We start from the raw sequence: 72,089 nt of genomic DNA, 5'->3' as shown, positions 1-72,089 counted from the left end.
GAACATTATCTCCCCTGTCTGTTTATCTAGGCCCGAGATTCCCAGACTTTTTCACTCACACTTATTTCCTGCAATGTGTATGTGTATTCATGTGACATTTGATGTGACATTTGAATGACTCAAACATTACAACAAAATCTATGGGCTAGTTGATCTGGACAAGTGATAAATATCTCTCTAATGTATACAATGACTGATATGACAAGAGGAAAACTGATGTTTGTTGAAAGCCCCTGCCGATCCCTCGCCCCCGGTTTGGGAACCACTGATCCAAGCTACCTCTTTAAATGCATAGTCCCAAAGTTGATAGAAGGAGAAAAGAAGGAGGGAACGGCGTGCTTTTCAGAAGTCTGGAGGAGTCGATCTCGAATGGAGAGAGTAGACAGAGTGGAAGAGAGGGCAGGCAGGGGATGATTCATCCGGACTGGAGCCGGGGCTAGGGAAGGAGGGAGAGAGAGATGCCGTGATGTATTCGTTCCGTGGCTCACTTCCGCTCTCCTCTGGCACCACCACCACACCCTCCTCCCTCCTCCCCCTGCCTGGCCCTGCAGCTCTCCTGGGAGGCTGAGTAACCAGGATGAAATGCTCGGGCTCTGCCAACGTCAGCCTGAGGACCAGATGTGTGGCCTGAAGGTGGTGAGGCCGCGACGCAACGGAAACCAAATATAAACCAGTGTACCGTAACACCTCTGAAGACTCTTTTCTAATAAAGAGGGAGGAGGGGAGGGCAGAGGCATCGCCGTTAGCCGGTTAACGGGACCCACTTTCAGGCAAGCCAGGACTGGACCTGCTTCTTCCCGGTAATGCTGGCAGCTGTTGTAGACGGGCACAATGCCCGGTGGCAAACATAGCTAGGCCTAACTTCATATTGCATCTAGCAGAATGCTGAGATTTAAGTGGAAACATGGAAGGGTGAGAGAATGACGGATGTCCTCTCCTAAAATTAGTGCCCTGGCTATCTCAACACTGGAGGCATTCATCTCAGCCTGCCTGACTGTTTGGGCAGCTGTTGGGAGAGCAATTTCTTTGAATCCGGATTGTAAACATGCATGGGAAAGGTTCTGAACTGGCCTAGGCAGGGACCGTTCTGCCAGCCAAGCCTGCACAAGCGTCACAACTGAGTCATGCCTCCAACCTCAGCTGGAGCACAGGCCGGGCACAGAGCATCACTCCATAGTTTCAGTATTATGGCTGTTACTCTTCACAACCCTTCTTGGCACCGCAGAGGAAAACGTTGACGTAGTAGATGGTGGTGGTGGTGAAGATGTTGGGTGGATGTATCTGGAGAAGAGGGGAGACTCGTCACTCCTCCACCAGGCCTGTGGGTAGCTGTGGTCACCCCTGGCAGCAGCAGGGACCATTTAGCTAACAAGCTTTTAGAGAGAAAATGTTCCAACACACACGCACAGGGAGGGCTGGGAGGTCTGACCTACTGCCTCAAAGTGCGGCTTGTCCAACGCTGAACGTAACTGAGGCCACTGTGTAAACAGTGGAACTTCCCTGTAGGGCTTTCCCAGGACCAGGACTCATCTACGACACCCACCTTCCGACCCCACCCCCAAAACCACCATTGACACCATGGAAAGCTAAATATTACAGTTCACAAATCCTTTGATTTTCCTTGGGATGGACGGTCTTCGGAGTCTGTGCTGTAATGGTGCATACCACCCTGCATACCACTGCTAGCTTGCTTCTGAAGCTAAGCAGGGTTGGTCCTGGTAGGTCCCTGGATGGGAGACCAGATGCTGCTGGAAGTGGTGTTGGAGGGCCAGTAGGAGGCACTCTTTCCTCTGGTCTAAAAAAAAAATATCCCAATGCCCCAGGGCAGTGATTGGGGACATTGCCCTGTGTAGGGTGCTGTCTTTCGGATGGGACGTTAAACAGGTGTCCTGACTCTCTGAGGTCATTAAAGATCCCATGGCACTTATCGTAAGAGTAGGGGTGTTAACCCCGGTGTCCTGGCTAAATTCCCAATCTGACCCTCAAACCATCACGCTCACCTAATAATCCCCAGTTTACAATTGGCTCATTCATCCCCCTCCTCTCCCCTGTAACTATTCCCCAGGTTGTTGCTGCAAATGAGAATGTGTTCTCAGTCAACTTACCTGGTAAAATAATGGATAAAAAATAAATAAAAATCTTAGTCTGGGTCAGCTGAGGTCTAATGGTTGGCTCAGCAGGTAGTATTGACTGGTCGTATCTATATCTATATCAGTGAGAAGGGTCAGGCCGGGAGGAAACAGGATTAGCAGTAGACAAGAAATCAATAATCAATATTTTCTCGGGGTTGTGTCCGGTTGTAGTTAAGGAGCTGATACAATCTCAAGTGGGAGGTGAAGCCTACTGTTTGTAGGAAAGGGTATGAACACACAATAACCTAAGTCACTGGAAGCAAACCAAAGCCAGTGGTTTGAACAATAGGCCAAACCCTCATCACCACTCATTCACATAGCCTATGCTCACTGTAGTCCACATGATACAACATGGACGGCCACACAATGAATGTGAAATCAGATCCTTTTTGAGAGGGATGTTCTTTTGAGGTTACTCTCTTTGTTCTCTTTTGAGAAAGGAAGTGTGCAGCACACTATTGGGTAAATCCATATGAACTCATTTCAAAAGCTTACAAACAGAGTTGTCAAACTATTTCATAATTTCCTGCACAAAAAATGTTCTGAATAAAAAAGTATATATATTATTTTAAATTTTTAACTTCAATTATCTAAAAACGTGTAAACTCCGATTTTGTTCATTCGTTGTAGCTTAGACTTCAGATCCTCTGAGGTGTTTGTGTTGTGCCGCCGTCGGTTGAGACACAACATGCTGTTGAATACAGGGTGGGTCAAATCAAATCAAAGTTTATTTGTCACGTGCGCCGAATACAACAGGTGTAGACCTTACAGTGAAATGCTTACTTACAGGCTCTAACCAATGGTGTGAGAAAAAAAAGGTATGTGTGTGTGTGTGTGTGTGTGTGTGTGTGTGTGTGTGTGTAGGTAAGTAAAAAAATAAAACAACAGTAAAAAGACATTTGAAAATAAGTGTATTAAGGCTTTATACAGACACCTGTTAGTCAGGCTTATTGAGGTAGTATGTACATGTAGGTATCGTTAAAGTGACTATGCATATATGATGAACAGAGAGTAGCAGAAGCGTAAAAAGAGGGGTTGGCGGGTGGTGGGACACAATGCAGATAGCCCGGTTAGCCAATGTGTGGGAGCACTGGTTGGTCGGGCCAAATAGGTAGTATGTACATGAATGCATAGTTAAAGTGACTACGCATATAAGATAAACAGAGAGTAGCAGAGGGGTTGGGACGGGGGGCACACAATGCAAATAGTCCGGGTAAACATTTGGTTACCTGTTCAGGAGTCTTATGGCTTGGGGGTAAAAACTGTTGAGAAACCTTTTTGTCCTAGACTTGACACTCCGGTATCGCTTACCATGCGGTAGTAGAGAGAACAGTCTATGACTGGGGTGGCTGGGGTCTTTGACAATTTTTAGAGCCTTCCTCTGACACCGCCTGGTGTAGAGGTCCTGGGTGGCAGGCAGCTTTGCCCCAGTGATGTACTGGGTCGTACGCACTACCCTCTGAAGTGCCTTGCGGTCGGAGGCCAAGCAATTGCCGTACCAGGCATTGATGCAACCGGTCAGGATGCTCTCGATGTTGCAGCTGTAAAACCTTTTGAGGATCTCAGGACCCATGCCAAATCTTTTTAGTTTCCTGGGGGGGAATAGGCTTTGTCGTGCCCTCTTCACGACTGTCTTGGTGTGTTTGAACCAATCTAGTTTGTTGTTGATGTGGACACCAAGGAATTTGAAGCTCTCAACCTGCTCCACTACAGCCCCGTCGATGAGAACGGGGGCGTGCTCGGCCCTCCTTTTCCTGTAGTCCACAAATCATCTCCTTAGTCTTGGTTACGTTGAGGGATAGGTTGTTATTATGGCACCACCCAGCCAGGTCTCTGACCTCCTCCCTATAGTCTGTCTCGTCGTTGTCATTTCAATCATAGAAAACAAATCTGAGAATGGACCTATCCCTTCAGACTAGCTGTAGCTGGTACACCATTAAAATGGCAATTCAATGGCAATTTTAAGTTTTAATTACTACCTCAAAGATGGCCGCCGGTCCACCCACCGTCGAATGTCAAGTGGTCATGTCTATAATATTATCTATCCTTTAATGACTTCAATAGATTTCCTATGGAGGACTGACAGTAGCCTAAAATGTAAAACAACATATCCCATTCAAGTCAACATTCTCTGATATGTGGACCTCCAACTATCTTTGTGGTATTATTTGAAAGTCTAAGTGTCTATTTGATTCTCATTTTAGTTCATTATCAGACAAAACATGACACCCACCTGTATTCAAGAGCATGTTTTGTCTCAACCGATGGCGGGCACGACACAAAAACCTTAGATTATGTCAAATAGGGTCTAAACTACAACATGTGCAAATATGTCATAAAAAATAATAATTATAAAACAGTTTGACAAACCTGTTTGTAAGCTTGTAAATGATATCAATCTTGAAGACATGTCTCATGGTATGGTGGGGTATGCAAAAATAGGTCCACTCTTGAAGGTTTTGGTATTCAGGTCCAAGGAAGGTTTAGTTCAAATCAAAAGGGGTGCTGTCAAAAAGTGAGTGAACTCAAATGGATTTAACCCACTGTAAGTCACAAAGGAGTAATGACAGAGAGAAGACATGATTGAGGGGCTAAGAGGGGTGGAGACAGTTTTTGGACCTGGATATGCATGGCTAGGTTTGATGGGGGGGGTTATGCTATATGGTGGGAGGTTGAGCACAGGAGGTTGGAGGCACCTTAATTGGGGAGGACAGGGTTGTGGTAATGACTGGAGCGGAATAAGTGGAATGGTATCAAACACATCAAACATGGGTTCCACGTGATTAATGCCATTCCATTAGCTCCTTTCCAGACGTTATTGTGGGCCGTCCTCTCCTCAGCAGCCTTCATTGGGGTGGAGTGGGTCTTACTTTAAACCCATCAAGCGTCCTTAACCGAGACATACTACAATAACCCTGCATTGATTGAGGAAATGGACCATGGATGGAGTTTTTTTTTAGCTATCACTGCCAGACAGATGGTGCATAATGATCAAGACATGGGATGTTTGCCAAGAACAACTCTCCAGTGCGGACACCTCTCTGGATCCCCCTGAGCACCAGATGTTCCTCTTATCTCCGGACCAGACCCGTCTGTTAGTGCCATTGGACTGATGGGAAGAGACCTGCCTATCCATCGCAACTCAAGACCATTTCCATTAAAGAAAAGTATCTCCCTCCAGTTTCTAAAGCATACGTGTGTAACAGCTGGCAGACAGGAGAGATGATAGGAATGGATATAGATATGGATATCTTCAGAGGTGAACAGGAGGGGAGAGTGGACTATTCGGCTGGATGTGTGCTTCATGTTCTTGTTGTGGAAGAAGACCTGCTGCCCAAGTCAAGCTAAGCACTGCAAGCAATACAGAAAATATGACTGAAAGCTTAACATGAAGAAATATTGAATTAGGCCTACAACTAGAGGGCTTGTTATGCTGCGGTCAGTAATACTGACTTTGACAATGAATTCTAGGTAAAGCTCCTTTTTAATGGACATGTGAGGAGGGTATAGTACGTTGTGTACTAGATTGAGGTGAAGAGGTTACCTCAATACAGGGTAACAATGACCCCTCACAAGTGGGCGGACAATGCTGAACTCTCTGTGCCCGATTAGAAGACTGACATTACGGAGAAGACAAGGCCACAGTCTTGTTTGCCATACAGTGGACGGAGGCCACAGGATCGATGCCATTCAACAGTAGGCTTTTTGGTTGCATCACACTGTGTGAGATTACTCAATGTTGCCCAGGCTTCAAAGAACAGGCCAAACACACATTCTGTCTGTCTGCGTGCCCTGTATCCATGACAGTGGAACTGTATTTTATTGTGATGGAGGGAGCAGGTCACATGAATGACCTGACACACTCCCTGTATCCTGGAAAATGAATCAGTCCGGTCAGCATGATGGTAGTAGTACCACTTCAAAACTGTAAATATGGGCTCTGTAACAAAGCTGATCTAACACAACCTCTAGTCTAGGCCTATCTTTGTGCACATAGGCCTGCTCATTCCTGCTTATGTCTGCATGTCACCATTTTAATCCATCTTGGATAGGATTCTAAAGTGGAACATGGTTCTTTTTTTTGCATGGATAGACCTTGCCCCGGCCCAACTCCACATCATTTTCCTGCTGCTGAATCCATAGCCAGCCGTGAGTGTATTCATGAGCTGGTGTTTAGGGCAAAAATAAGGAAGGTGGGTAACTAGGATGACAAGGAGTTGTGTAGCCAGCTATACCTCTCTGTGGTGAGGAATGAAATTGGTTCATCGACTTATAGCTGCCACTTGTGTGTTGCCCTTCAAAGCAAGCTGCACCATTATTTATGCTGGCTATGTAGGTTATGCTTAGTTATAACTATGTTATAACTCAGCTCAATGGTCACCATAACAACACCCACCCGTAGCACGCGCTCCAGCAGGTATATCTCACTGGTCATCCCCAAATCCAACACCACCTTTGGCCGCCTTTCCTTCCAGTTCTCTGCTGCCAATGACTGGAACAAATTGCAAAAATCGCTGAAGTTGGAGACATTTCCCTCACTAACTTTAAGCATCAGCTGTCAGAGCAGCTCACAGATCGCTGCAGCTCTACACAGCCCATCTGTAAATAGCCCAACCAACTACCTATCTCATCCCCATATTGTTTTTATGAACTTTTTTTTGCTCTTTTGCACACCAGTATTTCTACTTGTACATCATCATCTGTACATCTATCACTCCAGTGTTCATTTGCTAAATTGTAATTACTTCGCTACTATGGCCTATTTATGGCCTTACCTCCTCACTCCATTTGCACACACTGTATATAGATTTTTCTATTGTTATTGACTGTACTTTGTTAATCCCATGTGTAACTCTGTGTTGTTGTTTTTTGTAGCACTGCTTTGCTTTATCTTGGCCAGGTCACAGTTGTAAATGAGAACTTGTTCTCAACTGGCCTACCTGGTTAAATAAATGTGAAATAAAAATAATTTAAAAAGAGAACTATGTTATAACATGTGCATGTGTCATAGTAAGCAATCAGATTCAAATACAATTTCTACTTTGTGTACTCTCAAACGTGTTCCATACAGGTTCAATACTTTTTTATAAACATGTAGCGTCAGCCATTGTGGTGTGTTATTATAAATTGGTATGTCTCCCTATGTAGCAAAATCCCATCTGACTGACATATTGGCTGTTCTTTAGTAGACATGAAGATGTGAATAATACATAGGCTGTGCATAGATAAGTATGACAGGTCTTAACAACGACGTATAGCTGCATCATAGGGGAGGAGGGGGCAGACTAATCATATTAACATGGTAATACTAATAATGCATGCAGATAAGGTTACTTACACGTCCGTTGCAAGTCAGATCCTCCTTGTTGCGCAACTCAAAAGATTCTTCCTCCTCTTTCTCCCCATAGTCCCGTCCGAGCAAATTGAAACCCTGCCTGCAGCACAGAAACCAACAAAATCCTTGCACAGGCATTCAAATCGGGTCAAGTCAGGTGTGTTTGACTATTCTTGTAGTAAAATCAACATTCAACGTCTGGCCTCTGGGGTTACGCGTGTACGTCTCACAGTACGTAACTAAATCCAGAGTCGCGTGAGGATAACATCCAAGTTGAACAGCTTCTCTCCATAGACTTCCAGAGGGAATATGACAAACAGACACATACGCCAAAAGAACTGTCCAACACTAGCCTATAGAAGGAACATAGAAGCTATCGAAGAGTTCAACCTGGTGAAAATTAGTCTGAAAGTTATGTCAAATCTGTCCTTCCAAAAGACTAGTTGTTGCCTTGTCCCGAGACTTTGCTCGTATCTGAAGTCGTTGCGCAAGTTATCACACGCCAACTAAAATACCAATGTATCTACTTTGAAGCCTAAATACCACTACTGGCTGACAAAACCATGAATATTGTAAATAAAAGACATATAAAGAAATCAATATGAGGAGCGAAATTCGTGTTACCTGCTACTATTCACATACTACAGTGTTGTAGCTAAACTAAAGGGTACGCAGGCGATTATGACTTACTTGACTTGAGTTTGAACAAAAGCGTGCCAGAGATCAGCCAGCCTTGAATGGGCGGGTCGAGCCGTCCCCTCAAGTCGAATGCGAAATATAACTGGCTGGACTATAACACGACCAGAAAAGGCACGCCTATCTTACACGCCCCCTCTTCCAACAGACTATTGCGTCACATGCCTCTTTGATGACCTACGACTTTAGCATCCTTGCCCATCATTCTTGAGAAAATATGTTTTCTTACTACATGTCTACTTCATGTTTGTGTGAAGGCTACTGTAAATACTGTGTTGGTAGGCCTAAGCCAGGACTTGTGTAAATGTGTATTTACATGCTGTTTTTTCTGGTTGATTTAGCATGTGTGCATGTGTGTTGTGCATGTGTGAGTGTGTGTGCATGCCCAATGGTGATGTTAATACAGGCATTTGCCCTCAGAAACACAAGAAATGCCTCAATAGGAAGCAGATGGACTCTCTCCCTTTATTCTCTATTCCAGTAAACTCCCTTCAATGACTTCACGGGCAGTTATGGTGATCACTGATCACTAATAGACAGAGCTCTTCTTCCCAAATGTTAACAGAGAAAAGCCTGTCTGTGACTTTGTTTGGGTTTGCACTACAAGAAAGCATTTTTCTCTACTTGTGATATCAGATTGAACTCATGAGTGTATTACTTTGTGGTTGGAACTTCTTAATCATGACCACCAGATTTGATCAGAGTATATCTAGATGTGTTTTTAGCCAATATAAATTTAGCAAATTATATTTGTTGTTCTGTTCCAGAGTGAATATTGATAAGTAATTACCATACAATATAGCTTTGACACTAGACTAGACTAGTGTATGAAATTTGCTTTGAGAGCAATTCAGGAGAACTAGAAAATAACCAACACCTCAAAACTTCTATCCACATTCCCCTGACTTACATAGGCCTACAACCTCTTAAAATGGTCCACATGCACACAATGTCGCAAAGAAGGCACAACATTACCTCTTCCCCCTCAGGAGGTTGAAAATATTTGACACGGGACCTCAAATCGTCAAAAAGAGCATCTTGACTGGCTGCATCATTGCTTGGTATGGCAACTGCATCGCCCTCGATCGCATGGTGCTAGAGAGGCTGGTGTGGAGAGCCGAGTATATCACTCCCTGCCATTCAGGACCTCTATTTCAGGCGGTGTGAAAGGAAGGAGAATTGTTAAAGACCCCAGCCACCCAAGCCATAGACTGTTCTCTCTGCTTCCGCACGGCAAGCAGTTCCAGAGAAACACGTCTGACACCAACAGGCTCCTGAACAGCTTCTATCCCCAAGGTGTAAGACTGCAAAATAGCTATAAGACTGCAAAATAGCTATAAGACTGCAAAATAGCTATAAGACTGCAAAATAGCTATAAGACTGCAAAATAGCTAACAAAATGGCTACACAGACTTTCTGCATTGACCCTTTAATTTTTATTTTTGCACAGACTCTATGCACACTCACAGGACTCTACACACTCACAGGACTCTACACACTCACAGGACTCTACACACTCACAGGACTCTACACACTCACAGGACTCTACACACTCACTCACACCCACACACACTGAGACACACACACACACACAAACACACACATAACACACACACACATTCATATTAACTCTACACACATGCACACACACTCACATACAATCATTAAATACGCTGTTGCTACTCTGTTTATCATATATCCTGATGCCTAGTCACCTTACCCCTATACATATCTACCTCTACCACTCCAGTATCCCTGCACACTGTAAATATGGTATTGGCACTGACCCTGGAACTGACCCTGTATATAGCTACTGACCCTGGAACTGACCATGTATATAACTACTGACCCTGGAACTGACCCTGTATATAACTACTGACCCTGGAACTGACCCTGTATATAGCTACTGACCCTGGAACTGACCCTGTATATAAATACTGACCCTGGAACTGACCCTGTATATAGCTACTGACCCTGGAACTGCCCCTGTATATAGCTACTGACCCTGGATATATAGCTACCGACCTTGGAACTGACCCTATCTATAGCTACTGACCCTGGAACTGACCCTGTATATAATTACTGACCCTGGGACTGACCCTGTATACAGCTTACTGACCCTGTATACAGCCTACTGACCCTGGAACTGACCCTGTATACAGCCTACTGACCCTGGAACTGACGCTGTATATAGCTACTGACCCCGGAACTGACCCTGTATATAGCTACTGACCCCGTAACTGACCCTGTATATAGCTACTGACCCTGGAACTGACCCTGTATATAACTACTAACCCTGGTACTGACCCTGTATATAGCTACTGACCCTGGAACTGACCCTGTATATAACTACTGACCCTGGAACTGACCCTGTATATAACTACTGACCCTGGAACTGACCCTGTATATAGCTACTGACCCTGGAACTGACCCTGTATATAAATACTGACCCTGGAACTGACCCTGTATATAGCTACTGACCCTGGAACTGCCCCTGTATATAGCTACTGACCCTGGATATATAGCTACCGACCTTGGAACTGACCCTATCTATAGCTACTGACCCTGGAACTGACCCTGTATATAGCTACTGACCCTGGAACTGACCCAGTATATAATTACTGACCCTGGGACTGACCCTGTATACAGCTTACTGACCCTGGAACTGACCCTGTATACAGCCTACTGACCCTGGAACTGACCCTGTATACAGCCTACTGACCCTGGAACTGACGCTGTATATAGCTACTGACCCCGGAACTGACCCTGTATATAGCTACTGACCCCGTAACTGACCCTGTATATAGCTACTGACCCAGGAACTGACCCTGTATATAGCTACTGACCCCGTAACTGACCCTGTATATAGCTACTAACCCCGGAACTGACCCTGTCTATAGCTACTGACCCAGGAACTGACCCTGTATATAGCTACTGACCCTGTCTATAGCTACTGACCCTGGAACTGACCCTGTATATAGCTACTGACCCTGTCTATAGCTACTGACCCTGTATATAGCTACTGACCCTGTATATAGCTACTGACCCTTGAACTGACCCTGTATATAGCTACTGACCCTGTATATAGCTACTGACCCTGGAACTGACCCTGTATATAGCTACTGGCCCAGGAACTGACCCTGTCTATAGCTACTGACCCTGGTACTGACCCTGTATATAGCTACTGACCCTGGAACTGACCCTGTATATAACTACTGACCCTGGAACTGACCCTGTATATAACTACTGACCCTGGAACTGACCCTGTATATAACTACTGACCCTGGAACTGACCCTGTATATAACTACTGACCCTGGAACTGACCCTGTCTATAGCTACTGACCCTGGAACTGACCCTGTCTATAACTACTGACCCAGGAACTGACCCTGTATATAAATACTGACCCTGGAACTGACCCTGTATATAACTACTGACCCTGGAACTGACCCTGTATATAACTACTGACCCTGGAACTGACCCTGTCTATAGCTACTGACCCAGGAACTGACCCTGTATATAGCTACTGACCCTGGAACTGACCCTGTATATAACTACTAACCCTGGTACTGACCCTGTATATAGCTACTGACCCTGGAACTGACCCTGTATATAACTACTGACCCTGGAACTGACCCTGTATATAACTACTGACCCTGGAACTGACCCTGTATATAGCTACTGACCCTGGAACTGACCCTGTATATAAATACTGACCCTGGAACTGACCCTGTATATAGCTACTGACCCTGGAACTGCCCCTGTATATAGCTACTGACCCTGGATATATAGCTACCGACCTTGGAACTGACCCTATCTATAGCTACTGACCCTGGAACTGACCCTGTATATAGCTACTGACCCTGGAACTGACCCAGTATATAATTACTGACCCTGGGACTGACCCTGTATACAGCTTACTGACCCTGGAACTGACCCTGTATACAGCCTACTGACCCTGGAACTGACCCTGTATACAGCCTACTGACCCTGGAACTGACGCTGTATATAGCTACTGACCCTGGAACTGACCCTGTATATAGCTACTGACCCCGTAACTGACCCTGTATATAGCTACTGACCCAGGAACTGACCCTGTATATAGCTACTGACCCCGTAACTGACCCTGTATATAGCTACTAACCCCGGAACTGACCCTGTCTATAGCTACTGACCCTGGAACTGACCCTGTATATAGCTACTGACCCTGTCTATAGCTACTGACCCTGTATATAGCTACTGACCCTGTATATAGCTACTGACCCTTGAACTGACCCTGTATATAGCTACTGACCCTGTATATAGCTACTGACCCTGGAACTGACCCTGTCTATAGCTACTGGCCCAGGAACTGACCCTGTCTATAGCTACTGACCCTGGTACTGACCCTGTATATAGCTACTGACCCTGGAACTGACCCTGTATATAACTACTGACCCTGGAACTGACCCTGTATATAACTACTGACCCTGAAACTGACCCTGTCTATAGCTACTGACCCAGGAACTGACCCTGTATATAAATACTGACCCTGGAACTGACCCTGTATATAACTACTGACCCTGGAACTGACCCTGTATATAACTACTGACCCTGGAACTGACCCTGTCTATAGCTACTGACCCAGGAACTGACCCTGTATATAGCTTACTTACTTTTTCCTGTTATTCTTATTTATATTTCTCATGTGTTTATGTCCTACTTTACTTCAATTGGAGGTATTAGGGACATTAGGGATCATTGATTACTGCGTTGCTGGGAAAGAGGTTGTAAGAAAGAGGCATTTCACTGTATTTGTGTCAATAAAACCCTTTCTACACTACAACACTCCACTGCTGTCCAACCCAAACTCTAACTCTTATACTGTCCTTTTGACTCCCTCAAACACACACACACACACACACACACACACACACACACACACACACGCACACGCACACGCACACACACACTCCCCAATCCCCCCCACCTTCCCCTCTTCCACTTTGCTGAGCACTATGTAAAGATGCCGTGGTAGAAGGCAGAGTGACGGGTACTAAATCCAGACACGTGATATCTCTCTAGACCCCTCGGCGCTCACTCTCATTTCTCCCTTAATATCCCTTCATTTCCCCTGCGCTGCTTGGAGTAAACTCCCCCGTGCATTCATGCTCAGCCGGCCTTAACTCATTCTTGACTGTAGGGACATTCAGTAGGGATCACTGTGTTCTGCAGACTACTAGTTTGTCTGAGGATCATTCCCTACTGGTTGTGTACGTGCCGCTCTTGGCTCAATCCCTTTAGCATTTCCAAAGCACATGCGTGCACATGTCTGCATGTATACACACACAAGCACACGCACGCACACACACATACATGCGTGCGAACAGACACACACACACACACACACACGCATACTACTGTCTCCCCCCATGCTCTGTGAACCCCCCACCTCTTCTGTGCCCCATAGTGCTGTGAGGGAGGAACTCTCATTATTGTGTGCAGCACAGCAGCTCAATAAAAGCCTATGGATGTCCCTGTTCTGCCCGAGTGCCAGCTCCACGATGCAGAGTGTCATGTACCATAAGCTCTCTGCCTGCCTCCCTCCCTCAGCCCCGCAGGCTACCCCAGCCCCAGCACTGTAAGGGGGAGAGGAGAGGAGCTGCTCACTGTTTTACAACAACTGTACCATGACACAGGCAGAGCGAGAGGGTGTGTGTGTGTGTGTGTGGGGGGCCTGAGGTGCGGGCGGGGGGCCTGAGGTGCGGGCGTGAAGTTTTTGTTCTGTTTATAGTGAGTATGTATGTGAGTGTATGGATGTGTTTTTATCTGAGTATGGAGAGTTTCCCAGCAGCTCTCCTCAGTAATTCTCCCCTTGTCTTGAGTGAACGGCCCTCCCCCACCTCCCCTCTATCTGTATCCATTCTCAGTTCTCTCTCACTCTCTCTCTCTCTCTGGGCCAGATCCTCCCCCATCTCCCCTCTATCTGTATCCATTCTCAGTTCTCTCTCACTCTCTCTCTCTGGGCCAGATCCTCCCCCATCTCCCAAAACAATACCCAGAGGCCCAGCTCCCACAGACCTGCAGAAACATATGTTTTATTTTTAGAGCTCGCTCAGCCCACGCCAACGCAATAAAACGGAAAAAAAGAAAGGCCTCTCCCTCCATACGGTTTCTAAGAGTTGAAGTTTCACAGAAAGTGAATGGCTGTTATTATGATTACCGTCATAGATCAAGATAATTCATAGTCAGCGTGTCAGATTAGTTTTATATTGTTTGCTGAAGGAAGGAGCACCCAAAATATTCAATATTCCTCTTTCTCTGTTTGCATCACTGTGCGCCAACACTCTCACCCAGCCCCCCTCTTTCTTTCTCTCGCTTCCCCCATCTCTCCCCTTCCCCCTTCTGTCTTCCTCTCCCCCTGCTCTCCTCCTTCAGGCCCCGCTCTCTCCTGCCTCTCAGTTTCCCTCAGTTGAGATATGATGCTCCATTAACGCATGCACACACCCACTCACCCAGGCAGGCTAACCTGATACGGGGGGCTCTGTTATGATGGGGTGGTGGTCCTGCTTGGTTGGTATGTATGGGATTGGGATAGACACTGTTATCCCTGGAAAAAGACCATAGGTGTGTAGGAGAGATTGCTCTAGTATTTGTAGTCATTGTTGGGGAGGAGGTCCACACAGGGAGACGGACTAAAGCCATAAACATATCTCTTACTCTTGTTTCCACTCCTTCTCCCACCCACTCACTAACTCTCTCTCTCCTGGTGGGGTATTAATCAAATATTTCCCCCAAGCCTTTCTGTTGGCTGATTGCACCCATTTCCTGTCTTCCTACCGCTCCTCTCTTCTCCTCTCCACGGCCGCCCCAGCCCGTTTGTTGACATTGGTGGTTTGGTGTTTCCAAGGGAGACGTTTTGTAGGATAGACCCAAGTCACACATGTCAGACTGATGGGAGACAGAGCAGAGCAGGCCCTGTTGTTCACAGTCTCTCTGTGCACCATCCAGTTACATGTAGGATTACTGCACACGTCTTATGGGGGTGTACTTGACTGATTATTAACATCGACGTTTCCGTGAAGCTTTGAAAGTCAGTGTAAATTAGTGGACCCTACGGTCTTGTCAGGGATTGGAGAAGTTGATAGGTTGGGATTGGAGAGGGGTAGACCTACTTATTTATTGATGCAAAATTTTGGTATTTACTTAAAGGTGCAGAAGTTGAATAAAGTTGGATCCATCTAGATTTTCAACAGCAAACAATACATGGCCAATAACTGAAGCTACGACTGGTCGACGCTGTGAAAGGAGGGAAGGGGGTTCCTTTGGAAGGAGATCTGTCTTTGAAGAGCTGGCTACAACCACCATCTTACAGATGCAGTCCCAGTGTTTAAAGGTCAGGGGTCATCTCATTCCTCTGAAATAGGGATTTAGACTATCTACTTTACCCTATTGACCTCTCAACCCAGTCTCCTACAGGATTTCCTGAGTCCCCACTGGGTCAAGCGTTGAACTTAACCCCCCAATTCTTCTCTCCACCCCTCACCCTACTTCTGTTAGGTATGGTGGAGGTTTACGCTGAGGCTACAGTTAGTTGGTGAATAGAGGGATGTTGCGCTATTGGCCCATATGTACTGGATAGTGGAGCCCTTTAACTACAGTACTTGACCGGAAGTTCATCTGAGGAATATCCTGCTGTATATATATATATATATATATATATATATATATATATATATATATATATATATATATATATATTTAACCTTTATTTAACTAGGCAATTCAATTAAGAACCAATTCTTATTTAGAATGACGGCCTCCACCGACCAAACCCGGAAGACGCTGGGCCAATTGCGTGCTGCCCTATGGGACTCCCAATCATGGCCGGGTTGTGATACAGCCTGGATTTGAACCAATGTGTCTGTAGTGATGCCTCAAGCACTGAGATGCAGTGCCTTAGACCGCTGCACCACCCAATACTATGTGACAGAAAGGCCATGTAATGGAAAAAAATAGAATTAAAGGAATGACGATGTGGACTGTGAATGTAATCAGTGTATGTTGTGTGTGTTTGTGTAACGCATGCTTGTGCGTGTGTGTGTTTACAGCAGGTCTCACTGGTCAGCCTGAGGGGTCATGTTAACTAGCAGTGGAGGATCATGGGGTTTTGAACCATCGCCGCGGGCACATCTGTTCCCAGAGAGAAAGGGAGCCAGTGGCGGAGCAGAGGGACTGGTGTCAGGGCCAGGGCGAGAAGGGGAAACCTTCCCAGTTTAAACTTCTGACCCCCTCGCCCAAGTTAACCCACAACCCCTCTCTGGCTCCAGTACAGTATTAATACCCCTAGCACTACCATCCTGTTACACTGATCACACCTGCCTGTCACACCAGTACACCCCTCAATCTGGACTGGAAGAGACTTTGTGTTGTACTGTGTTACTGGTACACTGCTAGCGTTGTGTTGAGAGATGGGAGTTTACTGCGTGAGGAATGTTTTGCTTTAAAGAGCCTCTTCTGTTTAAGCAGGCCACTGTGGTGTATGTCCACAGGAGGACAGGAGTTGAATTGACTGGCTGTGTGCGTATTGACTGAGCATACACAAACTAACCGAACGTTTTGCTACCTCACCCTCTGGACAATAAAACAAGGGACAGTTTAGAACATACAACAGAAAACTCTGGCCCCAGAGTAGGGAACATGTAATACTTTTCCCTGGGTTCTGTTGAACTCTTTTAGGAGTCTGGAGACATTGATTTATCTCCTTTTAAACGATATTCTCCTAAAAAAAATAAAAAAGCTAATCTGAGTTTACAAAACATGTTATCTTTCTCTGAGCTGAGTTACAGTAGGCGTATACAGTGCTGTAAGTATTTTGGATTAAGTATAAGGTTATACCAAGGACACCGAAGACGTGCGTGCCCTCAGTAGAATTACATAAGAGGACTTTACACCAGTACTCCCCGTTACTCATAGATAGATGAATATTCCATAGGCACTAATTCCTCAACTGACCACAAAATGTAAAACAAGACAAGAAACAAAAGCTTAAGCTCCCTTATCATCGACTTTAATCTTTAAACCAAACAACAGGCAGGAAAGAACTTCACAGCCTTGAGACAAAACGAGGGAGAAAAAACAGGGAGATAGTCGATAGGAGATAGGGAAGGAGGGATAACGGGATAGAACAGATGCTGGGCTTGCGATGAAGAGGTAGAAGACAAAACAAGGAAAAAGCCAAACAAACAGTGAGGAGAGACAGACGCCCTCATATTGCCTGGTATTTTCACATTAAAGGGAACAGGCAGGGGAGATAAGGCTTGATGGAATGCACACTGCGCAGTTCAATACAGTTACACTCCGTCTATTCTGTCCTCGGGCAAGGCTCACTGCTCAAAAGCCCAAACAGCATTTTGAATCGTTTTCTGGAGTTAGTGTGCGTGCATTGCCACTCTTCCGTGCGTGGTGGACATTGGAGAGGTAGAAGGAGGCAGTAAAACTGAGGTTCGTTGAGAATCAAGGGAGGGTAAAAGGCTCAGTGTTTGGGAGAGAGGAGAGAGGGTAACTTATTGAGAGTTAAGGGACTGGGCAGATGGCCAGGGTCCTTGAACTATTTTTGGCTCTTCGACTGTGTGCTCAGTACTCAGAAAACAGAATGTGTGGTACTTTGCCAAAATAAAACTCTGGACCGACCTGTGTGTGTGTGTTTGTGTGTGTGCGTGTGCATGTGTGTGTGTGAGCATACATAGTGACATAGTGTGTGTGTGTGTGTGTGTGTGTGTGTGTGTGTGTGTGTGTGTGTGTGTGTGTGTACTGTAAGTGTGTGCACGACTGTGTGTGTGTGTGTTTGTGTCTGCATGTATACATGCTGGGGGAATGTGTTGACTGGCAGTCACAACAGGGCTGAATGATGGACATGTCAGAAACATTGGCAGATTCAGTGGAAACCCTTTGCCCTGCGCGACTAATAAGATGCCTGTGTATCTGTAGTTAGTTTTGCCCTAGTTTCCCGTGTGTAGATATCAGCCTTGAGAAGGGCTCTTAGCAATACAAGCAGTATAATTATTGAATATGGGAAAACAAGTGGCCACTGTTGTACCTCAAACTTAGCAATGAACCTTCACAGGGGACCTTTGGAAACTTCTGCTCCTTTGATTTGGCTCTGCCTGTGGGAGTGTTTAGCTCAATGTAAGGTAGTAAGGTTGAAAAGCACATCAGCATGTCTTCCATGTGTATACTGTAAGTGTGTGTGTGTGTGTGTGTGTGTGTGTGTGTGTGTGTGTGTGTGTGTGTGTGTGTGTGTTGTGTGTTGTCTCAGGTTCTGCTGAGGCTCAGCTCAAGACTGTTGCTAGGCGCCGTGACCTCCAAAAGCAACAGTTTCCTGGGCGGAGGGTGAACCCTGCTATGTGCGGGGCAGTATTTAATTACTGCACCCTCCTCCAAACACACCACATACCACACACCACTGCCGTCTCCTTCAGGAACCGCTCATGGGTTAATTCTGTAAATGCCTAACATCCATCTCTTAGCGTCCCCACCAATCAATGCTGATGGCCTTATTTTTCTTTGGCTGACCAGAAGATTCAGAAAGGCCACCGTTCACTGTGAGGTCTCTCTCTCTCTCTCATCATGCAGGAACACAGACTGCTGTGTCAGACATTTAACACAGACTCAATATGGGTTTGACCTCCAAACAACTGGTGCAACACAAGCCTGCTTGGATTAAAGAAACATCACATGATTACTTTCCATTTAAAATCATATTCTGCCACTAGTCTGCCTGCTCTGCTAGGCCTGAGAGAGTAAAAGCAGCCAATCCAGAGAAGCACCCCCCCACACACACACACACACACACACCCGTGTGCTCTGGGCTGAGTGGGGGCCATCTGCTGAGAGGACAGGCCGTACTGCCAGAGGTACTTTACTGGAGCTCAGTTCTCTGCTTCAAGGAAAAGGAATCAGCACTGGCCCAGGGTGAAGGAGAAAAGGCCTGTAGGACTGTCTGGCCAACTCTGTGTGTGTCTCAGGGAGTGTGTCTCAGGGAGTGTGTGTGTGTCTGGCCAAAGTACAATCTGCTCAAAAATTCCCTGTGAGAAAGCAGACATAGTGTGTGTGTGTGTGTGTGTGTGTGTGTGTGTGTGTGTGTGTGTGTGTGTGTGTGTGTGTGTGTGTGTGTGTGTGTGTGTGTGTGTGTGTGTGTGTGTGTGTCTAGGGTGGTTTGAGGGGGTTGGTGTGGGAGATTCCAAGTAAATATGTTTGGTGAACCCCTGGACCTCAAGCCTTTCTGCTTTGAGTCTCATTACAGTTTTTTAACAATGACTTTGGCACTAATTTCAGAACCTTGATGTCATTTTATAAACTCTAGACACAAAACTCACAACCGATGATCAAAATGCACATTTTTCAAAAATCTAACACTTTTTCCAATATCTTGGATACAATACACATAAAGCTAATATCATTTGTTCAATGAACTAAAATCTCCTGTTCAAAATGACACAATTTAACATCAAAGTATTAGCATTTCAAATTGCAATTCACGGTGTTGCATTACTCTTAAAGCATGGCTTTATGGAAACTATATTTCATGTTTAGATCATGAAAGTTTCAGGATAACGAGATCCATTGACACCAATTACTGTGGAACATGAACCAATTGGACGACATTATCTATGGATGTATTATTTCATCATCATTCTTTGTCAGACACTGTTTCTATGGTCCCATGTACCACTTTCCAGACCATGTTTTCAGATTTGACATTACTGTACACTCACCGGCCACTTTATTAGTACACCTATCTGGTACTGGGTAGGACCCCCTTTTGCCTCCACAACAGCCTGAATTATTCACGGTGTTGTACATTAAGAGATGCCCTTCTGCACACCACTGTTTTAAACAGCTGTTATTTGAGCATTTGTGGCCTTTCTGTTAGCTTGAATGAGTCTGGACATTCTCCTCTGACCTCTCTCATTAACAAGGTGTTTTTGCCCACAGAACTGCCTCTCACTGAATGTGTTTTGTTTATCGCACCATTCTCTGTAAACTCTAGAGACTGTAGTGTGTTAAAATCCCAGGAGGGCAGCTGTTTCTGAGATGCTGGAATCACCATGTGTGGCATCAACAATCATACCACGGTCAAAGTTGCTTAGATTGTGCATCTTGCCCCTTCTAATGTTTGGTTGAACAACAACTAAAGCTCTCTACTCTATATACTCTATATATTGAGTTGCAGGCAGCCACATGATTCGCTGTTCGAAGGAGCAGGCTATTTGCGTTTACACGCAGGTGCACCTAATAAAGTGGCCGGTGAGTGTATGCATGCAGCCCCTTGTAATTGCTTTTCCAATACTGCCAACTCGTTAGTGATGATTGATTTCACATTGTGGTACGAGTATATCGTGAAATGAATCGTATCTACGAACAACAATATAGCGATAACATGGAGCCGGCAGGTGATCCAGGTCACAATAGAGGTCAAGCAGTGGGAGGAGGAAGACAAGGAATGGCAGGGGACAAGCATCCCTTCTGAGAGGTGGTCGTGGGCCTCATTTGAGAGGTGTGGGGGAACGTGGTAGAGGACAAGGCCACGGACCAAGACAGCGGTAGCAACCGCAAAGAGTGTCCAATGAAATCCGAGCAATAGTTGTAGACCAGGTCGTAAATCATGGCATGACAATGACTGAGGCAGCTACAATGATTCAACCGAACCTCAGAAGATCAACCGTGGCCTCAATCATCAGAACTTTCCGCAATGAGAACCGGTAAGTCTTCAGCATGCACTAAACATTAGGCCACTCTCAATTGTCAAATGACTGTATATTGCATGCCAATGTGTACCACAGAGTAGGTGATGTGACTAAATGTGTTCTCACTGTCATTTTCCCTGCAGAATCGAGACTAGGCCAAGTAGGGAAGGCAGAGGAAAAATTCTGACTGACCAACAAGAGTGGGCTGGTCAAATTGGTTCGGGCCAGAAATGATATTCGCCATTCAGAAATTCAGCTGCACATCTTGGACAGTGACGACATGTTCAACAATGTGGAAGCCATACGTTTGCTGACTGTTGCACGCATGCTGAAAAGGCACCAGGTGTCTCTAAAACAGCTAAACCGTGGGCCTTTTGAAAGAAATGCAGGCCGAGTGAAGCAACTGAGGACTGAGTATGTTCAGGCGTGTTCAGTTTCAAGATGCCTGTTGTGAAACATTCCCCCAAAATTCTGCATCATTGTAATCAGTAATTCTCTTTCCAAAATGTATTTTTAGAGGGTGATGGAGCTGGATGCTGACGAAAACCATCACAAATTCCTATTTTTGGATGAGGCAGGCTTCAAGCTGGTCAAGTCAAGGAGGAGAGGTAGGAATTTCATTGGCCAGCGGGCAACCATCCAAGTACCTGGACAACGTGGGGCCAACATCACCATGTGTGCGGCTATTTCGGAAGATGGTGTGGTGGGATGCAGACCTCGTATTGGATCATATAATGCAGGTCTCCTTGTAACCTTCCTTGATGAGCTAAATCAGGTCTTTAGAGCTGATGGCGTGACTTATGTAATTGTGTGGGATAATGTCAGGTTCCACCATGCTCAAACGGTGCAAGCATGGTTTCAGGCCCCTCTAACAATTTACCACCCTGTACTTACCCCCATACTCTCCTTTCCTTAACCCGATTGAGGAATTTTTCTCCACATGGAGGTGGAAGGTATATGATAGGCGCCCCCACGCCCAAGCCACCCTTCTCCAGACCATGAATGGTGCATGCAATGACATCACGGCAGACCAGTGTCAGGCCTGGATTTGGCTAATGAAAACATGTGATGTGGATCAGAACCTCTGGCCAAATCCACAAGACAGGGTTGATGGAAATATAGAAGTACAGTAATCAATTCTTTGTTTTGCTTTTTACAGTAAGCCAGGTGAGGAACACTGCAGTTCACATTTTACTGTAATGTTTTTCTTTCTTGTAGCTAATTATTTTTGACTCAAAGAAACCTATGTTGTGATTTTATTGTATTTCATCAATACATTTCAGATTTTCTTCAACGATTCCAGTGTGTCTGTAGTATTCTCTCTACTAGTCCTTTTACAGTGATGTATTTACATGTAGTACCACAATGAAACATGTATCACATATTTTGTACTACAATATTTAATGATTGTACGAACAGCTACACAGTGAAACTATCAATATCTTGTGTGTGGGTGATCTAAATGAATGTTCCTATGGTATTTCATGATAAATGAGTTATTTGAACCAATGATTCTGCAAGTGCAAGGTTTCTTTAAAGATATGAATGCACAATGCAATGTTAACAACATTGGACAGCCTGTGTTACAAGTGATGACCATTTTGAGTTAGTTTTGAAAAACGACTACAAGGTTCTGAAATTAGTGCCAAAGTGATTGTAAAAAACTGAAGTTACATTGAGGATACACAGTGTGAGTGAGACCAAACCAAGTGAATCACTGGGTTTCCCCACCTCATTATGTCTGTTATCTAAGATCTTGTTCCACAGGCACAAGGTGTCCTTTGTGGACAAACTCCAGTGGAAACAGCCTTGTACTGTATACTCAGACTCATTGTTTGTGTTGTGCTAAGTTGAATTCCCATCACTCAAACCAGTCCTTTCTCACATTCGGTCACCTGATCCCATCTGTTTTCCTTTACCCTCTCGTCCCAGCTGCAATTGTCAAGTGCTACAGTCAGCAATCAACATCAAACAAAAAGAGAAGACAGTGGGCAAACAAACTGGCAGACAGACTAAACATGCATGGCTTGTCTGGCGTGTGGGGAAATATAGGACCAGGCAGGGGGAAGTGTGCATGAGTCTGTGTGTGCATGTGTGTGTGTGTGTGTGTGTGTGTGTGTGTGTGTGTGTGCATGTGTGCGTGTGTGCGTGTGTGTGTGTGCGTGTGTGTGTGTGTGTGTGTGTGTGCGTGCGTGCGTGCGTGCGCGCAAGCGTGCATGTGTGTGGGATTGGCAGCAAACAGTGGGAACAAAAGAGCCTCAGCTCTTGCTCCAGTAGGCCACAGCTGTTGGTATTTAAACTCAGTGCAGGTGTTGCCGTCTTTGTGAAGCTACCAGTGCGTGTCTCCATCGTCTCCTTGTGTTTGAGTGTTTGTTGGAGATGTGTGTGTGAACGGTTATTATTGAGCTAAAGAAATAAATGTAATATGCAGAGGACTTTCAGCTTTGCGAACACATTTGGAAATGAACAGAGCGAGTGTGTGTGTGTGTGTGTGTGTGTGTGTGTGTGTGTGTGTGTGTGTGTGTGTGTGTGTGTGTGTGTGTGCGCGTGCGCGTGCAAGTGTGTAAGAGAAAGATGATGAAGTGGTCCTTCATTAGCAGCGTATTGGTGGAGGCCCAGTGACACCCAGACAGTGTTCACACTCCCCAGTCACGTGACCTGAGTGAACCTCACCATGCTGCTGTCATGGCACTTCAACATAATAAAGTGGAATGTGATGATAGAGCATTGAATACTGGCCAAGACTTATTATAAACCTACCTCTACTGCTCTGGCTGAAAAGACAAAAAAGGATTAGTTCCTCTCAGTGCCATTGGGGAAACTTTACTTAGGGGGAAGTTATTTCACCTAAGAGGAACTTCACAAAGCATTTTCAGGAAGTTGCTGGACATGCACTTGTGAGATATCTGTTGCATTGTACACACTTCATGAATTGCAAAGATATCTATTACAAAAACATTTTTAGGATGGCTGGGAAATCACTCTCTTAAGCCTGTTTTCTTGCTTATTTTGTTTGTCTATGTCCTCTCTAAGTCCTGAGTGTTTTAGCGGGCTCTGCTCGTTTTAGCAGCTGTCCAGGAGGCACCTGTTGAGCTAACAGTGTGGCTGGACCAGGAGGGGGGCTGACACCAGGTGGGATCCCAGTCTGGATGCCCCCTGCTGGGCATGCTCTCAGCTGGGACTGAGTCATCCTGGTGGAGGTCACACAGGTGGATGGACAACAGGCCACCAGTGTGTGGGGTCTTCGTGACTCCCATGCGTGGGGGCCGGAGAAATGCCTGTCTACAAAAAGCACCCAGCTATCATGTGTAGTACACTTCAACATCATAAAGAGACATTCAGTTTTCTCTGATGGAAACACACTTGCTCAACACTCACAAACACACACACACACACACACACACACACACACACACACACACACACACACACACACACACACACACACAGAGGTCCTCTTCAATGTACTGTAACTTCATTGTTTGTTTGTCACACAGTTTACACATATAAATGAAGAACGTGCTCATCATACCATGTTTTTCCTTCCATCCATCTTCATGACATCTAGCACTCATCCATGATCAGTGAAACTATCTCTAGGGAACATTTGGATGTGCGTCAGGACTTGTCTGCAGCCCCGGTTGTGTATTGTGTATGTTTTTGTGTGTGTATTTGGTATTTTTGGTATTTTATTAGGATCCCCATTAGCTGTTACGATAGCAGCAGCTATTATACCTGGGGTCCACCCGAGGCCTACATTTATGATTTACATAATACAGAACATTAATATTCAAGACCTACATTTATGATTTACATAATACAGAACATGAATAGTCAAACATTTAGGATTTACATTTGGATATATGACATTTGCATTCAGTACCATCTACCGTAGGCTATCAGTGACACATACATATCAGTACAATACATATCAGTACAATACATATCAGTACAGTACATATCAGTACAGTACATATCAGTACAATACATATCAGTACAGTTCTGGTCAGCGGGGTGGTGGCACCGGGATCCTCATCTCTCCCAAGTGGTCATTCTCTCTTTCTCCCCTTACCCATCTGTCTATCGCCTCCTTTGAATTCCATGCTGTCACAGTTACCAGCCCTTTCAAGCTTAACATCCTTATCATTTATCGCCCTCCAGGTTCCCTCGGAGAGTTCATCAATGAGCTTGATGCCTTGATAAGCTCCTTTCCTGAGGACGGCTCACCTCTCACAGTTCTGGGCGACTTTAACCTCCCCACGCCTACCTTTGACTCATTCCTCTCTGCCTCCTTCTTTCCACTCCTCTCCTCTTTTGACCTCACCCTCTCACCTTCCCCCCCTACTCACAAGGCAGGAAATACGCTCGACCTCATCTTTACTAGATGCTGTTCTTCCACTAACCTCGTTGCAACTCCCTCCAAGTCTCCGACCACTACCTTGTATCCTTTTCCCTCTCGCTCTCATCCAACACTTCCCACACTGCCCCTACTCGGATGGTATCGCGCCGTCCCAACCTTCGCTCTCTCTCCCCCGCTACTCTCTCCTCTTCCATCCTATCATCTCTTCCCTCTGCTCAAACCTTCTCCAACCTATCTCCTGATTCTGCCTCCTCAACCCTCCTCTCCTCCCTTTCTGCATCCTTTGACTCTCTATGTCCCCTATCCTCCAGGCCGGCTCGGTCCTCCCCTCCCGCTCCGTGGCTCGACGACTCATTGCGAGCTCACAGAACAGGGCTCCGGGCAGCCGAGCGGAAATGGAGGAAAACTCGCCTCCCTGCGGACCTGACATCCTTTCACTCCCTCCTCTCTACATTTTCCTCTTCTCTCTCTGCTGCTAAAGCCACTTTCTACCACTCTAAATTCCAAGCATCTGCCTCTAACCCTAGGAAGCTCTTTGCAACCTTCTCCTCCCTCCTGAATCCTCCTCCCCCTCCCCCTCCTCCCTCTCTGCAGATGACTTCGTCAACCATTTTGAAAAGAAGGTCGACGACATCCGATCCTCGTTTGCTAAGTCAAACGACACCGCTGGTTCTGCTCACACTGCCCTACCCTGTGCTCTGACCTCTTTCTCCCCCTCTCTCCAGATGAAATCTCGCGTCTTGTGACGGCCGGCCGCCCTACAACCTGCCCGCTTGACCCTATCCCCTCCTCTCTTCTCCAGACCATTTCCGGAGACCTCCTCCCTTACCTCACCTCGCTCATCAACTCATCCCTGACCGCTGGCTACGTCCCTTCCGTCTTCAAGAGAGCGAGAGTTGCACCCCTTCTGAAAAACCTACACTCGATCCCTCCGATGTCAACAACTACAGACCAGTATCCCTTCTTTCTTTTCTCTCCAAAACTCTTGAACGTGCCGTCCTTGGCCAGCTCTCCCGCTATCTCTCTCAGAATGACCTTCTTGATCCAAATCAGTCAGGTTTCAAGACTAGTCATTCAACTGAGACTGCTCTTCTCTGTATCACGGAGGCGCTCCGCACTGCTAAAGCTAACTCTCTCTCCTCTGCTCTCATCCTTCTAGACCTATCGGCTGCCTTCGATACTGTGAACCATCAGATCCTCCTCTCCACCCTCTCCGAGTTGGGCATCTCCGGCGCGGCCCACGCTTGGATTGCGTCCTACCGTCTCCACACCACGTGCTCTCACCACTGGTGTCCCCCAGGGCTCTGTTCTAGGCCCTCTCCTATTCTCGCTATACACCAAGTCACTTGGCTCTGTCATAACCTCACATGGTCTCTCCTATCATTGCTATGCAGACGACACACAATTAATCTTCTCCTTTCCCCCTTCTGATGACCAGGTGGCGAATCGCATCTCTGCATGTCTGGCAGACATATCCGTGTGGATGACGGATCACCACCTCAAGCTGAACCTCGGCAAGACGGAACTGCTCTTCCTCCCGGGAAGGACTGCCCGTTCCATGATCTCGCCATCACGGTTGACAACTCCATTGTGTCCTCCTCCCAGAGCGCTAAGAACCTTGGCGTGATCCTGGACAACACCCTGTCGTTCTCAACTAACATCAAGGCGGTGGCCCGTTCCTGTAGGTTCATGCTCTACAACATCCGCAGAGTACGACCCTGCCTCACACAGGAAGCGGCGCAGGTCCTAATCCAGGCACTTGTCATCTCCCGTCTGGATTACTGCAACTCGCTGTTGGCTGGGCTCCCTGCCTGTGCCATTAAACCCCTACAACTCATCCAGAACGCCGCAGCCCGTCTGGTGTTCAACCTTCCCAAGTTCTCTCACGTCACCCCGCTCCTCCGCTCCCTCCACTGGCTTCCAGTTGAAGCTCGCATCCGCTACAAGACCATGGTGCTTGCCTACGGAGCTGTGAGGGAACGGCACCTCAGTACCTCCAGGCTCTGATCAGGCCCTACACCCAAACAAGGGCACTGCGTTCATCCACCTCTGGCCTGCTCGCCTCCCTACCACTGAGGAAGTACAGTTCCCGCTCAGCCCAGTCAAAACTGTTCGCTGCTCTGGCCCCCAATGGTGGAACAAACTCCCTCACGACGCCAGGACAGCGGAGTCAATCACCACCTTCCGGAGACACCTGAAACCCCACCTCTTTAAGGAATACCTAGGATAGGATAAAGTAATCCCTCTCACCCCCCCCCCTGAAAAGATTTAGATGCACTACTGTTCCACTGGAGGTCATAAGGTGAATGCACCAATTTGTAAGTCGCTCTGGATAAGAGCGTCTGCTAAATGACTTAAATGTAAATGTAAGTACAATACATATCAGTACAGTACATATCAGTACAATACATATCAGTACAGTACATATCCTGTGTCCTGTGTGAATCTAAGTGTGCGTTCTCTAATTCTCTTCTTCTCTCTTTCTTTCTCTCTCTCGGAGGACCTGAGCCCTAGGACCATGCCCCAGGACTACCTGACATGATGACTCCTTGCTGTCCCTAGTCCACCTGGCCGTGCTGCTGCTCCAGTTTCAACTGTTCTGCCTTATTATTATTCGACCATGCTGGTCATTTATGAACATTTGAACATCTTGGCCATGTTCTGTTATAATCTCCACCCGGCACAGCCAGAAGAGGACTGGCCACCCCACATAGCCTGGTTCCTCTCTAGGTTTCTTCCTAGGTTTTGGCCTTTCTAGGGAGTTTTTCCTAGCCACCGTGCTTCTACACCTGCATTGCTTGCTGTTTGGGGTTTAAGGCTGGGATTCTGTACAGCACTTTGACATATCAGCTAATGTACGAACGGCTATATAAATAAATTTGATTTGATTTGATATCCGTACAGTACATATCAGTACAATACATATCAGTACAATACATATCAGTACAATACACATCAGTACAGTACATATCAGTACAATTCATATCAGTACAAATCATATCAGTACAATACATATCAGTACAAATCATATCAGTACAAATCATATCAGTACAGTACATATCAGTACAGTACATATCAGTACAGTACATATCAGTACAATACATATCAGTACAGTACATATCAGTACAATACATATCAGTACAATACATATCAGTACATACATGTCAGTACAATACATATCAGTATGATATATATCAGTACAATACACATCAGTACAGTACATATCAGTACAGTACATATCATACAATACATATCAGTACAATACATATCAGTACAGTACATATCAGTACAATACATATCAGTACAATACATATCAGTACAATACATATCAGTACAGTACATATCAGTACAATACATATCAGTACAGTACATATCAGTACAATACATATCAGTACAGTACATATCAGTACAATACATATCAGTATGATATATATCAGTACAATACACATCAGTACAGTACATATCAGTACAGTACATATCAGTACAGTACATATCAGTACAATACATATCAGTACAATACATACCAGTACAAATATATCAGTACAATACATATCAGTACATACCACAGGAGGTTGGTGGCACCTTAATTGGGGAGGACGGGCACAGAGTAATGGCTAGAGTGGAATCAGTGAAAGGTATCAACAACATCAAACACATGGTTTGATTCCATTCCATTCGCTCCGTTCCAGCCATTATTATGAGCCGTCCTCCCCTCAACAGCCTCCACTGGTACATAAATATCAGTACATACACACAAAATATTTAGGTAAAACAAGCGAGAGGCGCTGTGCTGTGAGGTGTTTCTCTATCTGTTTTTTAAAGAAAGGGTTTTCGGTTCACTTGATTTGGGGGCTGTGAAAAGAAATGTAAGGTGGGGTAAGTGTGTGTGTCAACACATTAATGTTTCCTATAAAAACAAGAAGCGATACTTACAAGAAAGACTGGCATGCATAGTATTGGGCCAGCTACAGTTTTTCTAGGTCCTTCTTTGCAGCACCGGACCATGTGTGTGTGTGTGTGTGTGTGTGTGTGTGTGTGTGTGCGTGCGTGTGTGCGTGCGTGCGTGTGCGTGTGCGTGTGTGTGTGTGTGTGTGTGTGTACAGCTTGTGTCCCTTGCCTTGTACAATGGCACCCTTATGGAAAATACACACTCTCCAATGGGGGCTGGCCAAAGTACAATCTGCTCAAAAATTCCCTGTGAGAAAGCAGACATAGTGTGTGTGTGTGTGTGTGTGTGTGTGTGTGTGTGTGTGTGTGTGTGTGTGTGTGTGTGTGTGTGTGTGTGTGTGTGTGTGTGCGTGTGTGTGTGCGTGTGTGCGTGTGTGTGTGTGTGTGTGTGTGTGTGTGTCTAGGGTGGTTTGAGGGGGTTGGTGTGGGAGATTCCAAGTAAATATGTTTGGTGAACCCCGGGATCACATCAAGCCTTTCTGCTTTGAGTCTCATTACAGTTTTTTAACAACGACTTTGGCACTAATTTCAGAACCTTGATGTCATTTTATAAACTCTAGACACAAAACTCACAACCAATGATCAAATGATGATTGGACGACATTATCTATGGATGTAATATTTCATCATCATTCTTTATCAGACACTGTTTCTATGGTCCCATGTACCACTTTCCAGACCATGTTTTCAGATTTGACATTACTATATACACTTTATTAGGTACACCTATCTAGTACTGGGTAGGACCCCCTTTTGCCTCCACAACAGCCTGAATTATTCACGGTGTTGTACGTTAAGAGATGCCCTTCTGCACACCACTGTTTTAAACAACTGTTATTTTGAGCATTTGTGGCCTTTCTGTCAGCTTGAATGAGTGGACATTGTCCTCTGACCTCTCTCATTAACAAGGTGTTTTTGCCTGCAGAACTGCTGCTCACTGAATGTGTTTTGTTTATCGCACCATTCTCTGTAAACTCTAGAGACTGTAGTGTGTTAAAATCCCAGGAGGGCAGCTGTTTCTGAGATGCTGGAACCACCACGTGTGGCTTCAACAATCATACCATGGTCAAAGTTGCTTAGATTGCGCATCTTGCCCGTTCGAATGTTTGGTCGAACAACAACTAAAGCTCTCTAGTCTATATACTCTATATATTGAGTTGCAGGCAGCCACATGATTCGCTGTTCGAAGAAGCAGGCTATTTGCGTTTACACGCAGGTGCACCTAATAACGTGGCCGGTGAGTGTATGTATGCAGCCCCTTGTAATTGCTTTTCCAATACTGCCAACTCGTTAGTGATGATTGATTTCACATTGTGGTACCAGTATATAGTGAAATGAATCGTATCCACGTACAACAATATAGCGATAACATGGAGCCGGCAGGTGATCCAGGTCACAATAGAGGTCAAGCAGTGGGAGGAGGAAGACAAGGAATGGCAGGGGACAAGCATCCCTTCTGAGAGGTGGTCGTGGGCCTCATTTGAGAGGTGTGGGGGAATGTGGTAGAGGACAAGGCCCACGGACCAAGACAGTGGCAGCAACAGCAAAGAGTGTCCAATATGTAATACTTATGAGAAAGGTCATTTGGGATTTTGAAGTAGCATATTGACCCAGTAGCTATTTGCACGTTATTCATCCAGTGTGTTCAGTTTTCATACATTTCCTAGTGTCAGTAAAAAGGCACATTTTCGAGAGGGAGAATAAAGTCTAGTGATGAATAGACAGGGTGAGATGTAGACAGCACCAGTCACAGCCTGCGTCCTTCAGGGACTGAGCTTTAACATTGAGCCTCAGGTGACATCTGGTGGTCAGTTCATGTATAACACAAGAATGCAACGAATCCTAGACAGACATTATTTTTAACACATAATATATTCAACTCATTAATGCTATACACACAAATTAATACATTGATCAAGTAAATTGTAGTCAATTTCAGTGGGCAGAATCATTGCCTTCAAAACGCATTTTGGAATGTTGATTGTTTCATACGATGTCCTTGGAGCAACATTTAGTTATGATGTCTGTGGGACATTTAGTTATGATGTCTGTGGGACATTTAGGTATGATGTCTGTGGGACATTTAGTTATGATGTCTGTGGGACATTTAGGTATGATGTCTGTGGGACATTTAGGTATGATGTCTGTGGGACATTTAGGTATGATGTCTGTGGGACATTTAGTTATGATGTCTGTGGGACATTTCGGTATGATGTCTGTGGGACATTTAGGTATGATGTCTGTGGGACATTTCGGTATGATGTCTGTGGGACATTTAGTTATGATGTCTGTGGGACATTTCGGTATGATGTCTGTGGGACATTTAGTTATGATGTCCTTGGAGCAACATTTAGTTATGATGTCTGTGGGACATTTAGGTATGATGTCTGTGGGACATTTAGTTATGATGTCTGTGGGACATTTAGGTATGATGTCTGTGGGACATTTAGTTATGATGTCTGTGGGACATTTAGGTATGATGTCTGTGGGACATTTCGGTATGATGTCAAGTGGGACATTTAGGTATGATGTCTGTGGGACATTTAGTTATAATGTCTGTGGGACATTTCGGTATGATGTCTGTGGGACATTTAGTTATGATGTCTGTGGGACATTTAGGTATGATGTATGTGGGACATTTCGGTGTGGTGAGGCTCTATGAAACGGTTTGTTAAGCTGTTGATCCATTACTTTCAATAACTATTAAGGCCTGTCATGTAACATAGACTAGAGTGTAAAGTCCCTATGGTTTAATTAATATCCACTGGGCCAGTCATAGACCAGTATACTACACTGAACAAAAATATAAACGCAACATATAAAGTGTTGGTCCTACATTGTTTACATCCCATTTCGTGAGCATTTCTCCTTTGCTAAAATAATCCATCCATCTGACAGGTGTGGCATATCAAGAAGCTGATTAATGATCATTACACAGGTGCACCTTGTGCCGGGGACCACTCTAAAATTTGCAACACAAAATTTTATCACACAACACAATGCCACAGATGTCTCAAGTTGTGATGGAGCGTGCAATTGGCATGGTGAACACAGGAATGTCCACCAGAGCTGTTGCCAAATAATTTAATGTTCATTTCTCTATCATAAGCCGCCTCCAACGCCATTTTAGAGAATTTGGCAGTACATCCAACCGGCCTCACAACCACAGATAATGTGTATGGCTTCGTTTGGGCGAGCGGTTTGCTGATATCAACGTTGTGAACAGAGTGTCCCATGGTGGTATGGGCAGGCATAAGCTACGGACAATGAACACAATTGCATTTTATCGATGGCAATTTGAATGCACAGAGATACCATGCATTCAAATTGCTTACGACATGAGGCCCATTGTCATACCATTCATCCACCACCATCACCTCATGTTTCAGCATGATAATGCACGGCCCCATGTCGTAAGGATCTGTACACAATTCCTGGAAGTTGAAAATGTCCCAGTTCTTCCATGACCTGCATATTCACCCGAAATGTCACCCATTGAGCATGTTTGGGATGCTCTGGATCGACGTGTATGACAGCATGTTCCAGTTCCCGCCAATGTCCAGCAATAGAAGAGGAGTGGGACAACATTCCACAGGCCACAATCAACAGCTTGATCAACACTATGCGTAGGAGATGTGTCGCGCTGCATGAGGCAAATGGTGGTCACACCAGATACTGACTGGTTGTCTGATCCACGCCCCTATCTTTTTTTAAGGTACACTACATGACCAAAAGTATGTGGACACCTGCATGTTGAACATCTCATTCCAAAATCATGGGCATTAATATGGAGTTTGGTCCCCCTTTGCTGCTATAACAGCCTCCACTATTTTGGGAAGGCTTTCCACTAGATGTTGGAACATTGCTGCAATGACTTGCTTCCATTCAGCCACAAGAACATTTGTGAGGTCGGGCACAGATGTTGGGCGATTTGGCCTGGCTCGCAGTTGGCGTTCCAATTAATCCAAAAGGTGTTCGATTGGGGTTGAGGTCAGGGCTCAGTGCAGGCCAGTAAAGTTATTCTACACCAATCTTGACAATCCATTTCCGTATGGACCTCGCTTTGTGCACGGGGACATTGTCATGCTGAAACAGGAAAGGGCCTTCCCCAAACTTTTGACACAAAGTTGGAAGCACAAAATCATCTAGAATGTCATTGTATGCTATAGCGTTAGAATTTCCCTTCACTAGAAGTAAGGGGCCTAGCCCGAACCATGATAAACTGCCCCAGACCATTATTCCTCCTCCACCAAACTTTACAGTTGGCACTATGCATTCGGGCAGGTAGCGTTTTCCTGGTATCAGCCAAACCCATATTCGTCCATTGGACTGCCAGATGGTGAAGAGAATGCATTTCCACAATGGTGGTGAGCTTTACACCACTCCAGCCAATGTTTGGCATGATCTTAAGCTTGTATACGGCTGCACGGCCAAGGAAACCCATTTCATGAAGCTCCAGACTATTGTGCTGACGTTTGGAGGACAGACGATTTTTACGCGATACGCGCTTCAGCACTTGTCAATGAGATTGTGTGGCCTACCACTTCGCGGCCTAGACGTTGTTGCTACAATTCACAATAACAGCACTTACAGTTGACAGTTGAGCTCTAGCAGGGCAGACATTTTACGAACTGACTTGTTGGAAAGGTGGCATCCTATGATGGTGTCACGTTAAAGATCACTGAGCTCTTCAGTAAGGCCATTCTCCTGCCAATGTTTGTCTATGGAGATTGCATGGCTGTGTGCTTGATTTTATACACCTACAAATTTGAAGAGGTGTCCACATACTTTTGTATATACAGTGGATATTGTGAAAGATGTCTTCAATGATCGTACCTTTGATCACACATGGGATAAAAATTATGCAAATGTTATGTTCAGTCACTTTTAATGGGTAGTACAAGTGTATTGCCTAAAAACAGTGTAATGTACTGTAATTTACAGTACCGTAGCATCTACATTGAAATAGTCATTTTTTTAAAAAATGTATCATTTTTGCTATTGCTAACGGGTTGTTAAAATAACTACATTGAGAAAATATCATTATGTTGTGTTTTGGTGATTAAACTAATGTACTCATTATATTTCATAGTAAACTTATATGTTGTATCAATGGTTGTGTGGTGAAAGACGTCTGCAAACCAAATGAATGCACAATGAAAGGTTTTGAATGTAAGACTGGCTGTGTTAAAAGTTTGTTTGTTCTGTACAAAGAGTTTTAAAAATTCACCACAAACTGTAAGAGACGGGTCAAGGTCACCCTGGAAACTGATGGTAATCAAGATGGATGTTGCATTGAGTTTGACCCCTGACCCCCACCTGAATGTATACACCTGTGTGTGAATGAGTGAGATTTACATTTTTAGTGTGTGTGTGTGTGTGTGTGTGTGTGTGTGTGTGTGTGTGTGTGTGTGTGTGTCAGTGTGTGTTTGTGTGTGTGCTATTTTTTTCATTGATGACTTTTAGTTTTTTTCTAATCTACCTTGGCCGTATGGCCCATAACTCTATTTTTCTCACTGTTGTTGACCAATCAGTGCTTTGCTGAGAGAACCAATCCAATCAATGTGACATGCATTTTAAAACTACAATGATTATTCTTTAATACAAGCAATTAGTGGGAAGAAAAACAACTCTAGACTATTACTCCTCCCCCTCCTCCTCATCTTTTTAGAGTACATGCTTCATATATTCCATTTCCAAAGGTATATAGTATGTTTTGATATTGCTGGGGGAGGTGGAGGCAGAGAGATTACAAAATGCCAATCTGATTTGATTGAAAACGCAAATCCCACACTGGCCTCGACGTCCAATCTCACCCCATCTCGGCACTGACACTGCCGCTGCCCGCTGACCCATAAACCCACTTCTTAATCCCAAAGCCTTTTTAGTGTATGGCCAGTGTGCCACGCATTTCATAGATAAATCCCTCAGTCAATCTTACCAACCCGCCCCCACCCTATCCTCTCTGCCTCTGCCTGTCTCAGCATCAGCCACAAACTGGCAGTCAGTAACCTGGGCCACACATTATCAGTCTCTTGTAATTTTGTTGGTACCTATTCAGGGCCCTATTGTAGGTGAAGGTCAGTCCTCCACATAACTGGTTGTGGTGTAGCCGACTGTAGGCTACTCTCTCTTGTACAGCACAGTATTATTCTCGAACACATAACTAGGGAGCAACGGCAGACATTATAAACGTCAGAATCGTTGTCAGACTTTTGGCCTCAGGGGAGTAAGAGGCTTTTGACCAAATTGATGATGCTCTCTGATAGGCTCAGTGCGCCTATGACCAGCGCGAGGCCGTGAGAAGTACCGCATGCCAAGCCCACTGATATAATATGGGAGATGCCAAACCAAAGCAGTATACGAGTGTAACGATGCGGGAAAGGAACAACCTTATTCTACAACGGTAAAACGAATCGCATAAAGCCTGGGTTACTAAACTACTGACTATGTATATTTGCGGAACTATTGACAACAACGTCAAACGTATAGCGTTAAAATTATCTACTGGGAAACAGAAGTAGCTTGCTGGACCAAAAAGTTTTTTTCTCTCCCACCCCTTCCTTCCTTCCTTCCTTCTTCTGGACCAAAACTACGCGGAGTTCTGGTGGATCCACTGAAGTCACAGTGTCAAAGCACACGCGTTGCTAGTATTTCACATCCACAAAGTGATCACAATGATCACTTGGAAATGTGTCCCCTATATGTGACCTTAATTATAAACTATTTACATAAAATATAGCCTAGCAGTGCGCGCTCTCGGTGAAGCGCAGCATCAGCACCAGTAACTGATGCGCGTCCCCGCCCCGGCAGAGGCTACCCGAGATCCCGGGAAGAGGAGTTGAAACTGCGCTAGTTAAAGTTGGGAAAAGGGGGGTGAAAGGATGCTACCGTGCCCCGTGGATAGGAGAACACAATCTACGATCTAATTAACATAGCATGTGCGGAAACGCGTGTCCTCTGTAAAGGATGATTTGCAAAATATTGAGCATAATCCTTTTATTTTGGGGTGTTCAAGAATGCTCATCACGTAAGTCTTGTGAAACAGTAACGTGTCTTGTCCTTTGTTAGCCTATTGCTATCATATTAATGAAATAGCCTAAGCCTGTATATGCAGCATATTGATAACAATATTGACAAAAAAAAGGGATTAATTGTAAAAATGTGAATCAAGAAAGAAGCGGCAAAAACCTCTGGGTAATAGGTGCATCTAGTCCTTGAAGGGCAAAACATCTGATTTAAAATGACCAATAATCATCAAAACATTGTATAAGGGTTAACGATGGCTGTTATGTTTTACGCAGTTGCATAATCTCTATATTTTTTGCTTTGAATTCTGAGGAAAGTCAAGTGGCATGTTTCCTGCGGGCTGAGGGCGCGCGGCGGTTACAGTCTCGTACTGGGCTTTCTGCATTGCAGTGCTGTCTCGCGCCAGCGTGCAAGTTTCTGCGTCGCATGGTTCATTTCCCGCCCACCTCTCCAGCACTCTGTAACGGTCATGCCAGAGAATATCCCAAACTGTATGATAATGATGGCACTGAAAATGTGGTTTATTATCTGTAAAAGCTACAGGATGCTGTGGGATGATGGAATAATTTGAGCCGTGTCCTAACCTGCCTGCTGCGTGCGGGACCACCCCACTGCAGTACTTTCGCAGAGTGTGTGCTCATCACCTGTACGTGAGCAAAAACGTCTCCTTCATCTAGGAAAACGCATCAAGCGGAAAAAATTCCAAACAGGAATTCCGTGGTCAATGATGTATATCGTTTTTAATAGTCGCTTCTGATGTGGTTGTACAGCAGGGTATTATAACATGCAAGGCTGTAGGGAGATGGATTTGAGATGCATGTGGAGAAAAACTTGGTGGCGTGTTTTTCCATAAATCACTGTCGAAACAATTACCTCAGAAGATGTGAATTAAAGGCTGCAGCAGTGTGATTCACCAAGCAGTTTTTTAATAGATAGGGTGGGGTGGGGTGGAGGGAGAGATGGTGGGGTGGAGGGGGAGGGGGAGGTAGGGGGTGGAGGGAGAGAGGGTGGGGTGGAGGGGGAGGGGAGGGAGGTAGGGTGGAGGGAGAGAGGGTGGGGTGGGGGGTGGGGGGAGGTAGGGTGGAGGAGGGAGGTATGGTGGAGGGAGAGAGGGTGGGGTGGGGGGAGGTAGGGTGGAGGGAGAGAGGGGGTGGAGGGGGAGGGGGAGGGAGGTAGGGTGGAGGGAGAGAGGGTGGGGTGGAGGGGGAGGGGGAGGGAGGTAGGGTGGAGGGAGAGAGGGTGGGGTGGGGGGAGGTAGGGTGGAGGGAGAGAGGGGGGGGGGGGAGGGGGAGGGAGGTAGGGTGGAGGGAGAGAGGGTGGGGTGGAGGGGAGGGGGAGGGAGGTAGGGTGGAGGGGGAGGGGGAGAGAGGTAGGGTGGAGGGAGAGAGGGTGGGGTGGGGTGGGGGGGAAGGGAGGTAGGGTGGAGGGGAGGGAGAGAGAGGGGAAAGGGAGGTAGGGTGGAGGGAGAGAGAGGGGGGGGGGAGGGAGGTAGGGTGGAGGGAGAGAGGGGGTGGAGGGGAGAGAGAGGTAGGGTGGAGGGAGGGAGGGTGGGGTGGGGGGGAGGTAGGTAGGGTGGAGGGAGAGAGGGTGGGGTGGGGGGGAGGGAGGTAGGTAGGGTGGAGGGAGAGAGGGTGGGGTGGGGGGGGGGGTAGGTAGGGTGGAGGGAGAGAGGGTGGGGTGGGTAGGGTGGAGGGAGAGAGGATGGGGTGGAGGGGGAGGGAAAGGGAGGTAGGGTGGAGGGAGAGAGGATGGGGTGGGGGGGAAGGGAGGTAGGTAGGGTGGAGGGAGAGAGGGTGGGGTGGGGTGGAGGGGGAGGGAAAGGGAGGTAGGGTGGAGGGAGAGAGGGTGGGGTGGAGGGGGAGGGAAAGGGAGGTAGGGTGGAGGGAGAGAGGGTGGGGTGGAGGGGGAGGGAAAGGGAGGTAGGGTGGAGGGAGAGGGGGGGGGGGGCTAGGACCACCTGACACCATGATATTTGGATGTACCCGTGTAAAGGTCTAAACTTCTGAAAAACATTGTTACTTCACTTCATATCACTGCATATAGTACAGTAAACAGGGCAGGTCGTTTGTTTTGCTCTCTCTGGGCTCTATTAGGGATTACTAGTGAATACTTAGTGCCCCATTGCCCTCTTGGTGCTGTGGCGGTGTTAGACTACTGTAAGAGGATACACAGGCAGGCTATCCTGCGCTGCTGGACTATCAGATAGAGTGATTATTAAGGTGGGAGTTAAATATCTGGGGCATTTGGGTGTGATATTGTGGTGAGTTGGACTGTATGTCCATGTATGGTACATTTGGTTGTGTAAATACGTTGTGAACACTTGTTATGGTCATGTGGTGCGACGTCTATTTTTTGTTGTGGTCTCACATGGTTCCCATTTGGGTAACTAGTTGGTGTTACGGAATCCATGTGTGTGTTGGGGGTAACCACACTGGTCAGTTTTTCTAGATGTGGCATTTTGTTCAGTGGTCTATTGTGTTACTACTGTATGCCTTCAGTATTGAGGGAAGTTGGTTGTAAGTACTGGCTATTAGGGGTGTAGTATCACACTACGGTGTTTGGAAGCTGACTGGTTTACCAGGATGGTGTTGTGGTGATTTACCCCCTGTAGTTTGGCCTGCCGGCCTGTGTATCTGGGTGCTGGCAGGCATATGAGGCAGTGCCCACGACTCAGGCTGTGAGTCAGGCAGGCAGGCAACCAGGAATATACTCTACAGATTAGAACGGAGACTCCATTCCTGGGACATGCTCCTCTGGGGTGGGGCTAACACACAGCATTGCAGGAGCACTCCTACTATGCTACTGTCTGTGCAGCTGCCCTGCTGTGTGTGTGTGTGTGTGTGTGTGTGTGTGTGTGTGTGTGTGTGTGTGTGTGTGTGTGTGTGTGTGTGTGTGTCACAGGAGGTTGGTGGCACCTTAATTGGGGAGGACAGTATCGTGGTAATGACTGGAGCGGAATCAGTGGAATGGTATCAAATACCACATGATTTCCATGTGTTTGATTCCATTCCATTTGTGCCGTTCCAGCCATTATTATGAGCCGTCCTCCCCTCAGCAGCCTCCTGTGGTGTTTGTGCATGTATGTGTTTATTACTGTGAAAATGTATATATCTGTTTGGGTGTGTGTGCACTGATGTGTGTTGTTCCGTCTTGGTGTGCCGCCCATGCATCTCCAGTCCTCACAGAGACTAGTTGTGTGTTGTGGTGTGTGTGGCTGTGTGTGTGTGTGAGTGTGAGTGAGGGGAATTGATATGGAGGATAGAGGTTCACCAGTGTGGAAACTGTTCTATTCTTAGACAGATGCAGGATGCTGTGGGATGATGGTCCTGTATATGAGATGTTTTGGGGCTTTGATGTCTTTCATATTTAGCTCTTTTTAAAATATATATTTTTTAAACTTTCCCTCAGTCCTCCGTGTCGCCAGGCAGACACTCCCCACTGTGAGGTCTGACTTTGGCTATGAATAATTCAGTCTGCCCTCTAACACACACCAGCCTGCCTTCCACTCTGTGTGCCAAACAACCCAAATACCAAAACATTATGGCATTTAACATTAGGATTCTTGGCTCCTAACCATACATGAAAAAGCAGAGATATTCATCACACTGTACATCATTTATCATGGGCCACTGCATGATGTGTCCGGATGAGGCTGTTTCAATATGCACAGCAATTGTGATGCGTCAGCCCAGACAGCCCCAGCCCCTTGCAGCCTCTCCACCCTACAGTAACACGAGACTGATGCGTCAGCATCTCTGATAAGCCGGCAGCAGCTCTTCACACTTATAGCCGATTGAGCCAAGCCATTCCCTTAATGATAGATGGATTGAGAGAACCCCTGGTGGTAGTGTAGAGAGAGAGAGAGAGAGAGAGAGTGGGAGCGGGAGCGGGAGCGGGAGAGAGAGAGATGTACAGACTCAGTGAGCATAGCCTTGCTATTGAGAAAGGCAGCTATAGACAGACTTGGATTTCAAGAAAAGACAGGCTTTGTGCACACTGCCCACAAAATTAGGTGGAAACTGAGATACACTTCCTAACCTGCCAAACGTATGACCATATATGACCATAGACCCTCAAAGAATTCGAAAAAACAAAGCCAATTTTGATAAACTCCTACATCTATTGGGTGAAATACCACAGTGTGCCATCACAGCAGAAAGATTTGTGACCAGTTGCCACAAGAAAAGGGCAACCAATGAAGAACAAATACAACCCATTTTTACGTTTATTTATTTTCCCTTTTGTACTTGAACTATTTGCACATAGTATGACATTTGAAATGCCTTTATTCTTTTGGAACTTTTGTGAGTGTAATGTTTACTGTTAATTTGTATTGTTTACTTCAGTTTTGTTTATTATCTACTTCACTTGCTTTGGCAATTTTAACGTATGTTTCCCATGCCAATAAAGCCCTTAAATACAATTTATGAGAGCGAGAGAGGGAGGAGAGAGAGAGAGAGAGCGAGAAGGCGAGATAGATAGAGGGAGTTAGAGGGAGGGGGGTAGGAGAGAGGGAGAGAGAGGGTGAGACAGAGAAGTAGCATGATCGAGAGGGGGTGAGAGTGAAAGAGATGGAGAGGGAGAGATAGAGAGGAGAAAGAGAGAGAGAGAGAAAGAAAGTGAGGGAGAGAGAAGAAGAGGAAGAGAGAGCGAGGGGTGGAATGTTCTGGATAAGCTCTGGGTACATCTTTTAGTAACTGCGACACAGCGACACCCACTCGAGAGGTATTTGAGATCAAATGAGAGGAAGAGAGAGGGAAGGTGTTAGGTAAGGCACTCCTTCATGATTATGGCTCAGGAGAGAGAGAGAGAGAGAGAGAGAGAGAGAGGGAGAGAGAGAGAGAGAGAGAGGGAGAGAGAGAGGGAGAGAGAGAGAGAGAGAAGAGGCATGCTGAGTGAGATGGAGGGATAGGTGATGTGAGGAGAGAGAAGAGGGTGGAGGGAGGTTTGGAGTCAGATGAAGGGGGGAGAGGAAGAGATAAGAGCATCCTGTCAGTAGGAGGTGGGCGTTGAGTGGCAAGGCCTGGGTTAACCTACAGCAGTCCTATTGGCTCTCTGCTTTCTCTATGCCTTTACTACCTGTAGTTCTTCTCCACCCTCTACAACCCCCTACACTGCTCACCACAGAAATTAACAAAAATCTATGTTCCTTAAACTGGAAGTAAACTTTAACTTCTATTAGTGTAGGGTTAGTTATAGGCTTTGTTGTTGGAGTTAGCTGAATAATTATTGACTTGACTAACAAACTATAGGCAGCAGAGTATTGTACTTCTTGACATACCTCATTAACAGTGAGTTCTCATTCTGTAATGTCTGCAGGAGAGGATCAGGGGACATGGCCAGAAAGGTCACACCCAGTCGAGACTCAGATACCCAGACAAAGACAGTATTCTATAACACTCAAGGTCAAAGGCAGCACATGTCTCTGGCTCAGCTGATTTCTTTCCACCTGAATGGTCCTTGGAGGACAGCATTCAAGGTCCTGTGACAGCAGCATACCACCCTACATACCACTGCTGGCTTGCTTCTGAAGCTATGCAGGGTTGGTCCTGGTCAGTCCCTGGATGGGAGACCAGATGCTGATGGAAGTGGTGTTGGAGGGCCAGTAGGAGGCACTCTTTCCTCTGGTCTAAAAAATATCCCAATTCCCGAGGGCAGTGATTGGGGACACTGCCCTGTGTAGGGTGGGACATTAAACGGATGTCCTGACTCTCTGCGGTCATTAAAGATCCCATGGCACTTATCGTAAGAGTAGGGGTGTTAACCCCGGTGTCCTGGCTAAATTCCCAATCTGGCCATCAAACCATCACGGTCACCTAATAATCCTCAGTTTATAATTGGCTCTTCAATCCCCCTCCTTTCCCCTGTAACTATTCCCCAGGTTGTTGCTGCAAATGAGAATGTGTTCTCAGTCAACTTACCTGGTAAAATAATGGATAAATGAAACAGATTGAGCTGTTTTGACGGTGGGAAATGAAATAGAAGGCGTTTAGGCTCAGAGTGAGTGGCAAAGTGTACTACTGACTGTTGTAACTTCCTGACCAGTTCAATGATGCTGTCTATACTGTGGGGTAGTATGGAGAGTACAGAGATAAGGTTAAATTCTTGAGCAGAGATTATCCCCTGATAGTTGTTCCTGTTTGAGCTCCGACGCTCCTGTCTCCATTTATTTTCTCCCTCTTCAAGAGGTGTTCTAAAAGATGAGTCTACAATCTCCCTCCCTCCCTCCCTCCCTCCCTCCCTCTGCAGGCTGAATACTAATTCTGCAAACGTCTCCCTTGGTTTGGTTTCGACCTCTCTCTTGTCGCTCCCTGTCTCCCTCCCTCCCTCCCTCATCGGTTTGACCTCAGAGACGGCTGTATTAATAGAAGCTACAACGGTGAAACTAGTTTTAAACAACAACCGTGTAACAGAGAGGATTACCTAGACATGAGGGTGGGGGGAGGAGTATTGTTTTAGCCTCCCCAGGTTTTGTACTGTGAGATTTGGGTTTCTCTTTCTTTCCCCCCTTTGTCTTTTTCTCTCTCTCCATCTTCTCAGCCTTCATGTCCAACTATCCCTCTATCTATTCCTTTCCCACCTATCTACATGGCTCTGAGCTGTGCGGAGGAGTAACAGACATGTTATGACATTGCAGAAGATAAGGCAGTGTTTTCTAGTGACCGTGGTGAGGACATAGTGGGTTTATCTGTGCCAGTGACAAGATTAGGCAGAATTATAGTGATTCCTAATTGCTGAGGGTATTTATCGAGGAGGGGGGACGGCGGATGAGACAGACGGTTGATGAGACGATGAGGGAAGGCCTCTGATTTATTTTGCTGCTATCTGTCCACTCGGCACCCATAGAATAACACCAGCTATCTCCCATCTCCCTGAGACAAGGCCTCAGTCAGTAACGCTGTTCATTAACTGCATAGTAGTTCATGCAAAACAGATGTATATGATCACTCACGTACACACACACACACACACACACACACACGCTCGCGCGCACACACACACACACGCACACACGCACACACGCTCACACACGCACACACGCACACACGCACACACGCGCGCACACGCACACACGCTCACACGCTCACACACACACACACACACACACACACACACACACACACACACACACACACACACACACACACACACACACACACACACACACACACACACACACACACACACACTCGCACTCGCACTGTTCATTTCCAAATGTGTTTGCAAAGCTGAAAGCCCTCTGTATATTCCATTTATTTCTTTAGCTCAATAAAAAGGGGATGGGTGGAGGTTTTCTTCTTGATAATGATCATTCATCTCACAGGCACAGTGTAAAAATGCTTACTGGCTTCTGGTTTCATGCCTGACTCAATCCACCATCCATTACTGCTGAAATAAAGACATTAGTTAGGTCTCTGCATCTTTATCTGGGAGGCTTGATGGTTAGATTCATCAGTACAGCTCCACCTGTTCTTAAGGAGACATTTTACACTGTAGCATTACAGATGACTGCACCGTGCACTGTGCAGATGGGAGGTCATATTGTGGAAGGGTTATTACTGCACACCACAGAGAGGCCTAATTAGTCTGTGCTTTTGTTTTCCTGCCTCTGAATGTAATCAGACTTGTTGACTGTTCATAGCTTGTGGCCCAGCAACAGGACAGATTATGCCGTGCTTAATTAGTTGCAATCCAACATCTGTCCCTTATCTGTGTGAGGAGAGGCACCACTAGACATGTTGGGTTCTGTTCAGCTGAAATCCCTGATGTTATCGTGTGATTTGAACGGTTTTGGAGAATGATGTCTTGTGTAGTCTGAGTATTACTGTAATCTCTGTGTTTAACCGCCTCTTCTCTCTCATCTTTTGTTCTAGATGAATGTGTTGATCCCTTGGTATCTTCGCTCTATGCCAACTCCTTCTTGGCCTCTTCCAGATATAACTTTTTGTACTCGGCCAACTTTGCCAAATTGTATGGTTAGTTTTCTTGGCTATATCTATGTGTGTGTTTTGTGTGTAATGAAGTCAGAGTGTGAGTTCTGGTTGATGACGTGTGTGTGTGTGTGTTGCGTTCCTCCTCCAGGGAGCAGTGGCTGGTCCCCGTCCCCCCGGGACAGACAGCCCTGGCTGCAGATTGATCTGAAGAGGAAGTACCGCATCCAGGCCATCGCCACCCAGGGCACCTTCAATTCCTATGACTGGGTCACAAAGTACACCCTTCTCTATGGTGACCGCCCCGACTCCTGGACGCCCTACGTTATGAAAGGAGGGAACTCGGTAGGGAGGGGAGGGGGGGGGGGTTAAAGGGATAATCTACTCAAATTATTGATTATTTGTTCTCAGCTTGAAAGTTGTCTTCAGGCTCGGAGTGACTGTTATGAAATGATGACATTTGAGTGAACTATCCATTTAGGTTGGGGTCTGTCAGGTCAAAAAACAGTCAATCAAATGTAATCCTTTGCAGTCTGTTCACACTGGGCACAGACTTCAAATCAATGTCTATTCCACGTTGTTTCAATGTCATTTCATTGAAATTCATTGAAATAACATAGAAACAACGTTGATTCAACCAGTGTGTTCCCAGTGGGTTGTTTGATTTCATGTTCATTCTAGAAATGTTCACCACAGAGTAACAGTTAATAGAGACAACATTACCACATTATCCCTCAGTGAGAGAGTTTGAAAACACTAATCTGTTTTTATCTGTTTATTACTGAATGAATAACTTCTTCTTCTTTCTCTCTCTCTCTCTCTCTATTTCTCTCTCTATTTCTCTCTCTATTTCTCTCTCTCTCTCTCTCTATTTCTTCTCTCTCTCTCTCTCTCTCTCTCTCTCTCTCTCTCTCTCTATCTATCTCTATTTCTCTATTTCTCTTGCTCTATTTCTCTCTCTCTATTTCTCTCTCTCCCCCCCCTCTGCTGTGCACAGACGATGCCTGGGAACTGGAACTACCACCAGGTGAAGAGGAATGTGTTCCACTATGCCTTCACAGCCAAACACATCCGTCTCCTGCCCCTGGGGTGGAACACAGAGAATGGAGGCAAGATTGGCGTCAGGCTGGAGGTGTTTGGCTGTGCTTACGGTGAGGACATATTTCAGAACCAGTGTAACTATAATTTGCTGTAGGAGTCTTCTTCGAAATCTCAAGATAGCACACTCAACAGTCATGCAACTAACACAGTTAACAGTCAGTAACTAACCTCAACAGTCAATTGAGTTAACCCTCACAACTCAATGACACCAACTTCAAACAGTATCTATCAAACATCTATCTACACCATATCACAGGAACACTTTTGAGCCTCTCAACCATTTGAATCTTCATAGGATCACAAATGTGCCATTCGACCTCTAACATCTAACCACTTTCCCCTTCTCTCTCGGCCAGACTCCTACGTGATGCAGATGAACGGGGACGACTCGGTGGCCTTCATGTTCCCAGGGAAGAGGTTCCGGACCCTGCAGGACCATTTTGCCGTGAACTTTAAGACCCTGGAGCAGGACGGGCTGCTGCTACACAGTGAGGGAGTCCAGGGAGACATCTTGACCCTGGAGCTGAGGAAAGGACGCCTCGTCCTCACCATCGGCCTAGGTAGGATCAGCTGGAATGCGTGGGGTACGGCTGGGCAGAGACTCTAAACTGGTCAGAGTGCGGTATGCCATAGATGGAGGACAGATAAGAAGCACTCTGACCTGTTGGTCTGTGAAGGATCAAATCGAAACAAATGGAAGTCAAAGGAAATTCAATCTGCTCATTGTCATAAACACAAGATGAAATGCTTAATGGAACATAAATATTCGTGTTGTGGGGTGATTATACAATCTGATAGGCTGGGATATGACTTAAGGGTTCCGTTTCTTAGATTAGATCTAGTTCTCTTTACTGGATGAAAAACAGGGCTTGAATATCCCTGTCAATCCTCCATTACTGCTGAAGCAGACATTAGGCTTCTGTATCTGTGAGGAGAACTCGGGTTGGTATAGCCATTACTTCAGCTCCACCTTCTCTAAAGGAAACATTTATAGAAAAATGTATACACGCTGTAAGTCGTGTAAGTCGAACTCTAAGTCGCTTTGGATGAAAGCATCTGCTAAACGGCCTACAGTATAGCTATAGCTTATAGAACTATAGCTTGAACTATAGCGAACTATAGCGAACTATAGCGAACTATAGCGAACTATAGCTTGAACTATAGCGAACTATAGCGAACTATAGCGAACTATAGCGAACTATAGCGAACTATAGCGAACTATAGCGAACTTGATTATTGAATGAGTTTCACATAGCATCATCCCATCAAATTCTTACGTCATTCATGTCCGTTCTCCTATTAAAGGAAGCAGTACGGTCAACCAGGTGGACGGTCGGACCACAATGACCGTTGGCAACATACTAGATGACCAGCACTGGCATTACGTCACCATCAAGCGCTACGGTCGACAGGTCAACTTCACAGTGGACGCCCACACTGAGACGGCCATTAGCAAAGGAGATTTCACCTACATAGACCTGGACACTCAGGTTGGTCGTAGAACTAGACGCTAAGGTGTGTCTGGACATTTTTTCTGTTGCTGAACATTAGAAGGTAGTGGGCCTGGAGAGTTTGGAGTCAGGCTTGTGACAGTGGTCCATAAGGACAGGAAGGAAGTGGTCATAGAAGGGGTCAATGGTCATAAACAGAGATCAGCCTACTATTTACCTGGCGCCTGCTTGTCATTCAAGGTGTACTTTGTTGATATACACATGATCTGTTCCTAGGCCGTCATTGAAAATAAGAATTTGTTCTTAACTGACCTGCCTAGTTAAATAATGGTTAAAAAACAACCAGCAAATACATGTGTACCTTTGAGTATAATATTCCATTGATCATACGGGTACATTTATCTCATTTATTCCTCTGCTGGTACTCTCCTAGATGTATGTGGGCGGAGTGATTGAGCCCAATGTGCCCCACCTCCCAGAGGTTCCTAACTTCCGTGGCTGCCTGGAGAACGTCTTCATCAACGGGATCAACGTCATCAACATGGCCCAGGACCAGGAGCCTGAGATACGCATCCCTCGGCAGGTGTAGCTTCTCATCCGACTTCACCTCTGCATCACGTACTCGTTTACCTACACACACACAATTTACCTGTGACCTACAGTGATGTAGCTAATCTTTCCTCGTATAGTTTGTTGTAAATGCAATGATTCTTTTCTCTCAGAAAAAGATGCACTACGCGTGCCGTGACATCCTATGGAAGCCCATGACCTTCGCCGGGCCCAACAACTACCTGCAGGTGCCTGGGTTCTTCAGGAAGCCTCGGATGTTTGTCAAGTTTAAGTTCCGTTCCTGGGACTACACAGGCCTGCTGATGTTTACACGCTTCGCTGACGACCTGGGAGCCTTGGAGCTGGGCCTGAGTGAGGGACAGGTCAATGTCACACTCTTTCAGCCAGGCAAGAAGAAACTACAGTTCGCAGCAGGTGAGCCAAAATGTGGAACTGAACTCACCCTGCCTCGTTAATAAATTCTTACTCTTCTACAAATTCGAAATAATGTGCAGAACGTTTGTTGAGACGGTAGAAGATGCAGCTTTTTGTCAAATGAATACTGGATTATGTTGCATTCATACTGATGGCTCATTCATTACATCTAAAGCTGTTCTAATGTTGTTTCTGTTTGTTCTCCTCTTCAGGTTACCGTTTGAATGACGGTTTCTGGCACACGGTAGACGTAGCAGCCAGGGACAACCTACTGTCCATCACCATAGATGAGGAGGAGGGCTCTCCGCTGAAAATCACCAACCCCTTCACTGTCCGCACAGGGGACCGCTACTTCTTTGGAGGTGAGCTGTTCACCACACCTGTTTTGGCTCTTCACTTTACTGTTCCCAACATCAACATACATTACAATAGCAACCACTGGAAGTGAGCTGTTGACCAGACCTGGGGTACGTCCCAAATGGCACCCAATTCCCTTTATAGTGCACTACTTTTGCTCTTTTATATACCAGAACACTGTTCATCTACATTATTTGTTTTATAATTATTTATTTATTTATTGACTTTTTTTGTCATTTAGCAGACACTCTTATCCAGACGGACTTACAGGAGCAATTAGGGTTAAGTGCCTTGCTCAAGGGCACATCGGCAGATTTGTCAGCTTGGAGATTTCAACCAGTGACCATTCCGTTACTGGCCCAACGCTCTTAACCGCTAGCCACCATTTTGATGTTCTCACTATCAAAATGACAACCCAATAGGAACATATCTTCACACCTCCCTCTGTGCTTTGATCCTCAGGGTGTCCGAAGACTAACAACACGATCAGGAAGTGTGAGACCAAGCTGAACCACTTCCACGGCTGCATGCAGCAGATCTTTATCGACAACGAGCCGGTGGACATCGACATCATCCTGCAGCGACGCTGGGGACGCTACGCTGAACTGTTGTTGGGCACCTGTGGTATCACTGACAGGTAGGGGGCATCAGTGACAGACAGAGCAGAAGGAGGGGTCATCAGAGACATATATACGGAGGAGGAGGTGGGCAGAGGGGGAGGGGCACAGACTAAGATACTATGGTGAAAAGGTTTGTTTGCAACATACTAGGACAGGCCTGGGCAATTATTTTCCATGGAGGGCCACATTAGAATATATTTTTGCCATCGCGGGCCAGAATCATATTACAGGATTATACATCATGTGTATGACTGTGTTGACACGTATATCTACTGTAAATCACGTCCAGATATGCTACTTATTTTATGCACAGAAATAAACCACATCCATGTTCTCCTTTTGGTAGGTATTTTCTTTATTAAACAGAGAATGAACTACATGGAGGGAAAAGTACACTATGCTTTCAGCACCACGGACAGAACTCTTGTTAACGAGTATGCTCAAAAACACAAGACAGAGAGAGAGCTCAACATTACATTTACACTGCTCAATCAGTGTGAGGAGTGAAGTCTCTGATGGGCATTGACTAGAGCAGTGAAGTCAGGTATAGTTTCTGTCGCTATGCGCAGGATTGCTGAGAGGTGAGAATCAGTAAGAGATGAGAATCAGTAAGAGAGTGCCTTGATATAATTCATCACTGAAAATGTCTGTTCACATACATAGGTTGACCCAAACACTACAAACGTCTTCTGAGCATGACTCCTAATCTTTGGAAAGTTTTGTTCATCAAGAGATGCATAGAACCTCGTCAGTGACATTGTTTTGAGTAGTTCTCCAATCACTGCATCAGACTGAAGATCGATAAGTTGCAGGTCAGTGGGAGCGTTATCCACATTGAAGGTGAAAGGAGAGGAAACCAACAGCATGTCATTTTCCAACACTTTGAAATCCTCAAAACGACAAGAAAACTCTCCGTTCAAAGCACACAGCAGCGATGTATACTTCTCCCGCTGGTCATCTGATAGGGAACAGACTAGTAGTGTGGGAAGGTGGGTGAGATTGTTGGCTTCTACTGGGCGGGTCAGGAGGAATAATTCTCCCTTGAAGGCTTTGACAAGGCTGTACATCTGATGTGCAAAAAGGCCCTTCCCTTGTAGTTTGGAATTCAGTTCATTCATGATGTCCACGGTGAAGGCAAAATCAGCCAATTATTCTTAATCCATCTCTGACTTCAGGTCCCACACCCTTTTCAACACCTTCCCCAAACTCAGCCATCTCATGTTTGTGTGGTAAGGGAGATCTGCAAGACCCAACTCTGTCTCTGCCAACAGCGAGACAAACTGCCTGTGGTTTAAAGATGTTGCTCTTATGAAGTTTACCACTTTAGTGACTGTATCCACAACATGGCTTATTTTCATAAACATTTACAGAGCACTTCCAGATGAATAATGCAATCATTGTCTGATCTGGGTACAGCTCAGCTACTTGATCTTGTATCCTTTTCAAAAGGACAATGTTTTTTCCTGTCATGTTTGGGCACCCATCAGTGGTCACACAGGATAACTTTTCAAAACTCAGTCCCAGCTTTGCCACATACTTATTAACCTCCTCCAATAAACCTTTCCTTGTGGTTGTGCTCTTCATTGACTGCGCTGAAGCAAGCTCGTCTGTAATTTCAAGGTCTGGGCTTATGCCTGGTAAGAATATCAACAACAGCGTCGTGTCACGTGCATCACTGCTCTCGTTCAGGGCCAAGGAGAAATAGGTGAAATCCTTTACCTTGTCTTTCAACTGTTGTTCATATTCTCTGCCATGTCCTCAACACGCCGTGTCACTGTTCGTCTTGACAGGGAAACATTTTCAAACAGCCCTTTCTTGTCGGGGCAAAGTATTGCTGCAGAGTCAATGAAACATTCTTGAATGAATTCACCCTCAGCAAATGGCTTGCTATGTTTAGCAATTTTGTAGGACAGTTCATAGCTAGCTCTCGCAATTCTGTCGTTTGCTGAGTGCAGTTTTGTGACAAGTCCTTGCTGCTTTTGCAACGGAGAAAGCAAAATGCACCTGCCCTCTGCTCAGAAGACGTATTCCTATATTTCTCTGCATGCTTCGTCTGGAAGTGTCGGGACAAGTTGTCCCACAAGCGGTAGGAGTTAAATCATTACACAAAAGGTGAGTATTCATTGGGCTTTTAATTTGAATAACAAATACGTTTTTCAAAACTTCACTATCGCAAATTCTTTACATTATCTGAGCATGATTCTGCGGGCCATATTGAATCAGGTCGTGGGCTGGCCGTTGCCCAGGCCTGGGCTAGACAATAGTAGCACAAGGGCAAAGGTTACATACAGTATCCATGATGAATCCATGGGTAAACTGATTGGATGCATTCTGAACACTATACTCAGCCTTGTAATATCAGTGGAGTACAGAGATAGTGTTGGAATGTTCCATCCTGATTGCTGATGGACCAATGTGACAGACAGAGTCAAGGCTCATTGCTATAGGAGTCAAGGCTCATTGCTATAGGGATGAATCATTCTGAGAAGGCCTCTCATCTCAGCCCCCATGGCAGACGTGGGACATATAACACTCAGACACCTCCAGGAGATGTAGTACCGGTTGATGACAGGGGCTATTCTCAGTTGAATGCACCTGTCTGGACAGGGAGGATTATTTACATCAGAGTAGGATCCATGTTACGTATAAAGTATTTTGACGGACACGCCACATGTAACCTCTCTCACTGCAACACGTTTGAGAGATCAACATTTTAGAAAAATGTCAATGTAATACCATCACATGTAACACTAAACTTCAGTCCACCGTTTTCTACAATGACTCCTTTCTCCTCCTCCATTTCTCCCCTCCTTTTATATGAAAAAGATTCGGGGCGAACGCTAGTTTCTCTCCAAAATCATGTGCAAAGACCATTGTGTTCGAAACCATTGTGTACTAGTTTGTATTGGTGTCACATGCTTACATCAGGATGTTACATATTTATCTGCTTTATGATGTATGATACTTTCTCGATGCCTGCTCTGTTTCACGAGGGTAGCAGCATGACTATGTCTGTGGCGCAGTCAACCTTGGTGGTTCAGAGTCTTCCTGGTTTCCTGGTGTTTCCGAGTGTTTTCACACACAGTTTTTGATCTATGGTTCAATTATTTGTTACATTGTATTTTTTTTCAATTTGGTTTGGTTGGTTTCACATTGCCAAATATCAAACAAACTAAAATTCCTAACCAAAACCACGTGTCCATGTAAGCCATTTATTTATTGGAAAAAATGCATGTATGATTATCATCAAGCATCACTTGTGTGCCCAAATCTTCATATTATTTTTCGCTTTGGTCTTCCAACAACAGGAAACAGCGCAATAGCCTCTCTAACTACAACGTGAATGGCCTATGTTCAGTATCCTACTGTATATCCCCGTTATAGCCCCAGTCTCCCCTAATCTGCATCGAATGGCCTATGTTCAGTATCCTACTGTATATCCCCGTTATAGCCCCAGTCTCCCCTAATCTGCATCGAATGGCCTATGTTCAGTATCCTACTGTATATCCCCGTTATAGCCCCAGTCTCCCCTAATCTGCATCGAATGGCCTATGTTCAGTATCCTACTGTATATCCCCGTTATAGCCCCAGTCTCCCCTAATCTGCATCGAATGGCCTATGTTCAGTATCCTACTGTATATCCCCGTTATAGTCCCAGTCTCCCCTAATCTGCATCGAATGGCCTATGTTCAGTATCCTACTGTATATCCCCATTATAGTCCCAGTCTCCCCTAATCTGCATCGAATGGCCTATGTTCAGTATCCTACTGTATATCCCTACTGTTATAGTCCCAGTCTCCCCTAATCTGCATCGAATGGCCTATGTTCAGTATCCTACTGTATATCCCCGTTATAGTCCCAGTCTCCCCTAATCTGCATCGAATGGCCTATGTTCAGTATCCTACTGTATATCCCCGTTATAGTCCCAGTCTCCCCTAATCTGCATCGAATGGCCTATGTTCAGTATCCTACTGTATATCCCCGTTATAGTCCCAGTCTCCCTAATCTGCATCGAATGACCTATGTTCAGTATCCTCAGTATCCTATATATCCCCGTTATAGTCCCAGTCTCCCTAATCTGCATCGAATGGCCTATGTTCAGTATCCTACTGTATATCCCCATTATAGCCCCAGTCTCCCTAATCTGCATCGAATGGCCTATGTTCAGTATCCTAATCTGTATATCCCTACTGTTATCCCCGTTAGCCCCAGTCTCCCCTAATCTGCATCGAATGGCCTATGTTCAGTATCCTACTGTATATCCCCATTATAGTCCCAGTCTCCCCTAATCTGCATCGAATGGCCTATGTTCAGTATCCTACTGTATATCCCCATTATAGCCCCAGTCTCCCCTAATCTGCATCGAATGCGCTCATAAATGCACTGGTATTCACAGAATGTTTCAAATATCTCAAGTTATGATGCCGTGTGCGTTTCATCAAATGCTACTAGTCCAATATACTATAATAACCAATAATACTAGTCCAATATACTATAATAACCAATAATACTGCCGACTCTGTTTTTTTCACTGTTTGGTCTGTACTGCATTCTCACCTGTAAGAACTGCACCATGGTACAAATGTAATCGTTCCCGAGACCACCCTTTTTGAGCGAACCATGGTGCATTGTTTATTGTTCTCCCTAGTGCAGATAGAGTATTCAAGTCCACACTATCCGAACTGAGTTGGTGAACACACCAGAGTTCAATTTAGGAGTTATGCTGTATTATTGGTTGTTTGACTGTGAGCATTTGATGAAATGCACACAGCATCATAACTTGATACAGTATCTCTGAAACATTCTGTCAGTAGCAATGCATTTATGAGTGCATCCGATGCAGATTAGGGAAGATGGGGCTAAACTGGGGCTATAGGCGACTGAATAAAGGCTGTTCACAACACAGTTAGATCAGCTATTGCGCTGTTTCCTCCGTCAATGTTGTTGGAAGTAATACGAACATTGGGGCACACAAGTGACGCTTCATGAGAATCATAGATGGATTTAACGTGAGCATTTTTCCCCAATGTGAAATCAACCGGAAAAAAATGCAATGTAACAAATAATCAAACTTCTGATTCAAACTATAGATCAAAACTATGTGTGAAAACACCCTTAGTGATCCCGAGAATCAATATTGAGACCAATATGTGTAAATGATATGAAAGACCTGTACAGTAATTTATCAGTTGACGCTAAGGGCTGAGGGGCTGCAGACAACGCCCACCCCAGAGCCGACCACAGCCCTTAAATCTTCCCTCATACAGTAAATAAAACCTGCCAGAGTCCTACAGAAAAGTGAGAGAGAAAGATATTGAGTGACCTCATCCTCTCATGTCCTTTCATACTCTTTCACCACCCAAATAATGTTTTCTTGTTACCATATAACGAACAAAATACACTGAGTATACCAAACATTAGGAACCCCTTCCTAATATTGAGTTACATCCCCTGCACCCTTCCCCCTCAAAACAGCCTCAACTCTACAAGGTGTCGAAAGTGTTCCACAGGGAAGCTGGCCCATTTTGACTCCAAGGCTTCCCAGAGTTGTGTCAAGTTGGCTGGATGTCCTTTGGGTGGTGGACCATTCTTGATACACACGGGAAACTGAAAAACCCAACAGTTATCAAAGGCACTTCAATATTTTGTCTTTCCCATTCAACCTCTGAATGGCACACACAATCCATATCTCTCAATTGTCTCAAGACGTAAAAATCCTTTGATAACCTGTCTCCTCCCCTTCATCTACACTGATTGAAGTGTATTTAACAAGTGACATCAATAAGGGATCATATCTTTCACATGGATTCACCTGGTCAGTCTATGTCATGGAAATATATGTTTTGTGTACTTAGTGTACAGAGCATTCAGAAAGTATTCAGACCCTTGACTTTTTCCACATTTTGTTATATCAATGTATTAAATATTTTTTTCTCCTCATCAATCTACACACAATACCCCATAATGCAAAGCAAAAACAGGTTTTTGGAATAATTAGCAAAAGATGAATAAATTAAATATCACATTTACATAAGTATTCAGACCCAACTTTGGTTGAAGCACCTTTGGCAGCGATTACAGCATCTAGTCTTCTTGGGTATGACACTACAAACTTGGCACACCTGTATTTGGGGAGTTACTCCCATTCTTCTCTGCAGATCCTCTCAAGCTCTGTCATGTTGGAATGGGAATGGTCATCTCCCTGACCAAGGCCCTTCTCCCCCAATTGCTCAGTTTGGCCGGACGGCCAGCTCTAGGAAGAGTCTTGGTGGTTCCAAACTTCTTCCATTTAAGCATTATGGCGGACACTGTGTTCTTGAGAACCTTCAATGCTGCAGAAATGTTTTGGTACCCTTCCCCAGATCTGTGCTTCGACACAATCCTGTCTCGGAGCTCTACGCACAATTCCTTTAACCTTACGGCTTGGTTTTTGAACTGACATGCACTCTCAGCTGTGGGACCTTATATAGACAGGTGTGTGCCTTTCCAAATAATTTCCAATCAATTGAATTTACCACAGGTGGACTCCAATCAAGTTGTAGAAACATCTCAAGGATGATCAATGGAAACAGGAAGCACCAGAGCTTAATTTTGAGATTTATAGCAAATGGTCTGAATATTTATGTAAATAAGGTATTTCTGTTTTGTATTTGTAATAAATTTGCAAAAATGTCAACATTTTTTTTCTCGCTTTGTCATTATGGGGTATTGTGTGTAGATTGTTGAGGGATAACAATAATGTAATCCATTTTAGAAAAGGCTGTAACGTAACAAAATGTGGAAAAAGTCAAGGGGTCTGAATACTTTCCGAATGCACTGTACATGCCCCATTTGACTTATACCCACACTCCTGCATGGTGTGCTCTCTAGATGTACTCCAAACCCCTGTGAACACGAGGGCAGATGCATCCAGTCCTGGGATGACTTCATATGTCTGTGCGAGAACACAGGCTACAAAGGGGAGGTGTGCCATATGTGTGAGTATTTCCTGAGAGAGCCTAATGTTGTTTGCGAGTACTAATGACAGCATGTTGTCGTAACCTCGCCAGTGTAACAACCAGTTTGTTGAGGCCTATATCCTGCGGTAGTGTGAGACAGACCCATGTCATCATTAAAACCTTGCTGGTGTAAGTTAAAATACAACTTCGGCTTCTCTCTTCCCCAACAGCGGTCTACAAAGAGTCGTGTGAGGCCTACAGACTTACTGGTAAATCCTGGTCAGGGAATTATACCATAGACCCGGACCTGAGCGGACCCTTGAAACCATTCGAGGTGTACTGCACGATGAAATGTGAGTAACTGGCTTGTCAAATGCATTTTTATGCATTCATAACATGTACTAGTATACAATTATATTATACCATCTGACCAACATGATTCCATGGTGCATATCGAACATAACGGGAGTCAGTGCTTACAGTACCTTTCAGAAATGGACTGTTATTGAACATGTTGAGGCAGAGACCCTGATATTAAACTGTGTTCAGGTTGAGGTGAATGTTGACTGTGTGTCCCATGAGGAATGACAAGGCAACAGCAGCAGCACAGGAGACAGCAGGGCCACATCTGTTGGATGTTGATCATGGAATAATGAACTCCAACAAGGACAATGGAGAACCAGTTTGGAGCCAGATCAGTAATTGGTTGTGGGGACAGATTATTCTCCATACAATCCTATCCAATTAACCAAAATCTATTACTGTAGGTTCCATGTAAATCCCTTAGATTAGTCAGGGTCTACTGCGTTAGAGCTGTCTGTGATAATATCAGATCTCTGGACACAGCATGGCACAAAAACAGATTCCTCAGTAGTAGATGTGCTTTCTCTCACTTTGTCTCTCGCTAGTTCTCTCTCTTTCTCACTTACACAATCATACATTTTTACCCTTTAATGTCAACCCCTTCCTTGTCTCTTGACAAAGCCGACAAGGCATGGACGATAGTGATGCATGACCGTATCGACGGTATCAAGGTGACCGGTAGCACGGTGGACCGTCCTTACATAGGAGATGTCAACTACTGGAATGCCTCCTGGGACGATGTCACAGCACTGGCCAACACCTCCATGTACTGTGAACAGTGGATCGACTACTCCTGCTACAAGTCACGCATCCTCAACACGCCCAGTGAGTAGGACTGATTAGGGCCTATGGGCAGTGGTAGCTATTGAAAGCACCTGAATCTGTACCTATTTGTATATGTATATCATAGAACATTTCAATGATGAAATCATAATAATCATATTCCATTGCTCTATTGTCATGTCATTCAGATGGGAGACCGTACAGTTTCTGGATTGGTCGGAATAACGAGAGTCACGAGTACTGGGGCGGGGCTTTCCCTGAGAGTGGGAAGTGTGGCTGTGCTATCAACCAGACCTGCACTGACGCCAGGTTTCACTGTAACTGTGACGCTGACTACCGCCAATGGTGAGAGAGAAAGGATTTGAAAGACTATATTCTATAACTTTTAGAAAGGTGTTTCCATAGATTGATATACATTACTGTACAAATGGAACCTATTGTGCAGGTACTCAGACAAGGGCTATCTGATGTGGAAGGACCACCTCCCAGTGAGGAAGGTGGTGGTGGGGGACACCAACAGGACAGGGTCAAAGGCCCACATCAGCCTCGGGCCCCTACGTTGCCATGGCGACAGTGAGTTGTAGTTAAACCATTCTGCTGTATATAATTAGTCAAACGATTGTTTATCGTGGTTCTGGTTTGGATCTCATGGCCTCGTTGTCCTCACAGGGAGCATCTGGAATACCATATCGTTCACCAAGCCCACCTACATCGAGTTCCCCACCTTCAGGCCAGGCAGCACCATCGACATCTCCTTCCACTTTAAAACCTACCGCCCCCACGGAGTCTTCCTGGAGAACTCAGACGACTGGCTCCGTAACTTCATACGCATTGAGCTCAACAGTAAATTACCACAGATTATCTAGTGTGAATCACATGAAATTACTCATATAATATACACTATTTAAAATACGATTTTCTCCAACGTGACTTACAGTCATGCGTGTATAAAATGTACATACGGGTGGCCCCAGCAGGAATCAAACCCACAACCTTTGGCATGGTAGGTGCCATGCTCTACCGATTAAGCCACATAGGACCAAGGAAGGAAACATAATTTCCGAATTACAATTTTCAAAAGGTTTTGTTGCTGTGAAACTTGATGAATGAAAAGGTTTAGAAATGATATTATCAATATTTTCCGGTATTTATTTCTATAGTATATTTCATCCCTCATTCTGTTTTGTCTCTTCTTCTCCCAGCCACCCAGAACCTGGTCTTCATATTCATGGTGGGAGACGGCATCCTCAACGTGACGCTACGCTCGCCGGTGCCTCTAAACGACAACGAGTGGCACTTTGTCCAGGCAGAGCTCAACGTGAAGTTGGCCAGGATCAAGGTGGACTATCAGCCATGGGCTGTGAGACGCTTCCCTGGCCAGACCTTTGTCACCATGGAGTTCACCCACCCTCTCCTCGTGGGTACGTCACCTGGCTGCTGGGGCTGGGGAGGGCGGGGTGGTGGTCGACAAGGATTTTGGACTTCTCCCATTGGTTGATGTAGTCCATTCCCATGAGTTTAAACAGCACTACAGCAGGAAACAGATGTTTTTTTTTCCTTTTCTTATAACGAACACATATTTATTCTTCTTAATCCAAAATGCTCAACTTTACAATGTGATGATTAACTGACGGTGTCCCAATATATCCAGGCGCAGCCAATCGCACGCTGTGGCCATTCCTGGGCTGTCTCCGAGGGTTACGAATGAACGGTGTAACCCTTAACTTGGAAGGCAAAGCGAATGAGGAACAGGGTATACGGCGGAACTGTACGGGCCAGTGTCTGAACGCGACCATACCGTGTCGAAACGCCGCCCAGTGTATCGAGGGCTACGCCGCCTACACCTGTGACTGCGGCAACACTGCCTTTGACGGATTCTACTGCCACAAAGGTGAGCTCCACACAGGTTGGGTTACCTCGGTTTTTCATGTAGCCCCAGAATCACTACGACGGCCTTAAGCACACTGGGTTACAGTAACAAAAACCTTGATTTATTTTGACAGTGTTGGCGATAACCAAATATGGGCATTTAGCTCAACTTGATCCTGTTTGTACCCCCTTAGACATTGGGGCCTACTTTGAGATAGGCTCGTGGTTACGCTACAACATCAGAAAGAAGCCTACGACCAATGAGGAGTGGTGGGCTAACTGGCTGGACCCCCACTACCACAACTTCAGCCTGGGCTACAACGACACCAGTGATGAGATAGAGTTCAGCTTCAGTACCTTCCAGACGCCGGCTGTACTGCTCTACATCAGCTCTTTCGTCCAGGACTACATGGCTGTCATCCTGAAGAAAGATGGTAGGAACGTTCGGCAGGGAGGAGCGCTTTAACATTATGGGTTATTATGGTTAAGATTCAAGGCAGAGAGTGTTCGAATTGAACTGGCTTTTGAATGAAGATTTTACTGTCACTGATTGACGTTGGATTACTGTATGTTCCACAGGAGGTTGCTGAGGGGAGGACGGCTCATAATGATGACTGGAAGGTTGCAAATGGAATGGCATTCCACTGATTCCGCTCCTGCCATTACCACGAGCCTGTCCTCCCCAATTAAGGTGCCACCAACCTCCTGTGGTATGTTCTTCAGTCATCCAATTTATTTGAGTGGAAACACGAAGCAAGATAGGACTTGGACAAAAATATATCATTGTACTTTACAATATGTTTTATACTTTTTTTCTTTAACTAGGCAAGTCAGTTAAGAACAAATTCGTATTTACAATGATGGCCTACCAAAAGGCAAGAGAGCTCCTGCGGGGAGAGGGCTGGGATTTAAAAAAGATATATGTATCGGACAAAACACACATCACGACAAGAGACACCACAACACTACATAAAGAGAGACCTAAGACAACAACATAGCAAGGCAGCAACACATGACAACACAGCATGGTAGCAACACAACATGACAACAACATGGCAGCAACACATGACAACACAGCATGGTAGCAACAAAATATGACAACAACATGAAAGCAACACAACATGGCAGCAGCACAACATGGTAGCAGCACAAAACATGGTACAAACATTACTGGGCACAGACAACACCACAAAGGGCAAGAAGGTAGAGATGACAATACGCGAAGCAGCCACAAGCCATACTTCTCACAAAGTTAATGGAAATATAATGTTTTAATGCCCTACATTATGAACTGTGGAGTGTATTGTTGCACCGTCCCTCCACAGGAACCTTAGACATGAGGTATAGGTTGGGGTTGATTACCCACAAGTACCAGTTGTCCTTCAGGAACCTGGCAGATGGATACCCCCACTACGTCAACATAACCAGACACAACAGGACCATCAGGACACAGGTACGCTGACGCTCCGCCCCAATGTATACACCTGTTAACACTACCTTCCTCCTTCACCACCGTTTAACAGTCAATCACAAACCAGGATGGTCTGGTACCACTTTATTTGGTTTGTGAGTTGTGTGCATTTGTGTATTTTCAGTCTTTGATTTATTTGTTCGTGTTGACAGGTTTATGGTTGTGTGTGAATATCAATGTGTTTGTGTTGATGTGTGTAACTCCTAGGTGGACTACATGGAGCCGATAGTGGAGAAGATCACCCTAGTGGAGGACGGCAGGTTTGATTCGCCCAAGAACATCTTCCTGGGGAGAGTGATGGGTAAGATTACACTTCACCCCCCCAGCTGAAACATTTTTTTATTTTATTATTATTCTTTTTTATTATAAATGTATTTTATTCATAATACAAAAATCAACTTACATTGCTACATCCAACATGTCTAGCAAACCAAACACAGGTATTAACAATGCTCAAACATACAAAAAATATCAATAAAAATAAAATACAAAAAAATAAACAATTTAAGTGCAATTATATTCACTCTGAAAATACTGTATCTTATTATAATGATTCATGAATATGTTATTCTTGTTGTTATTCACTAGGGTTAGTGTTTTAATAAGATATTAAATCAGAAAAATTGGTAATTTTGGTATAGAATTTTTGTTTGTGTATAAAGTATTTGGCAACAAGAATAAAATAATTAACAATCATTTCAGTGGTTTTGTTATCATTGGAATAGTAACATATTATATATTTTATGTTAAAATGATAGGCAGTGTTCATAATGGTAAATAAGTACTTTGCAAGGTTTTCCCATAATTCTGACACAAATTTACATTCAAAGAACAAGTGAGACAGATTCTCGCCTTCTTTTTTACAGAAAACGCAGATATCATCAATAGCCACAAATTTGGAAATCATAGAATTACATGTCAGCCAGACAATGTCAGGAATAAGCATGTTCCAGAAAAACTTTCCTCTCGGTGTAAATTGGTTTTGTGAATGAAGCATTTGTCTTATATATTTATTACAACAAGATTTCTCAAGTAAGCCCACGCCTTCCAATCTGAGTTCTGGATAAACTTTAAACCCCAGCTGAAACATTTCTGCTTTCCTATTGAGAATTGATTTGGTCACACTTTATTTGGATATTCCGGAGAGTCCATCTGTAGGTGCTCTGCAGATGGTCATACTATCAACAAACTATCTGTTGATAAGCAACTGCTTGCTGAGGTTATGGTTACGGTTAGGGTTAGAATAATGGTTAGGGTAAGAGTTAAGGTTAGGGTTAGGGTTAAGTTTAGGGTTAGGATTAGGGTTAGAACTAGGGTTAGTAGATAGTTCAAATGTCACTGATAGTCTGTGGAGCATCTACAGATGTACTATCCAAATAAACTGTGGAAGTAAGGTATCAGTTGTCCCACTGTAAGTTTGGGAATTAGTTGAGGTGGATGTGCACATTGTAACTCCTCTGTCCCTCTCTCTAACCCCCTCAGAGGTGGGTGACATTGACTATGAGATCCAGAGGCATAACAGTCCTGGTCTGGTGGGCTGTATATCTGGGGTGAGGTACAACATCTACGCCCCTCTTAAGACCCTCTTCCGGCCGAACGAGACGGAACCGCCGGTCACCGTGCAGGGGTTCGTCTCCGAGTCTAACTGTGGGGCCTTCCCTCCTGTCCATGGATATGTCCCCTGGGAGGCGGACCACTGGTTCACTTCTATAGGTGAGACGACATATCCCAGAAGCCATCAGTAGATCTACTTTACATGGGACTACATACCCCATCAGCAATTATGACCTAGTGATGATAGTATATAAATTCCCCATAATAACATAATTGATGTATTTTTTAAATTTCAGAATACATATATATCCACGATGACCTAGGCCTGTTTTGGTTGACAGGTACGTTTTTACTGCTTACGATTCACAATAATGTCTAATTTCTCATGAAACTGTACTTGGATGATTTTTGTGAAATCTATTAATGTAAGTGTTCATCTGTCGTCTGCCATCTGTGAGTCCTGACCTTAGTTTACCTCAAGATTCAGATTAAGCCTCCTCTCACTCTCTCCCTGTCCCTCTCTCTTCCTCTTGCTACCTCCCTCTCTCTCTCTCTCTCTCTCTCTCTCTCTCTCTCTCTCTCTTCTCTTCCTCTTGCTACCTCCCTCTCTCTCTCTTCCTCTTGCTACCTCCCTCTCTCTCTCTCTCTCTTCCTCTTGCTACCTCCCTCTCTCTCTCTTCCTCTTGCTACCTCCCTCTCTCTCTCTCTCTCTCTCTCTCTCTTCCTCTTGCTACCTCTCTCTCTCTCTTCCTCTTGCTACCCCTCTCTCTCTTCCTCTTGCTACCTCTCTCTCCCTCTCTCTCTCTCTCTTCCTCTTGCTACCTCTCTCTCTCGCTCTCTCTTCCTCTTGCTACCTCTCTCTCTCTCTCTCTCTCTCTCGCTCTCTCTTCCTCTTGCTACCTCTCTCTCTCTCTCTCTTCCTCTTGCTACCTCTCTCTCTCTCTCTCTCTCTCTCTCTCTCTCTCTCTCTCTCTCTCTCTCTCTTCCTCTTGCTACCTCTCTCTCTCTCTCTCTTCCTCTCTCTCTCTCTCTCTCTCTCTCTCTCTCTCTCTCTTCTTCTTCTTGCTACATCTCTCTCTCTCTCTCTTTCCTCTTGCTACCTCCCTCTCTCTCTCTCTTCCTCTTGCTACCTCCCTCTCTGTCTCTCTCTCTCTCTTCCTCTTGCTACCTCTCTCTCTTCCTCTTGCTACCCCTCTCTCTCTTCCTCTTGCTACCTCTCTCTCTCTCTCTTCCTCTTGCTACCTCTCTCTCTCTTCCTCTTGCTACCTCTCTCTCTCGCTCTCTTCCTCTTGCTACCTCTCTCTCTCTCTCTCTCTCTCTCTCGCTCTCTCTTCCTCTTGCTACCTCTCTCTCTTCCTCTTGCTACCTCTCTCTCTCTCTCTCTCTCTCTCTCTCTCTCTCTCTCTCTCTTCCTCTTGCTCCCTCTCTCTCTCTCTCTCTCTCTCTCTCTCTTCCTCTTGCTACCTCTCTCTCTCTCTCTCTCTTCATCTTGCTACCTCCCTCTCTCTCTCTCTCTCTCTTCCTCTTGCTACCTCCCTCTCTGTCTCTCTCTCTCTCTTCCTCTTGCTATCTCTCTCTCTCTCTCTCTCTTCCTCTCTCTCTCTCTCTCTCTTCCTCTTGCTACCTCTCTCTCTCTCTCTTCCTCTTGCTACCTCTCTCTCTCTCTTCCTCTTGCTACCTCTCTCTCTCCCCTAGTGACACAGATCAGCAGTAGTTGAAATTGTCATTTTCATAAAATCTCCTAATCCTAAAATCGGAGACCATCAGATTCCAGAATAGGCTTTACGTCCTCACGCTAAAAGCTAAAAATGTGACATGTACCAGAACAAATGCTGGAATGTAAAGAAGGATATTTTATTTTATCTGTTGAACATGAGAGGCGAAGAAAATGGGATTGGACAGCAGCTCAGAGAGTCTGTCGTCTGCACTCTATCCCTGTCTGAGATCCTCACCGGATCAACTATATTTAGAGCTGCCCCTCCCTCCACTATTCATCACAGATATATGCTTCAGCTTAATGTACTGGATACATCTGTACAGGGTTGTTATGGTAACGCAGAACATGTGAGTTTGATTTCTGATGTCTGGGCCGGTCCTGCTGTCCCCTTGCCGACCTCCTCCAGTTATTGGACATCATTTGAGATGGATGGTTCCCTCATAACAATATGTGGCTGTATAAGAAAGGATACCGCTTGCCTCTAAAGGGAAGTTAAGTGAGTTTGGCAGAGAACCAACTGAGTCACAATGGTATTGATTGAAAGGGATATTTGTATCATCCACTGAGATACAGGTACATCTTTTCACAGTGGCAATTCCAACATGAGTCATAGAACCCTACTGTGAGGAACAATGGGTTTTCAGCTGTTTGCTACACACTGTTGTTTTATCCACACCTTGACTGTGTGTGTTTCTCCCTCTAGTTGTTGTCGCCGCGGCCGTGATATTGCTGTTCATAGGTCTGTACAGCATCTACATCTATCTGTACCGGTACAAGGGCAGCTACCACACCAACGAGCCCAAGAACTTCCTGGAGTCCCCTGGAGGCAGCAGCTCCAGGCCCCTGACAGGGACCCTGGAGAAGAAGCGATATCCAGCGATAGAGGAAGACTTTCGGAGTGACTAGCCTCAGGCTGGGGAACGGGCGGGAGGGAGGAGGGGGTGGGAGGGATTGAAGTGGGGAGGTTTTGGGGCTTACAACAACCACAATACCTGTTTATGTTTTATAATTCCTTTAACTTTTTGATTTACTTTTCGGTTTTTGTTTTCCTTTCCCCAGGTATGTGTTATCTTAAGCCTGGTGCTCGACGTAGTGTTGTTTTTCTAATGTGTTCATAGTTTTGCAGGCTTCGGAGATCAAATCAAGCCCGGATTGCGTGAGTGACGACCGACCAAGCTCACACTGTATTGAAGGGTTGACCAACCGAAGTGCCTCGACAGAGCAAAATGAGATCAGAAATAACCCCATGAGTTCATTGAGGATTTGAGACTTTGGGAATGAGTATTCAGTATTCAGCAGCCTCTTCTGGTTTGCAGGTCTGTCATTGAGATCACTTGATAGATCAATGCCATCTACTGTGTAACTCTTTCCGACCATCCACTCTTGCAGCCGTTTCGATAAAGCCATCCAAACTATCCCACTCGCCCCATCCTTTGACTAGTGAGCCAGGATCCACCACAGAGAGATGCTGCAACGGTGCAGCAACAACAACTGCAGCAACACGCACAATCTGGCATCTGCAAACAGCCTGTCCTGCTTAACACCAATTGAAGAAGCTATAAAAAGCATGGAGCTCTAAGCTTTGACATGACATATCTAAAGAATAATGGAAGGCATATAAACATATATTTGTTGTATTGCAGCCTATGAAATTACAAAAGAGGAACATGTATTAATGGTTAGTTTCATTAGATAGCAGCTTGGCCAATTACAGTATGCTCTGCGATTCCTAACCCGATTCCCAAACCAATCAATGAAGCAGTCATGTACGATCAACAAAACATACTGAATAGATTGGCTCGGAATATAAGACGATCGCCAATATTCTTGTTCAGAATCCTCAGAGTAACGTGTGAAATGGCTGGGTAGCGCTAAGAAGCCGTGGCAGTTTGACGTTTCCCAGCGGTAGTAATATTCGTGTTGGTGTGAGACTGGCCGTTGGTGCACTGCAGAAAAGGGAATGGAGATGTTGTACCAGGGACAGGACAACCTTATTGCTAGTAATCCTCATTCCACGCTTCGTTTTCTGTTTGACTTCCAGTAGCGAGTGAACATGCGGCTGAAATCTGGGTGCTATTTCAGATTCAGAGGCCCCGGCGTGGAGGGGCCCCTACCAACAGCAGCCCTGTCGACCAGCCTGGTCAGGACTCATTACAAATGTCTTTCAGGAAAAGAGCTGCTCCGCATGAACATCCGGACATGCAAACACACACACACACACACACACACACACACACTGGCATATTGTGTAGAGGACCACAACAATGTCAATGCCAGTCTTGTACTTCTTCTCACCACACTAGACTATTTTTGCATCTGACTGCTCTGTAGGACAGTGCTCTGCTGTGCCCCCCCGCCGCTGTTGCTTCTTACCCACTGGGCACTGGCTGAATCAACGTTGTTTCCACATTATTTCAATGAAATTACGTTGAACCAACGTGGAATAGACGTTGAAGTGACGTCTGTGCCCAGTGGGTGGGTGCTTCTTATGGTGCTTCTCTTTCTTTAGGTCCAATGATATTTCCCTGTCTGGAAAGTCACGATTTCAGGTTAGACGGTGGGTGAGGTTACGGTCAGGGAAGATGTTCCCAGTAGGTGAAACGTCATTGGACCCATGTAATGTGTGGCGTGGTAACCAAAGCTTTAGGTCTCTGACATCATCACCCAGCGCCCTTTGAAGCTCAAGCAGGAATACATCATAGAAAAAAAGAGAGAAAACATAAGAGCATTTTGAAAATATATAGAGCAAAAATATATAGAGCAAAAATATATAGAGCATGATGATCGCACCTTGCAATGAAATGCAATAAAATCAGCCGCTTCCAGCTCAGGTCACCTCAAGATATTTTTTGTGTCTGTTCCGTTCGCAGCAACTTGCAGCAGTTAGGATCCTAGACATAATATGTATTACGTGAATATATGAATAAGGTGTTTATCGGCTTTTTTTCTTCTCATTCCTATGGTTTGTATGAAACCGTTGAAAATGAGTGGAGGCTGAGAGGTGTGAATGTAAAATCCTAATCATGACCCTGTAATGTGGACAGGCTCTGCAGCAAGACCTGCTCTGCTCCTCTCTGTGTGTGCTCTGTATGATATGTACACTCATTACACTGAAAACTATTCAGCATAGCTTTCTCACATGTTCAGGACGTGGACAATACAGTACCCTCCCGATGTTTCAGTAGAAAACATCACAGAACATATTTCAACATCTTTGGTTTTTAGCCTGTTAAGCCATATTTGTCAGAATGTACCATTTGAAATAGCATTAATGTTAGCATTGGGCAATTAGAGTAGTAACATGTTCCACCTCTGGAGAAATAGGAAGGTGTTTTTGTACAGAGATGGACAATGACCTCTTACAGAGCTCATAGTAGACCAGTCAACAACCTGGGGTCAAATGTGCTTTGAAGCCTTTTAGGGAAACAGTCGACTTATTGATATATTATGTAAATGTCTGGCTGCGATGCGTTTATTTGAAATGGACTACAGTACATGTGCATCCTGCATCACTGGCTAGTCCATCCATGCGTGGTCCCTGGAGTGTGTGTGATTGAATGTACAGTAGACGTGCTGGTTTGTGTGTTCACAGTTCTGTTTGTCACCTAACCCTCCCTACTGATGATGAGGATAGTCTCTGCACTGATGATGTGAATAAGCCAACTCACTTGTTGTCGTCCACCAATAGCAGAACAGTGAGCAGATAGTGATTGGGTGCTGTCCAGGCAGGCTCCTCCCTACCCGGATGTTGCTCTACAGCTCTTGGTAATCAGGTAAAGCCAGAACATCTTCATCAGGTCAAAATATCAGTATTTTTAAGGATGTGTGTATGACCACAAACTTGACTACACTGTATGACAGCCTCAGCTCTTAGATCTGAGCTGATTGGCAGTCTACAGCAAGTTCCCTACCTTCCACTCTTAGAAAAAAGGGTTCTTCAGCTGTCCCCATATGAGATCCCTTTCCTGTAACCAAAAAGGGTTCTTCAAAGGGTTCTCCTATGGCGACATCCAAATAACCATTTATGGTTCTATATAGCACCTTTTTTTTAAAATAGTGGAATATCAACTTAGCCGCGGATAAACTTGGCCATCCCTATAGGGTGGCCGCCAGGGTGAGCAGCTAAGGTTCTCTGTGTAAAGGAGACTCAAATTTAATAAGGGGTTGAGGGAGTGAGCACAAGGGTGAAGGAGACAAGGATTCTGTCCATCCTAAATGCATGGTGTCATCATATGACAGACTAGTGTTGTTCCCTACAGTGGAGGAGTGGCCTACAGACAGAGCTAGGGCAAGGCTAGAGGGAGGAGCAGGCAGGGGAGTCTAAGAGGGCCAGACCCCTCTGTGGGTCTCTACCCTATAAAATCTTGCAAGAGGAAGCACCAGACAGTTAGTGACTGTATGACCTAATGTAGCAGGTGTAAAAGCCCCACATTTGGCATTCAGGGGGAAAAGAAGCTAGGTTGAAGATACTGTATCCCTGAAAACCGGATGTCTCAGGTTTCTTAAAACCCTACTGAAGGTGATCGACTGCAGGACTTTGTGTTTGTGACCACATTGATTTTTTTTTTCTCCCTTTCTGTTATGTTGGTTTTGTTTTGTAATAAGTTCACTGTAAATGACCATTACTATGTTAATCAAAGCAAAACCAAACTGACACTTCAATAAAGAATCCTGAAGGAAATTAAAACGGTGTAGTTTCCCTTTACCTGTTGACAAAGGCACAATGTGTCTGTCTCGTGTACAGTCCTAATAAATACATGTTGGTATGGGAAAAATTGGAACACCTAAGATGAAACCAGTGGGTAAAGTAAGTTGGTGTTACCTGAAGCCAAGCTCCAGGACCTCATGGTATTCAAAGAGTAAAGTAGGATATAATAGCTAGGGTTAAGGTTGTGGTTGAGGCTGGGGGTAGTGTTGAACCGGGATGTGGACAAGAAGCTAGGGTTAGGGTTGAGGATTAGTGTTGAACCGGGATGTGGACAAGAAGCTAGGGTTAGGGTTGAGGATTAGTGTTGAACCGGGATGTGGACAAGAAGCTAGGGTTAGGGTTGAGGATTAGTGTTGAACCGGGATGTGGACAAGAAGCTAGGGTTAGGGTTGAGGATTAGTGTTGAACCGGGATGTGGACAAGAAGCTAGGGTTAGGGTTGAGGATTAGTGTTGAACCGGGATGTGGACAAGAAGCTAGGGTTAGGGTTGAGGATTAGTGTTGAACCGGGATGTGGACAAGAGGGTTGAGGATTAGTGTTGAACCGGATTAGGGTTGGGTTGAGGATTAGTGTTGAACCGGGATGTGGACAAGAAGCTAGGGTTAGGGTTGAGGATTAGTGTTGAACCGGGATGTGGACAAGAAGCTAGGGTTAGGGTTGAGGATTAGTGTTGAACCGGGATGTGGACAAGAAGCTAGGGTTAGGGTTGAGGATTAGTGTTGAACCGGGATGTGGACAAGAAGCTAGGGTTAGGGTTGAGGATTAGTGTTGAACCGGGATGTGGACAAGAAGCTAGGGTTAGGGTTGAGGATTAGTGTTGAACCGGGATGTGGACAAGAAGCTAGGGTTAGGGTTGAGGATTGAGGAAATGCATTTCTGAGGAAACCAGAATTATCTCTTGACTGACAATGGTACTCAACGACAAGATGCATATTGTAATAATGTATAAAGTTAAAAGTTTTATTTTCATAGGCAGAAGTTGTACATAACGATAAATTCCACATAGTTTCAGTCACCTCCGTGCAGAAAGATCTCATCTTCTCATGGGTGTAAATGTTTTGGACTTAAGGATAAAATTCTGGGTGAATATCAGACCTGGATGTCAGTTCCACAATTCACTTGTATATAGTGTGACAACATGATCAGATGGATGGTTGTATGTACACAACATCCAAGTGGGGCACTTGAAAATTGAAATGGTCAAAAAATGTTATTTTTCCTATCTTATTTTCCCTTGACGAGTAGAACCGTAAAATGGTTACCTGTAACACAGTCCTGTCCATTATATACAGTACAAACATCATAATGACAACCCTCCTCTTTCAGTTTAGATTCATTTGGCACTTACAGCTTTTTCAGGGGAGACTATAGTGTTCATGGTTCTTATACACGGATATAGTATTTTTTGAGTTAGAAGAGCTGACGCTCATGTAAACTGAATGGCAAATGCTTCATAAAGTACACGTATCACTGAGTACCAATGGCACAGGTGACTAGTTGTCAAACTAAAGGAGGAATGAGATCTCCCATCAACCACCACTTCAGAGTTCACATTCAGTTAGTCGGTTTCTCGTACGGTACGGCATATTTTCTTTTGAAGAACATTGATATAAATGCACAGTAAGTTATTTCACTATGTATGAAGGGGGTGGTGTTGATGCTATAGCCACAGAGACAGGTCAGATACAGAGCTTTAGCATTATCATGAGTTTAGCATTGCCTCCAAAAGCTACCGGGAAGAGGCTTTTTCTGAGTAACAGGAAAGTTAGCATGACAGGATACTGAGTTCCTCCATAGAGCTGCATTTGAAAATAAAAGCTAATTATCTTGCTAATGTGCTTAGAGTTCATTTGAAACCAAAAGACAACACGTGCGCTGTCTTGCACTGTTAATAGATACACTGTAGGCTAAAAGCTAGCATTGCTCATTGAGAGGACAAGCAATCGTTAATAGATGTGAGTACAGTAACAGAAATACAGAGAGAATAACACACAGCATGTGTTCATGTTGAAAATAACAACAATGCCATGAGGCTGATGGTACAGTATAAGCGATACATTGAATATATACTGTAGATAGTAGGTTTTTGTTGCCATTCTAATTGCTTGTTTCGTTCCAGAAGCTTCACGTACACAGTTTTCGCTAGGTGAGTGATAAAGCAGAGGGGAAGTGCTTCATACAGAGAGGAAGTGATTTCACTGATGTGGTAGCAGGAGGAAATTGTCACCAAGGGAGAAGAAAACCGTTCAGCACTGTTGTCAATGGGGGACTAGTCAGTAACATAGATCAGGGATTTTAATTCTCCTCCATTACGGTGAATGTTTCACAGAGGCCAATAGAGCTTCTGTTTGTTGTGGCAATGTGGGGAGGAGCAGAAGAGTTACCAGGTGGTGGGGGGTGGGGGAGGGGTCAGTCAGCAAGGGGTCAGTGCAGGTGGCTGAAATGCAGCAGGTTAATTCTAGGCCATGTCGACTTCTCTCTCTATGCCCACATACTTCAGGGCATCATCCTGGCTGTACCTGTAAGGGGCAGGAGAGAGAGTCAGGACAGTGTGAAGCATCAGTGTAAATAAATACATGTCATCCCACAAATATCAGAGACAACCAAAGAAGGACTGCGATACCGTATTGTATCGAAGGCTCCAGTGTTCCCATGGCCACAAGGCTCTACCTATAGTCGAAGAAGAGCTCCTCCCCCTGTAGGATAGCCCGTTTGGCAAAGATCCCGATGCGGTGGTCTCCATTCACCATGACCACTGCAACAACAGCCATCACATCATTGATTTGTGCACGTCACCAAACCAAATCACTCCACAAAACAGGCTTTGTATTTTTCTGTGATCCTACCCTTAGCGTAGCAGTTTGGGTTCACCGAGTGATTCGCAAATCTGATTTTATTCCCTTTCCTTGTGGCGTCCACGACAAAGTCTGTTGAGACATTACAGGAACAGTGTCAGCTCAGCGATCACAGAACACAGCGACGGTGATGTCCTTTAAAGGGTTAACTGTGCATCATCAGCGTGTTGAGGAGTCATTATTACCATTGTTCAGGTTGAAGAGGAAGCTGGACATGTATTTGTCGTAGATCCTCCCCCGTCGGTCCGCCTCATCCTGCGAGATTAGCTGCAGACACAGACAGTTTCAGAGTGTGATGGTCAGACTAAATGTTTTATATATTAACACAAAGGCATTCATACAAACGCATACTGATACCGTATAAACCCCACACCCAACTATACCCCATTACATGATAAAGAAAGCTACGTTCAACAGTTTTATGTAGCCTCACCTCTCCACAGTACTCTGAGATGAACTCATTCTTCTGAACGGACTCTTTGATGAAGGTGCCCCACCCTGCCACGTTTGAGGGGGCAAGCAGGAGGTGCTGGGAGAGGTCAGAGGTTAAAGTTGGCTGACATTTACGCAAAATGACAAGACAACACCGGAATAATACAACGGTGCCTTTTATTCCTCAGCAAGTCATAAGCATGTTAATATGGGTTCTGACTCCGACCGGAATTCAGATACAGCACATCATCGGCTATTTTCTATTCCTTTGGACTGCAACATGACCCACTGGCCTACCTTCTTGAGCCCCCTTTGGATGCTGCAGTTCTTGCAGGAGACTACCTTGCTGTCCCAGTGGTCCGCGGCTCCACAGGTCATACACAGATCTGGGTCACATTCCCTCACCGCCAGGTAGCAGGGACATTGCTTGGTGTTGCACTGGGTCTTACAGCGGCAGCCCGGGAAACGGTTCTGGCCTGGAGAACAATGTAACACCCCAGGTTAGTGTTCAGAGACAGTCAGGGGAACGTTCAGCGGAGAGGTTTATAGTCACTTTTAGAAACAGCATAGAAACAGAGAGGCCGTATGAGTTACATGCCTCAGTGGACTAGAGAACTATTTTGTAACAGAATTCTCTGTGGCTGTGTGGCGAACGGCAACTGCATTTTCATTAATGAACGCCGCCTCAACGGTAAAAAAGCTGCTGCTCTGTAATGTAACTCATCAAT

General features: G+C 45.2%; 3 protein-coding genes across 6 annotated transcripts in view; 1 reads left to right on the top strand and 2 right to left on the bottom strand.

The window, feature by feature from the left end:
• The window catches only part of LOC115110293 (unconventional myosin-X-like), a 59,423-nt gene extending 51,257 nt beyond the window's left edge, over positions 1-8,166 (bottom strand). For 2 of the 3 annotated variants that reach the window (XM_065010096.1, XM_065010097.1), the window contains exons 1-2: positions 7,471-8,166; positions 6,529-6,624 (exon numbers count right to left, since the gene is read on the bottom strand). In XM_065010096.1, coding sequence (XP_064866168.1) covers positions 6,529-6,624; positions 7,471-7,605 — 231 coding nt within the window. In that variant the 5' untranslated portion in view covers positions 7,606-8,166. The remainder of the gene's footprint in view (positions 1-6,528; positions 6,625-7,470) is intronic. The other variant, XM_029635813.2, reaches the window with a different exon arrangement.
• A 27,805-nt stretch (positions 8,167-35,971) lies between these two features.
• Positions 35,972-64,284, top strand: LOC115110292 (contactin-associated protein 1-like). Its single transcript, XM_065010094.1, has 24 exons — positions 35,972-36,228; positions 44,102-44,203; positions 44,310-44,503; positions 45,156-45,309; positions 45,616-45,819; positions 46,565-46,749; positions 47,144-47,293; positions 47,433-47,694; positions 47,907-48,056; positions 48,514-48,688; positions 55,542-55,648; positions 55,840-55,962; positions 56,594-56,797; positions 56,944-57,100; positions 57,201-57,328; positions 57,425-57,598; positions 57,958-58,176; positions 58,407-58,646; positions 58,819-59,058; positions 59,950-60,077; positions 60,303-60,396; positions 61,578-61,808; positions 61,946-61,990; positions 64,070-64,284. The coding sequence occupies exons 1-24, from the start codon at positions 36,168-36,170 to the stop codon at positions 64,270-64,272; spliced, it is 3,930 nt and encodes a 1,309-aa protein (XP_064866166.1). The 5' UTR covers positions 35,972-36,167; the 3' UTR covers positions 64,273-64,284.
• A 4,729-nt stretch (positions 64,285-69,013) lies between these two features.
• Positions 69,014-72,089, bottom strand: part of LOC115110290 (histone-lysine N-methyltransferase EZH1-like) — a 19,763-nt gene continuing 16,687 nt past the window's right edge. Inside the window, exons 15-20 of one of the 2 annotated variants that reach the window (XM_029635811.2) lie at positions 71,659-71,837; positions 71,363-71,458; positions 71,115-71,196; positions 70,921-71,001; positions 70,698-70,829; positions 69,014-70,593 (exon numbers count right to left, since the gene is read on the bottom strand). In XM_029635811.2, coding sequence (XP_029491671.2) covers positions 70,741-70,829; positions 70,921-71,001; positions 71,115-71,196; positions 71,363-71,458; positions 71,659-71,837 — 527 coding nt within the window. In that variant the 3' untranslated portion in view covers positions 69,014-70,593; positions 70,698-70,740. The remainder of the gene's footprint in view (positions 70,594-70,697; positions 70,830-70,920; positions 71,002-71,114; positions 71,197-71,362; positions 71,459-71,658; positions 71,838-72,089) is intronic. The other variant, XM_029635810.2, reaches the window with a different exon arrangement.

Source organism: Oncorhynchus nerka, linkage group LG26, assembly GCF_034236695.1.
Source record: "Oncorhynchus nerka isolate Pitt River linkage group LG26, Oner_Uvic_2.0, whole genome shotgun sequence".
Lineage (NCBI taxonomy): Eukaryota > Metazoa > Chordata > Actinopteri > Salmoniformes > Salmonidae > Oncorhynchus > Oncorhynchus nerka.
This window is presented reverse-complemented; position numbering and strand designations above follow the sequence as displayed.

Excerpts from the sequence above, each read along its gene's own strand:
- LOC115110292 (XM_065010094.1), top strand. The coding sequence starts at position 36,168 with ATGATTTGCAAAATATTGAGCATAATCCTTTTATTTTGGGGTGTTCAA. Across the intron at positions 45,310-45,615 it reads GGTGTTTGGCTGTGCTTACG|ACTCCTACGTGATGCAGATG; the intron begins GTGAGGACATAT and ends TCTCTCGGCCAG. Across the intron at positions 60,397-61,577 it reads CTTCCTGGGGAGAGTGATGG|AGGTGGGTGACATTGACTAT; the intron begins GTAAGATTACAC and ends TAACCCCCTCAG.